We start from the raw sequence: 72,089 nt of genomic DNA on the forward strand, positions 1-72,089 counted from the left end.
GGTTTGTTTTTGGGTTTGTTTAGTTGTTGGGGTTTTTTATTTGTTTGTTTTATTGTTTTTTGGTTTTGTTTTTGTTTTGTAACATTTGCCCAAGGCTAGACATACACTAATGCTTACAAACATTCTGACCTCATTTTTATTAAAATGCTTTCTGGAGAGGTAATCTTCATTTCAAACTAGGACCATTTTCAAAGCTTGTTTCAAATGTATTTCATTTGGCTGCCAAATCAAGTTTTTGTTGTTTTTGTGGGGTTTTTTTTCTATTTGTGTGTGTTTTACTATCAGTAATGATAACTTTTAAACAACGAGTGTTTCTGCTCTTTATTTTGTCCTTTGAAGAGAATTACTTATGTAACTATTATACATTGTTTGGCATTCATTCATCTGAACACTGTTATGCAGTGCACCCTTTTGTGCAGCTGTCACTGTGACACTACCTCTCTGGGCTGTCTCCAACAACTGGTTAGCATTACCTTTTCCTTTCAAGAGCTAAGTGGATATGCTGTATTTTACTCTGACAGCTGGGCCATTTTATTTGAGCCTTATTGGACTTGATAGTTACCTTTAGGGAATGTCTCTTTCAATTGTTTATTTCCAAAGTCTTCTGTCAGTTCAGACTGTGAAAAACAAAGGAGAATGCTGAAATTGTTGGTACTGATGCATCCACATGGGATAACAAATGGTGTGGGCAACACTGTTCTTTGGACATTGCAGGAGGTTATTAGTATTCTGTTAGAGTTCCAAAAAGAAGAGGAGAGAGAAAAGCTGTTTTCAGTTTGTCTTCTGGCTACAGATCTTTAAAACTATTTTATTTTAATTAATAATTTTGTATGTGTGTGTGGTGCCATTCAGGTATTCAGGACTCTACAAGCACAGTGGAAACAATGACACAGCTTCAAATGTTATGTCCCACTGATGGCAATGAGACACAGACCTATGTAAGAAATACTGCATAGACACTGTATGGTTGTGGATGTGGCAATTACTAGCCCATATGGGCAGAATGTTTTGTCACAGGAAATTATCCAACAACAAGCACATCCAGTCTTATTTAAAACACTTTTCACATTCCTATACTTGACATTCATAGCAAGCCTGTATGAAATCTGAGGACTGACTTGCAAATACAAATAACTGGATGATAACTCTGTCTGTAGTTACACAGTGGTGAATCTACCTATATGTATTAATTTTGGTGTGTATGAGTGTATTTTTTAAGAATTCTTAATGTCACCACCCAATTAGGGACTGTAATGGTATTTTGTTCACAGCAGAACCCATTCAAGATAGGTAGCAATAAATGCAGCCCTAAAGGAAGGCAAGAGCCTAGCTTGAATGGCTTCTGTTTCTAAGATCTGTCAAACAGAGAAAGTTTTTTTCAGATTAAGTAGCTAAATAAACCAGCTTATCACATGTTTTTTTTCCAAGGGTTATTTACAAGTAATATATACACCTCAGTCCAGAAAAATAAGGAATTATTACAATTAAATTCTTGAAACTCTTGTTTGCCCATGCTATTACATAGGAGATGTCAATACAGAGAAAAGTGGTTTGACTTTTTTTTTTTTTTTTTACCTTGACCAAACAATGGTTTGCTGTAAGGTATAAAAGACAAAATGAAAGACAACCATTACTTTTACATGTCCAGCTACATCTGAAACTTGCTTGGTCTTCCATCCATTCTACAGTATTTTGAGAAGACAGACTGGAATTCTGTGACACCCATTTTTACTCATTTTACAGTCCTCACAGAACTAAAGTTTGTTTCATGTGGTTCCTTGAAAACCACACATCTACACCAATCCAGCTGAGTGAAAGGACAACGAATTATATATTCTGAGGAAGCATTATCTGAGACACATATATGAAACTATTAAATGTACTTGGAATAGATTGATCAAAAGATATATAGAACAATGCAGAGTAATCCAGAGTGGTTTTATTGTCAGTCTGACAGATAAACAAGACGGCTTCTGAATCATCCATTATTCATAATTCAGTATTTGTGCTTCAACTCTCTGAAGTAATTCAAACTTTTCTTAAATCTCAATTTAAACTTTGTTCATTTTCTAATTTTTGTATCTTGTCATTCTTGAACATGAAACCTTGAGAAAAAAATCAAAATAAAAACTAGTTTGTCAAAAATTATATATCCACATGAACAAGAAACATATCAGGAGTAGTCAGCATGGATTCATGAAGAGGAATTAATGCCTAAGCAACCTGATGAACTTCTATGATGAAATGACTGGCCTAATAGATGAGGGGAGAGCACTGGATATTGTCTGCTTAGAATTCAGTAAGGCCTTTGACAACGTCTCCAAAAAGATCCTCATTAACAAGCTATTGATGTATATGGGCTGGATGAGCAGACAGTGAGGTTGACTGAAAACTTACCGAATGCCTGGGCCAAAATGGTGGTGATCAGTGGAACCACTTGGGAAGCCAGTAACAAACAGTGTGGCCCAGGGGTCTATACTGGATCAAATTCTCTTCAACATCTTCATTAATGATCTAAATCATGGGAGGCTGTGTGCCCCTCAGCAAGTTTGCAGATGACACAAAAGTGGAAAGAGTTGTTAATATGCCAGAAGGTTGTGCTGCCTTCCAGAGGGACCTTGGCAGACTGAAGAAATGGGCTGATGGGAACCTCATGCAGTTCAAGTGCAAAGTTCTGCACTTGGGGAGGAACAACCCCAGGCACCAGTACATGCTGGGGGCCACCCAGGCGGAGAGCAGATCTGCAGAAAAGGATCTGTGAGTCCTCATGGGCACCATGTTGAACATGAGGCAACAATGTACCCTTGACTCATGGAAGGCTAATCGTATCCTGGGCTGCATAAGGCAAAGTCTGGCCAGCAGGTCAAGGGAGGTGATCCTTGCCCTGTCCACAGCACTGGTGAGGCCACATCTGGAGTACTGTGTCCTCTGCTGTGTTCCGCAGTACAACAGTGTCACGGTCATACTGGAGAGAGTCTAGTGAAGGGCCACAGAGATGATTAAGGGGCTAGAGCACCTCTGATATACCCCAGCAGGTTGTGCTGCCATTCAACAACACCTGGACAGGGTGGAGAGTTGGGCAGAGAGGAACATAATGATGTTCAACAAAGACAGGTGTAAGGTCCTGCACCTGGGAAGGAACAACCCCATGCACCAGTACAGGCTGGGGCTGACCTGCTGGAAGGCAGCTCTGCAGAGAAGGACCTGGGAGTGCTGGTGAGCAGCAAGTTGCCCATGAGCCAGCAGTGTGCCCTGGTGGCCAAGAAGGCCAGTGGGATCCTGAGGTGCATTGAGGGGAGCACGGTCAGCAGGTCAAGGGAGGTGATCCTCCCCCTCTACTCTGCCCTGGTGAGGCTGCGTCTGGAGTGTGGTGTCCAGTTCTGGGCTCCCCAGTTCAAGAGAGACAGGGAACTACTGAAGAGGGTCCATAAAAGGGCTGCAAAGATGAAGAGGGGACTGGAGCGTCTCCTTATGAGGAAAGGCTGAGAGAGCTGGGCCTGTTTAGCCTGGAGAAGGGAAGACTGAGAGGGGATCTTACTAATGTCTACAAATATTTTAAGGGTGCATGACAAGAGAATGGGGGCAGATTCTTTGCAGTAGCACCAAGCAACAACACAAGAGGCAACAGGCACAAACTGCAACACAAGAAGTTCCTTCCGAACTTGAGAAAGAACTTCCCTACCCTGAGGGTGCCAGAGCACTGGAACAGGCTGCCCAGAGATGTTGTGGAGCCTCCTTCTCTGGAGACATTCAAAACCCACCTGGACATGACTGTGCAACCTGCTCCGGGTGAACCTTCTTTAGCAGGAGGTTGGATTAGATATCTCCAGAGGTCCCTTCCAACCCTGGCCATTCTGTGATTCTGTAACATGAGGAAAGGCTGAGGGAGCTGGGAGTGATAACACCGGAGAAGAGAAAGCTCAGGGATATCTTTTCAATGTCTATTCCATTGTTGTGGTTTAATCCCAGCTGGCAACTAAGCACCATGAAGCTACTCACTGACTCCCCTCACAGTGGGATTGGGGAGAGGATCACAAGAGTAAAAGTGAGAAAACTCAGGGGTTGAGATAAAGACCATTTAATAGGCAAAGCAAAAGCCACGCATGCAAGCAAAGCAAAGCAAGGAATTAATTCACTAATTCCCATGGACAGGCGGGTGTTCAGCCATCTCCCAGGAAGCAAGGCTCCATCACACATAATTAGTTGGGAAGACAAATGCCATAATGCCAAATGTCCCCCTTTTCCCTCTTCCCACAGTTTATATACTCAGCATGATGTCATATGGTACGGAATATCCCTAGGGATATTCCTCTCGCTGGCAGGGCCTGAGAAACCGAAAAATCCTTGACATAGTACAACCAACAACAATCAAAAACATCCATGTGCTGTCAACATTGTTCTCACACCAAAGCCAGAACACAGCACTGCACCAGCTGCTGAGAAGAAAATAACTCAGCCCCAGATGAAACCAGGATATCTATAGATACCCAAAGGAAGAGTGCAAAGAAGATGGACCCAGACTTTTTCTAGCGGTGCACAGTGACAGGACCAAAGGCAATATGCACAAATTGAAACACAGGATGTTCCCTCTGAACTTCATGAAACACTTTTGCACTGTGAAGGTGACCAGACACTGTTACAGATTTCCCAGAGAGGATGTGGAATCACCATCCTTGGAGATATTCAGAGGCTGTCTAGACATGGTCCTGGGCAACCTGCTCTAGGTGATACAGCTTGAGCAGGAGGGGTGAACCAGATGACCTTAAAAGTTCTCTTCCAACCTTAACCAATCTGTGATTCTGTGATTCTCTAACTCTGATTCTGTGGTATTGTTTGACCACTATCGTCAGGGTCCTGAGCATATCTATTGACTTTATTTTCCCTGACCAGCATCACAGGTGACCTCAAGTGCACTCACAGCTCGTAGACCTAGAACTTTATTGAAGCTTAAGCTTGAGCACCTAAACCTTACCTGAGATATGCTGTAGATAGCTCATCTGCAGCCCAGACTCCTCACTGTGCCTCACCCCACACTATAACCATGTGTCCAGCCCTGTCTCTGGCTCAATTTCCATTTGCTTCTCCCTGTATGGACCCTGGACTTGATTCACCCCTTGCCTTCTCCAGAGGCTTATAACCCCCACCACCCTACTTAGCTCACCCTGCCCAAGACAGTGAAGGCTGCATCCCACAGGGAGGATCCTGCCCAGCATGGGTTGTCCCTGACTCCCAGATTGTTCCCACCCCAGGACAGACCTGCTTCTCCCATCATGCCAGCTCTGAAAACTATTAAAAGGATGACTAATATAAATTTCAACATTTTTATGGAATTTGGATTCAGTCCTAAAAGAAATAACACATTCTTATAAATCAAACTGAACACCTTAAACAGTGGGCAATTTAACTTCAAAATTCAAGTAGTCAGGGATCTTTCTTATCAGCAGAACATTCCCTTCTTCATGCTAGGCTTCCATAGTCATAACAAAAGAGGGCTTTCAAGTACTTTTAAGGATACAGGAGTGGCCCTCAGATCTAGGGTGAGTTTCCCTCAAGCGTCAGACAGCACTGATTTGTAAGCCAGAAGGCTACAATGTGTGTCAATCTGTTCAAACTATTGCAGTGACTAGTTTTTGGGTAACTCTTTTAATGTAGGCAAAAGATTCCATGCTTGGAAATTGGCCTGATTTTTTTTATTGCTGGGCTGCTGAACTGTTTAAACATCTTCCCTCCTTCCTTCTGACTTTCCTTCCTTCAATGTTTACCCTCCTCCCTCTTTTCTTGTGCCCTTTTCATCTTCCTTCCTTAGTTCCTTCCTTCCTTCCCTAGTTCCTTATTTCCTTCCCTCCTTCCTTCCTTCTTTTTTTTCCCAGCTCTTCAAAGAACTGTATATAAACATACATATACAATGTTCTTCATATTTTGTATTCTAAATAGCTTTAAAATCTATTAGAATAACCCCAAAAGCAAGGTTGTATTGAACCAAACAAGCTGCGGTAAACAAGTGAACATTTACAGTATGGTTCAGTCATATATAACCCAGTATGATAACATTTAATAAAGTGGAGATTATGAAACAAAAGGGCAACATTGGGCAGTCAACAGATGGAAAGAGCAGCAGGAGAGGCAACATTAGCATTCTGCAAGTCAGCTTGGAAACAGTAAGTTAATACCAGTAAGTCAATGGATCAACAGGCAACAGAAGGGTATTCAGCCTTTCAACAATACCTGACCATACATTCAATTATTGCATTTTAGAACTTTCTTTCCCTCTTTCATATTTGTGTTAATAATTAGCATTTATTTTTTAAAAAAACCAATGGCATTCCTCTCAGGTTAGCAGCCTGTGGAGAAATGTTTCATAAACTTCCACAAAGACCTTAGTACATCCCCATCATAATTCACAATGCACAAACCTTTTTGTACATAAAACTCTAACAGACAAGTCACTTCTAGTAGCACAGGGGGTGTTGGAATTTCTTTATATGGTAACTGTATATCCCAGACAAGCCTAGAAAAAGCTTTGCTCTTAAGGAGAGTCCGGCTCCAATTCTGTTTTAAGCAGCCTCATGTGCATGTTTGCATATAATAGCCAGGTAATTGGGAAATTCAGATTTTAGCTTTCTTAGTACCTGTGCAGGTGAAGAAAATAGTCAGATGAAGAAAAATGTGCTGAAACAAAAATAGGTGGTGGACACATTTCCAAATTCCTCCCAACACATAGCCACAATTGCATGTGAATGAAGGTAAAAACATGACTAAAAAGGCACGAGCTAAGGAATATAACTTCCCTTTTTGCTTTCTGTGTAGCACTGGGATTTGGAGTGAGGGCCACAAGTAGAAAGAGCAAAGACAAATTGAACCTTCTAAGACTACCCTGCTTCCACATTCTATGACCTATCAGCAGCTCTCGTTTACCTTTTCACATCTGACTTAGTGAAATGGCAGACCTAGTGAAAAAAAATATTTTGAGAATTTCTAAGCCAATTAGGAATTTAAATTCAGGCTTTCTGAGTGCACTATACTGATATATTTCATTACAGACAAAAATTACTGATTGATTTACTGATAAATCTATCAATAAGTAAAGAAATTCTGTATATATGGATGCTTATATTACATACACATGTATGCATATATATATAGCTCTATACCTGCATAAGTATATGCAGTGTGGTAGGATATATATGTGTGAGTTACACAGTGTTTCTTATTAACTAACATACCAAGATGTTGTGATATTTTCTGAAGGCTTTCCCAAAGTTGTCCTAGTGAACAGTGTCATAGTAAGGAAGGAGAGGTGCACATGAAGGAAACACTATGTGTAAGAGTCAGTCACTTATTTAAATAGAGGACAGGATGGTGCTAGCGTAGAGAGTTACAGCCATTGCATTGGTAATGGGAAAACTCAGGTAGGAATCTATGCCATGAAGCATTAGGGGGAAAATTAAATAGTATGTAGCACATATTTTTGTGCCCCTCCAACCTTCTTTAATCTCAAAGCTGATATTTCAAATCATATATTAAAAATTTATCTTTTTTCCACTTTCTATTAGAGCTAATTCAATGCACTGTTTGTAGTTATTACAAACTACAGCAACATTTTAAGTTAAACAGGCACTGTCTGGAATAGCATGAAAACCTTTTAAAAAAATTCCTGTGTGACTCATTTTCAGTACAATGAAAATGAAACAGCCATGGCAAACACATTCTGTAAGTGGGGAAATATGATAATTTAAACTTCTTCACAGCATATGGTATCTACATATGTGCATGTTAAGTACTGTATATAGTAAAATGTAGTGTAATACTTTGGATCACAGGGAATTAAAATTTACAGACACCCTCAATCCTACACATTGATTTGTAAGGTTTTCACAATCACCTAAGTCAGAATCATTTCTGTCACACTTACTAGCATTTGATTATTATTATATCAGTAGAAAAATACATGTTATTATGTTGAAACTCAAGAACTGAAGATACCTGGATATCTCCACCTGAGACACTTTTTAACTAATTGTTAGCAAACTCAGTTAACCAAAGCAGAATTAAGCTGTCTTTCAGGAGGAAACATAAGGTTATTCTGACTGATCTCAAGTCTGTGGTTAAGTGATATTGGGAAAAGCAGGGAAATTAGACTATGTTTTTTTATAGTTTTGCATACAAGGGATGCAATATCAAACAATGTGCATGTGTTTGCTAGGAAGGAATAAATAACTCAATGACTGAGTAAAGATGGCTTTATTTTCTTGAGGCTCAAAACAGGCGTTTGCTGCTGAATAAGTGTGACAAAGGAAGGTAAATGACAGTCAGTTATAAAAAGTCAAAGAAAGAGAGTTTTAGGAAAGGATGTTGTTTACAGCAGTCATCAGGGTTTCAGTATCTGTTACTAGCAAGGTATCATGCAAGTTTTTTTTCATATGAAATAGACTCCAGTTGCAACAGGGTGTCAGCTAGATGGGTTTCAAACACAGCCCCCTTTTCATCCCCACTGTCTATGCCCTTCTGCTGTTATTATTATTTCACGTACACACCGAGACTTAGTCACACATTCTGACTTCCTTGGGACTCTCCAGATTCCAGTTCTGCATAGCCCAAGTTGGGCAATGGCTGTCACACAGTGTGAAATGGTTGCTGATTTTTGAATTTTTTTTAACAATACATTCATAAATTATTTGTTTTCTTTCAATCAGTGTTAGTAAAACGTACAGCAGATAAATCAGAAAGTATCAGAGAGGGGATGGATGGTTTGAAAGTTGACAGATTTGCCATGGAGCTACATAATGCATTTGTTTTGCCAGCAAAGCTAGCCACAAAAATCCCTTCAATTTTATTTTTTTACCATGGATGAAAGCCATGCCAATGCATTTGCTTTTTAGGCTATGATATTAACCAGAAAAACAAAACCAGAACAATAACCCTCTTTTGGCAGGTACATCTGAGCCAGTTTTCCTGCCAAATCTGATGTGTCATATAACTACACATATAAAAGAACAAACCAGACACAACCCTATGGGAGATTTTTCCATTTTGCGAAGAGCAATTAGGCATCCAACTACCATCTAGCCATTCTGAAAACTGTTCCCCCATCACTCTTTTCCCTGCTTATAAATTGAGAGATATGACAATACCTTTTTTTCACCCACTTTTTTACCTTGTGTATTTGGACTTGCTGGCCATTACATCAGGCAAGATGCTTTTTCAAGATTTCTAAATCTTCTGTGTCTGTTTTCTGCATTGAAAGGACCAGACTATGCTGCAATCTGATTGTGATAATGTCACTTTGATATTATGACCATGTTCCTTTGTATTCAGCTTTTACATTTTTTTTTCTCCTCCTGTCTCTTTGAGGTTTTTGTTTTGTTTGTTTTATTTTGATTTGGTTTGTTTGCCATATCATCCATTACATGCAGACATTGATAAGAAAAGGAAAGAGGGAAAGATCTTGGAAAATGGAAGTCTTTGTAACTCCAGATGTATTGTCAGTTGCTGCTCAGCTCTATTCACTGTTGATTTTGTTTTTTCTTAGTCTACTAACAAGAACATGTAACAGAAAAACTCACAAAACAAAAATTAACAACTACTCAGGAGAAGAAAGAATAGAAAGAAAGTTTTATTTTATGAGGGCTTTGGAGCTGGCAGCTTAAAACACCAGCTGCCAGTTAATTTTATTATTATTTAGTTTAAATATATACATGGATGTGTGGGAGGAAGGGCAACTTACAATATTTGTTCCTGTTATGCTCATTATTTCATAACCTTGAGTTTGGTCCAAGCACAGTTGCTAGTGGAAATAAAACAGTCATTGTTCCCCACTTCATGAGAAGGAGTAGGCTGGTCTGTGTCTTTCTGTTCCCTCTCTGGTAGCTACAAAGTATTTCCTTCAGTGGTGAGGTGGGTCTCTCACAGAAAGATCTTTATTTCTGTTATGTCTTAGCCACATTTTGTGATAAACTTAACAATGTAATAGGACATCCAGACTGCAACTTTTGCTCCCAAAGCACTGCCCATACTTTTAATATTGTTCTCCTAGTCAGTGTTCCCCAGGTAAGACTCCTGGTTTGGAGGTTCTTCTGTTATGCTTATTTATTTTTGAGTACAGGGCCAGAAACAGTCCAAAATCATCCCAATGCTTTTTTAGAAACAGTCTAATCCAGGAAAACTGGAGTAGCATGTAAGACAAACCCATACTCTTCATAGAACAAGCACAAGCAGGAGTCTGCTTGTTTTCAGGTTTTCTTTACACTGGTCTCCTGGTCTCCAACCCCATTTTCTACTCTCAGACTACTTACATATTTGTGTTTTTGTCCTGACATTCAAATAACTTGGAATTCTGACTGACATGATCCATCTTTGTGCATGGTGTCTGTGAATACCTTCATTGACTATAAATCAATGTAATTTCTCCTTGAATTCCTCTACATCCCATCACATATTTTGGCTCATAGGGAACTGGCAACTTCCTTAGTGAACTGCAGTCAGATGGCTATTCAGTGAGCTTAATACTAGATGTTTTCAGCAGTGCCTCTTTTGTAGCGGCAGATGTTCTCCACAGGTTTTGAGCCAAATCTTTCAAGTTGGGGTTTTTTTTTTCCAAATTTGTAGGTGTGTTTGAACACAACATTCGTATGGTGGCAACATAAAACCTTTGCCACTTAGGCTTACATATTAAAAAAAAAAAAAAAAAGGTAAAGAATAAGGATAGGTTGCTATTAAATATCTGAACCCCTTGACTAAATACGCACTCTGTAACTGAATCCTTGCCATACAACTGGCTATGAAGAAATACCTTTGGAAATTTATACAGGAAAATGAATAGAATGTATCTTCAGAGTGTTAGAAATGATTTAGAAAAGGACTTCCAGCTTCCTAGCAGTAAGGGTAAGTAAAACAGTTAACAGTGGAGGTGGTAAATGCATACCCATGTGTATTCTACTTTGGCTGTCTTTTGGGAATATATACCATTGGGGAAAATCTCACACTACAGGAGATCAGATGAGACTGTCATTGTGTCCTTTCTGCCCTTTAAGTCTCAAAAAAGCTTTAGCAGCTAAAAAAGGCTCTGTGACTGCAAGTGAGAATAGGAGATGTAGCTAATGGGCCCACAGATGACTAAACTCTTGTTCTCTTGGAGCAGGCTGAATGCCTCCATTGCACAGCCACACCAATGAAAAGCTCAGAAATCCCCTGCAGCTTCTGAACTCCTGAAAACACAACACATATAGCATTTTGTGCTGTGGCCCCAGCTGGGTTTCAGTTATAAAATGTCATACAGAATGCAGAGTCTGAAAACGTGAAGGCATAGGTCTCTCAAAGGCTGACAGAGATGTCAATAGAACCTACAGTACAGACTCAGATATAATATTTAGCATCTACCTAGATCATTTCAGGGTACAACATTAACATGTGTGTCTTTGTGTGAATTTAAGTCTGCTGCTGAAAAAAAAAGGAAGAAAAAGCAACCCCCTTTTTCTGATATCCCTATATATTCCAGACATTCTTTAATTAAATTTTTAGAAGGCAAGAAGGACAAAGTAAAATCAGACATGTTCTGCTCAAATAGCTAGTTTTAGTAATACAGCCAGGTATCTTTTTTACACACCTTTGCAAGGTGGTGTATTACATTCTTCAGAACCAGCTGGAAAACTAAGATTAAGCCTAAACCACTTCAGGATTAGCAAATATCATACTGGAACTGGTAATTCTGCCCTTTTAAAGCAGAACAATTTAATCGTCTTTTCCAATGGAAGGGAAATTACTTCCAAATATCTCACTATATCCTGTTTTAGCTGCCTTTTGAAAACACACAACATAAATTCAGTTCAGAAAATGATTCCTTGGGTTCATGCCAAATTACCAGGTCATTTAAATCAATGCTGTACAATGTTGTTGCACACTTAAAATTATTTATGCTAGTTTTATAATTTCTTCAACCTATTCTCTAACACTAACAGAGTGGATAACCACTTACTCCAGAAAACCAACATCTTTCCTTTATTTCCTTTTTGTGGAGAGAACGTTATCAAGCATCAATGTAGCTGCAGTGAGATAGCAGAGGATGTTTCTTTCACAATGCAAGCAGCTTGATTCTTTTTATTTGAACACTGTATTTGTTACTATTAATTCCCTTCCCTTTCATTTTTCTCTTTTGAGTCCTGCCTATACTGCTTTGTAACTAGCTTTTCAGGCTTCTGAGGCCTGAGCATTTAGTAGTTCACATTTGGGAGCTGGTGAATGGCTCATTTTCTGGCTGAGGTACATAATGCTTGTAGCAGTATAGGCAATTATGATTGATCAGAATTAACTAGTTTATGAGCCTCAGCAAACGTCAATCAAAATTGCTTTGGTTGCTTTAATATCAGTTAATACTGTAGATAGATAGATGGAAATAACTTTATAATCATTAACTTTGCATGGGAGACACAAGGGGAATGGCATGAGGAGATAGCCTGAGAAGTTAAATGTGGAACTTTACTGCTTTTGGTATGTTGTCTATTTGCCTAGCTGCATGCCATCTGTTCCTTTTCCTCCCTGCAGGCAAAAGGGCATTACAGCAGAGCCAGGAGTAGGAAAGGGTAGAAATGGAATCCTATACATACAGAAAATAGCAAGAAAAGCAATTGTAAATGTCAGCAATCAAACAAATCTATTTTGGGCTGTAAATTAGCACAAGCAGAGATCTACTTCTCTCAGCCTCAAATCCTTTTGCTTCTGGATAAAACATGCAGGAGTAGTACAGCAGTCCCAGATTCAGATTGCAACAACTGCAGGGAAGTTCTGGTGTCACAAAGTCAATGGTAGATCTTCCACTGATTTCAAGAGTCAAGAGACTACTCTTGATTTTGTTCTTGTATTTTTCATTTTTCATGAGACCTTAAGCTCATCATCCAAGTTCACTGAAACTTTTTATCATCATGAAAAAAGTGCTTATAAATCTTTCTGACAGTGAGTGTTTATTGGTAGCTCTGCTTGGTAAGTGTTTGTCAGTGCCTGATCTCCTTTCATGGATAGTACACAGTCTCCTTTGCGACAAATCGCTCATTCCCAGTGCTTTGGTCATGTCAGCTTCCCTTCTTCCTCCTTGCTTCCACTGCTGCTGCCCTCCTTCCTGCTCCTTCCAGAGACCAGGGAGAATCAGGAACACTCATCTCAAGTCTTTATTTTGTAGTGAAATCTTGCATCTTTGTGCTATTCCTGATATTGACCCTAGTCTCTGCCCATGCTCCTACAGGTCAGGGATGCTGCAGGTGACTACGGTAATATCTTGTTGATTTATTTTTAATGAAATTATGTCGGCATTGTGTTTATCTGCAACTAGAAGTAGAAGCTTGCTGGGGGCATGCAGATCTGCATGCTAGCCATGAACACAAGCCTCAGACCATAGTGAGGGGACAACAAAAATTCAAGAATAAAAAGCAAGTGATGGTAAAGTAATTTGGTTAGTTTTGGTGGGCAGCAGTGGTACTTACCTATCTGAAAATATTCCCTAGCATGCCAGGGCCCACGCCTTCTTCCCACGGTTTCACCTGAGAACCACCAAGGGGATATTCCCTTATACAGATCATGTTGCCTTTATTTAAACAGATTTAAAGAGAAACAAGGCATCATAAAAACAGTCTTGGTCCATGAATCTATGGTGAGTAATTATCCTTTATTTTGCTGACTGGGTTGGGTGCTGATCTATGGGTCCCATAGGTGCTATGCCATTGAGCTATCTCTAAAGACCCCAGAGGATATTGTGAGCTTGTCTGAAGGGTATTAGTCAACACTTCAGCTGTGTGCGTTTCTCATGTCCAGTAAGAATCTGAAAGGAAAACCTCCTAGTTCCTCCAAGGTCAGCAGTAAAAATTGCTGTACATTGATCTCAAGCATGTTGGCACGATAGACCCAAAGAGGTTTTTATAATTCCAGGGCTTTTCCATTAATGAGTAGCTATGTTTATTCTTGCTGAAATTGGAAATGTCTCCGTTCTTGGTTAGCTGAGTATTTAAAACTTCAACAATCACAATTCTTAGCAAGAAATTACTTCTGTTAAGTTACACCTACAACAAACATATGTATTTCAACTTGTTAAAAATAGGCTGTATAAAATTAAAGTCAAATAGTAGATTTATAGATGTTTTAACAAATATGCCACATGTTCTTAAGGCTGAAAGCGTACCTTACAGATATTAATTTTTAATTTGGCAACTTAGCTCCTGGCACAATATGATTCTTAAAAAGAAATTCACCTCGTTTCAAGGAACTTCTTGATATGTCATGACAATAATATGTCTCTAAATCATCTTATTCACTTTCTTCCCCACTTCTAAACTGATTGTGAACTAAATGAAATCCTTATTGTTAGTAACTATCCCAGCAGGATAGTTACAAATGTCACTATGCAAATACAAGGGTCTTCTTCTGAAGAAATTATATTTCCTTTCTGTTAACTATTGGGGAAAAAAAATTATGCAAGAAATACATAAAAATAAGTTATAGTTTGCTTCCATAGATATGGAGGGATAAATGCACGCACATATATACATACGTATATGAATAAATATGTGTCCATCTGTATATATTCTCCTTTATATTTCTTTTTAGGCAACAACATAAAGAGCGTAGTGAACACATAGCAGCAAAACATCCGTAACTGGGAGGATATATTTTTATGAGCAGTTTGTATAATTCACTTAATGGCCCAATAGAAAGTGCCACAAATCTTATGTCCAGACAAGCTGATAAGCCCTGTAGGTTCGTATCATCTGAGTGAAACTCAACTCTAAAATAAACATCCTAACCTTTTTCTTTTCTCCTCATGTTGCCTAATTTTCTACAAGTCTCTCAGGTCCTTTCGTTCCCCCAGAGACCCCCAGAGCTCTATGCCACTTCCAGAACTCAGAAGCTGGCAGGGAGTTACAACATCCTTGCACATTTACAAAAGACTCAGAGTTTCCATGCCACAAATGTCAGTGAGATAATCTGCTCAGTTTTACCAGAGTTTTTCCCCTGGAGATTTACAGAGAGATGGTACCAAAACGTAAAACGTAAAAACACTATATGGTAGAAGCTGATGTGACTACCATGGAAGGAACTGTTAGGGTGGAGCTGACATTTACATTTTGAGATTATCTGGACCTAGAAAAGGGTAGCAATTTGCAACACCCTCTGATTCCTGACATAAAGATAAGTGAAGAAAAACAGTCACACAGCTGGTTTCTAAGGGTTTGTCACCACTGGGAGTTACCTCATAGCATACAGAATTATGAGCTGTCAACATGATCCTATGATGGTTCTAAACAATGGCACTATTTTCTGGCATTGCAGACCCTTGTATAGCTAAGGCCACATTACCTCTGCTATTTGGGCTAGCTTTAAAGAATCTCTGCTGTGAGGTAGGCTGTGACTACTATAATCCACTATGAAGGTACACTATCACTTCCTAAGCAGATCTGTGCCCTTCAAGAGTCTTTGAAACCTTTCTGAGTGTATGATTTTCTTTACATTCCTTCATTAAGATGTTCACCCATCAGTTCTCCTTAGCTCACTACCTTTATTTCTATTCTGCTTCATTAAGATTATTTGTGTAAAATTCACTCAGTATTCTAAACACCTTCTTTTAATTCTTTGGTCTTTTAAACTGACTTTTGAGCTGTAAACCCAAGATTTTAGGAACATGGACTGCCCAAAGGCAAGTGTTCATTCAAATTAATAGTTTTCCTCATAATATTTCAACTTTTTCCCCACTTCTGCTTACTCCACTGGATGGTTTTTCTATTTTAATGGAAGTCCAGACTCCATGGATACATGACTCTAGAACTGGAAAATCTGAAGATCTGTCTGAGTTATTTTAACTCACTAACATTGCACAATGAAGTAACTGAAAGTGACTACATCTCAGTGTTCTAGGAATTTTGCCATGGCAGATTTGTCAGTATACTATATTGGTATGGCATTAGTTATGAAATGAATAATGCAATTTCAAAACTGCTGAGTAAGTGAAAAAGTAATGCTGTGAAAATTTCTCCTTGTTTCTTACGTTTAAGAAGGAATCATTTGATTTTCAATTCTGGTCTCTTTTCTACTTTCCACTGGCAGAATCTGACCCAATGATCCAAAATCAAGCTACAAACTGCTGCTGAATGGAAGTGAAAGAGCCCAAGGACAGGATTCATCTCATCTGTCTGTATGTATCTACAGTGTAGACACACATGTCTGAGCTACTCTTCTAAACTCCCTTTTCTTTTAGTGAAGTTCTCTTCACTTAGAAGTGCCTTCATAGACATTTTTGGGGCTTGATTGATCCGGCACATTTTAGACATCTACTTTCAGATAAGATTAATCACATCCTGGACACCACCAGCTATTTCGATTAGATTGTCATAGATTAGACAGGAAATCCACAGTGACTAACTCAAATTAAACGTCTCCATTTACATTCCAAGAGAGGCAGAATAAGATGCTCATATATTTTTTGTCTAACTTGTTTCTTTCTTCAGCTTCCTGTCACAAATGTCTTTTCTCTTTCATAGCTCTTCCATGTTAGATGTTGTCTTGTGGACATGTTTGCTGAAGGCAGCTTACAACTTAAACCTTTGAATTGACTGAATTCTTCAGACATTTGGGGTTTTTTTAATTTATTTTTTATTTGATGTATTTATTTCAATGAGTTATCTGTGTATATTTTTGGTAAATTCTTTGAAATTCTCAGTGAGTCGAAACACACATATCCATTTTTTTGACAATGTTAATTTAGATAACTTCTTACCAGTGTTACAAGGCAGAAGAAAATTTTTTTACGCAAATGGAGAAAATTTGGGTTTTGAGGAGTAGCTAAAAAACCCTTAGAGACATTTTGGGAAATTTGATAGTGGTTCATCTGTTACTACTGTTATCTTTCTTTAATAAAAGTGTAGACTTTCTCCATGGCAATATGACAATATGAGCTTGACACTATGTCTAAGTTGAAAGTTTGATAGATGGGCTGTTCAGGTAGATCTGCGAATCTAGAATGTAGGAAAATGCTTCTGGTTCAGGGGAACTTGGACAAGCTGGAGTGGTATGACACATGGAGAGGAAAGAAAAAAAAAGATATTATGTTTAGGGTTCATATACTTGACACAGTGACATTGTCTTGACTAAAGGACATGATTTTTATTCAATATTCAAAACCAAAGGTTTGCAGATCAGGTGAGAAATCCATTGTCTTTTTCTTCCTTAAACCACATTAAATATGAACTACTGTAAGTGCTTCAAGCAAAATGCCAACTGAACAAGTTCAAGTAGATAAAATTACAAAAGTTCTTATACTCTAACCCCTGTTTAGCATAAGAATAGCTTAAGAATGGCTGCATTACACTTCTCAGCCTGGAAGATCTCAGTGTATACATGGACATGCATATGCTGGCTATTGTAGAGAGGATTAAGAGTAAGGACAGGATTAGGAATTGTCATCTGGACAGGAACGCTGAAAGTATCTAACACAACTCAAAAAAGATGTGTTTCTAGCTGAATGATCCTGGGTTTCTAGATGGTGTTCTAGTAATTCTTAGGCAGAAGTCCGAACGTGCAGTTCAGTCAGTCTCACAACTTTTCTCTGAAGGTTTGGCTATAAAACTTGCTGTAATACAGCTTCAAACATTGTCATTATCTTTATTGACCTAAAATACAGCACATAACTCCTTGGATTTTTGAGGCATGTTTTAATTTATTTTATTGCTGACCCAGAGTTTTAGTAAGTTGGTACAAAAGCCTGTTTTTAATTTCTGCTAGTGCATTGCTGTGATTTCCTACAGAGTCATGGTATTTTTATAAATGCATAGACTTATGGAAATCTAGTTCATTGTAATTGCAATGAAAATTGTGCTTGCTCCTGCACTAGTTGCAGCTCATGGGAATTCAAACTTCAGACTCATTGTGACCTGCCTGTAAAAGTCTATTTTGATGATTTAAATAGAGAGGGTGGGATCATGTTCCCCAAATTGTCTTAGTTAGCCTGCTGTTTTAAACTGATAACAGTAAATCTGATAACATCGGATTTATATATTCCTGGGCCAAACCCCAATGATTTAACTTGATTTACTTCTGTTTGGCTATCTGATGGTTGGACAAAGTGAAGTATGTGGCTGAACCAACATGTTTCAGGAATTTAGGGGGGGTTGTTGTTTTTTGCCTATGTAGAACAAAAATACATCAACACACTTGTTTCCTTCAGAAAAAGGTCAATGTCACATGAACACCTCTTGCCCCTCCAGTAACACCAGAGTTATTTGTCATGAATGAAATGAAATAGCTATTTGAAGTGCTCAAGTTGCCTCTTATTTAGAAATATGTGAGGGGACACCACAGCACAGTATGTGTCTTCTCTTCCTCCTCATCTAGCCAAGTTTGCTTTCAAGTGCCATGTATTATTACTTAGAAAGATATTTGAGTACATTTGAAATAGTTCCGTTATTGTCAGAATGAATTACTATGCAATGCTCAGATTTCTACTATAGGATGGCTGTGTTCAGAATTGTGAAGAATATGATGATGCTATTACACTTCCACATCCCATTTTCCATTCCTTCCATTACCTATTTTCAGTTATTTTTTGGTCATCCTGTTTTGTTAGGATTTCTCACATGGATTCTAACTGACTCCTCAACTTGCAGGTGGTAAGAGGGACCAGCCTTCCCTGCACAATGAAGGTAATGGGAAATGAAAGACCATGTGGCACTTAGACCTCCTTACTTCTTATCACCAGTGTGCATGTGCAAAGCAAGCTGGAAACCATACTGTGCATTTTTGATGGGGGGAGGAGCATTTTGTGTTTTTTTTCCTTTGGCTTTACACTGAAGGCTGTTTTAAGAACGTACGTGAGAACTGGTGGTAAACTAAGGGTGTACAAGAATATTTTAAGAGTTTTCCTTTATTCAAACTGCTTGCCATCTCTGTGTCAGACAGACTCCCAGGGCAATAGGATGCAAAAATAAAACATCTGAATATCCAAATTCTTTCTGAAGCTCGGAGGAGCATGAAGGTGGGGGGCTGCAACTGACCATGGAAACAGTGACTGCCCAGGGAATATGATTTACCTGCATGCCCAGCTAGGCTGAGCTGAGGTTTTCTTGATAGAGCCACATGCTCCTTGAAGTTAATGCCAATAACTAAATGGGGTTAAATTTCTCCCTTTTTCATCTCTCAACACACCTGTGCAAGACCAGACACAGTTTAGTGATTATTACTGAAAGCTTATTTTCTGAGAAATGACCAAGATACAGAGTAGAAAGAAACCTAAAAACTGATACTCAGATTTTTTTTTGACTTCTTTTTCCACAGATTTCTTTGGCTTCAATTTCAATTTAGATGCTAATCTCATTTTTGCTTTTGGGGGGAGTGTGAATTGAAACCTGTGTGATTTGAAGCATAAAATAAGGGCACACTTATATTAAGCTCCTATTATAGAGTGGATTATATCAACATAAACAGCAGCTATCAGGGTCTTAAGAAAGTGCTGCAGGAACATTTTACATGACACTTTAAAGACAGAGTCTAGATGAGGGAAGAGTCTAGTTTCTTTTGCTTGAGCTCCAGTAAACTGCCACTGCAAAACAGAAAAAGGATGTGTGTGTGTGTGTGTGTGTGTGTGTGTGTGTGTAATGCAAACAAAACAAAGACACCAAAATTAATGGAGTAAATGAGCTACTGCTCTAAAATGGAAGATAAAAGAGAATAACCAGCCAGATATAAGATAGGTTAAAATCTTGCTTTTTAGATAGATCAAAGGAAATCTCAATTAATTCCAGTGTTTTCCGCAAGTTATTTTAGATTTGCATTAGTCTAAGCGACAGATGGAATTACTCAGGCTTTACATCGTTTACACTGAGAGCAGAATTTGTCTTGGTGTCACTGCAAGAGGGTGGGTTGTCTTTCAGAGCAAAGAATCTTCCTACTGATACTATGTTTTTCTTCCCTTTGTTTTTCCCTAGCTCCTCTCACACTAGTTTTAAATTTCCTTTTTTCACACTCTTTCCTATTTTCCCTCAATTTATGTAAAAGAGGTTCTGAAACATGCTTCATTACTGGTTTACACTCCTACATTTTAGATTTATTTTTACAGCCCTCCTACCTTTGCAGTAAGTCTTCTCAACACTGAACCCACTATACCAGTATCTGCTGCCTCCCATCCCTTAGGCACTTGTGCTGTCTTACCAAGCCCTGTTTGCTTTTCCTTGAACAAATGTGCTATCCCACTACAAACAGCTGTAGTACACAAGTTCTTCCCTTATACTGTTTTTACTGACTTCTTAATGCAGCTGTTTATTTCAGTTTTCTCAATAATTTTTTCAACACTCTCTCCATCATAAGTGAACCTGTGCTGTCTTTCGAAGACCATTTCAAACTCACCACATTGTCTTTTTGGTCACATTTTCACTGAAAGGTCACATTGCCAAGTGAAATACTATTTTCTCCCCATTCAGCAGAAACGTCATGACACAAATGAAAAAATCTTCCTAAACTTTGCTCCCTACATCTTGCTATTTACCCTATCTTACCTAAACTACAAGCTGAGTTATTTGGCAAGTACCACTAAAAGGTTGCCCATGAAAACCTAATATAATTTGTGAAGAGCTTTACATGCAGCATGCACAAACCCTTTTGAGCAGAGTAGAAGACAAAAAAAAGCTTCTAAATCCAAGGAAATCACCCTGACTTGTGCACCCCAGGTGCGGCTCTGATCTATGTACAGGCCTAGCATGAGGCTGATGAAAATGTTGTGAGCCTCTGCATCCCCTACAAATTACAATTATTTCTAATTGGAAAGCACAGCTTTGTAGTTATAGAGTTGGACAGGGATTCAAAAGCAGGTTTCTCTTCACAGGTATTCCACTGGCTCCCTCATGGACAATGAAAGAAAAAAATTTCCTTTTTGGTGCTTCACTTTCTTTGCCTGTGACATGGACTCAGAATATTTCCATGGTTTGTCTTCCATATTTATGGTACAAATGGCATGTGTACAGAGACTGCAGTAAGATTTAATCAGGAACATGCATTAGCACATACAGGAAAGGACTGTTACTCACTTTGAGAAAAAAATAATTTTCCTGTGCAGAGTGTATGTTTTATTCAAGGCCTATATACCATTTCAGTAACTATTCTGTCATTTCAGTCTGTATCCATAGCAATCACACCAACCAATAGAAAAGAAACTTCTAGAATTTTCTAGAAAAGGACAGTCTGCTTCTATCCTTAATTTAACTGATCATAAATTGTACTTGCACCTTCTAATCAGTTTAAATTTCCAACTGCATGTGGTTTTGGCTATTTTTCCCTGTATAAAACTGTTACACATCGTACATTACTTGTATTTTTGAAAAAGAACAAACACAACTACCTAAAAAAGAAAAATACAGAGATGCTGAGTCTGGTAAGGCAGGAAAATGACTAGCTCTTACTTTTGACAAACCTGCTCCTACTGTGTCCCTAGCAGTCCTTTGCATGTCCAAAGCTACATGCATCCACCAAAGTGAAGACATAATGGTAGCATGTGTCAGCATCTGGGTGTCACAAGAGTGAAGGTGAGACGGCATGTACTTCAGCCAGTGTTAGCAGGCAGGATTTGTACCCTAGCTCCATGAAGTGTTTGTATGCTGCCTGTAGCTCTTCTGAGTGCTCGTGCTTGTATGCTTCCACAACCATTTGTAGACCAGAATGCTCTGCAGGGAGGCCTTCATTCAGCAATGGTGAGAACCTGCCTGAAGAGCCGAATGCAGACCTGAAAGGATACAGAACAAGCATAGGAACACGCGGTGGGTTTAGCACTTTGTTACACAGTTCATTTAAAGTGAGGTTCAGAGAGAATCTCTTGATTCACCAGGTTTCACCTTTTAGATAACTGTAGATATGTAGCTGAGATTACCCTTCATTCAGTCTGAAGAGTGTTTCCACAGCATGGGGTGCTGGTACAGTGTTGTGGCACGTTGCAAACTGACAAGGTAACTGCGCTGTGTTCCCAGCTGAGTCAGGAACATCTTAGTTAAATTCAATTAATTCACACAAATAATTTCATCTGGGCCATGTAATGAACATATAGACATAAACTATATGACATAAACTGTGAAGACTTTTGAACTAGCAATGACTGAATTATATGATTTTTTCTAAGTAAAATTCACAATTTTTTTACAAATTCTTGGTTAACTATTTTTCCTATGGTTTTGAGGGTTTGGTTTTTATTGTGTTGTTGTTGTTCTTGTTGTTGTAGGTTTTGGGTTTTGGTTTGGGTTTTGGTTTGATTGGTTTTTGTTGTTATATTTTTGGTCTGTAGTTAGATTTGTCTGAGAAGAAATGGCAAAACAGACTTTTCTCATAGTTATTTTGTCCTGACTCACTCCAAGGAGTACTGGAACGTTAATGAGACCAATTGTGTGAATTTTAAAATAGAGTCTTCATCTGAAACTGATAACTTTATTTTGAAAAACTGTCTAATCCAAACCAACAAACTGCAAGGGATATTCCATGAACACAAGTAAGACTGTCTACACAGCTCCTGTAGAACTCAAGAAGGACTTTCACATTTTTGTCCAAGGAAAACATTGCTGTTTTTAAACACACTTTAGGGAGACTTTCATGTATTTGTTGCTAAATGCTTTGGAGCTGTAGGAAGCCCTTTCCCCTGGGACTTGCCTTCTCCTGAAATGAATTTACACAGAAAAATTATTTACTGACAAACAGCAAACCTCTTGTACATTTGATTTAGACAAACGTTCCAGAAAGCAAGCGTTTAATAAGCATGTTCTTGATAGAAAAGTTTGTGGAAGAAACTGCAAGTAGCTTCTAAAAGCCCTCACATAATTTTGGAAAACACAAGCAGGGCAGAGAATTGAGGAGAGGCTACGCTAACAGCACTTTCCAGAAATACCTTGACTCCAGAGGACACTGGCAGTCAAAATTGCTTCAAGCAGCTGTATGTGAGGGAGAACTTTCAATCCATAACACCCCCAATGCTGGACACTCAATCAGCACAGCAGTAGCTTCTCAGTTTTTCTGAAACACCCCTGCTACACAGGAGTGGGCTAAATACAGACCTGCTAACGTTTTCTACCTTTTACTTCCCATTAAGAAACCTACACCACCCACAAATTCCCTTGCAGTCAATTTCTCTGATGCCATTGTCAGAAATGAGCTTTTTACAAAGGATGCCTGCCCCTTTACTCATTTACTTTGTCTCAATGTCTTATCTGTCATGTAGGAACACGAAAGGAATTTAATTTTTTTTTTCGTATGTTTACTACTGCTAATGCAGCTGAAGCAATTAAATCAAACTTTGGAGAATAACATCTTTCTAATTCTTTTAAACAAAAGGAAAAGCACAAATTATTATTTTCTATATGACATTATAGGGATTGTGTATATTAACTGCCTCATTCCTAGTCCAGCCAAAAACCTCATCTATGTTAGAAGAATTATCTATGATTCAAAGCAATATTAATAATAAGTTTTGCTGCACAACTTTTAGGAGCAACCAAAGAGCAAATTAACCTCTGTTCAGTATGACCACACAAACATTTGTTGTGTATGTTCAGCAGCAAGGAGAGGAACAGACTTATGGATCAGTTCTGGGCCCAGTTTTTATCTTGACCACATTAGGCTGTGCTTTTTTGTTGTTATTCAGGATGGTACCCACACTCAATTAGCTGTCTCCTTTAACAACAAGGTGGAAGTTGCAGGACCATCTGATTACTTCAGTGACATTCCCATTTGATGACCTGCACTTTTTATGAAATTGAACCTCATTAAATCAAAGCTCCCTTTCTATGTTACATTGTTATATATCCACTCCCTTCCCTGCATGCACTTTCATTTGATGTTACTTTTATTCCATTTTAATGCACTCTGAGTGTCATATTAGTCCTGCCACCTGACATTATTTTTGATAGAGTTCCATATTATCATTTACAAATTCTTGGCGTTTAAAAACTCCAGTTGATTGAAAATCCCAAAGGGAAGGAAGCAGGTAAAAGTGAAGAGGGTGAGCAGATGAGATATGGAAATTCTGACACTCATGTTTATTTCACAGATTAATTATTGCAAGTAATTTGATTTCCCAGGCTTTATGAGGTCAGCTGTATTTGCTGCAATTTACTTAGAACGTAAGTACCAGATTTCAGACAGGCACCAGTCCTGCCTAACATATTACTTCCAGCCTAATTTTTTTCTGTTTCACATGATAAACATTTTGCTGCAAAGTCCTGTAGTTTATTTTAAATTATCCTTTTACACAGGGTATTCTTGCTGTTTTATCTGACAGTATTATCTAAACACATCTTTAGTGGCTGTCCAAATCATTGGGCCAAGAATTATCCCTCAGTTTTAAAGTGTTACACATTAGTAAGATTTTCAAAGTTGAGAGGTACCTCAACATATCATCCAGCCCAACCTTTCTACTCAAGCAGGGTCAGCTAGAGTGGGCTGCTGAGGGTTGTGTCTTGTTCGGCTTTGAATATGTTCAAGGACCAAGACTCCACATTTTCTGGGCAACCTGTCCGAGTACTCAACAACCCTCACAGTAAAAAAAAAAACAAACCAGAACCAAAACAAACCCACCTTTTTCCTATGTTGAAATGAAATTTCTTGTATTTTACCCTGTGCTTATTGCCTCTTGTACTACTCCCATCCCTCGACCATCTTTATGGTTCTTAGCTGGACTTGCTCCAGTCTGTCGATGTCTCTCTGGTACTGGGGAATCCAGTACAAGATCCAGCACTCCAGATGAGTACAGGGGAAGTATCATCTCCCTCGACCTGCTGGCAGTGCTCTGTGTCATGCAGCTTTCAATGCCCTTGGCCTTTTTTTTGCCACAGAGGCACATTGCTAGTTCATGGCAAATTTGGTATCCACAAGGACCAGGTCCTTTTCTGCCACACTGTTTTCCAGCTGATCAGCCCCCTGCCTCTCCTGGTGCATTGTACTAATCTTGTCCAAATACAGGGCTTTGCACTTGCCTTTGTTGAACTTCATGAGGTTGCTGCTAGCCCATTTCTGCAGCTTTCTCAGCCCCTCTAAGTAGCAATACCCTTCTGGTATATCAGCTTCTTCTCACACTTGCTGAAGGAGCTTTCTGTCCCATCAGCCAAGCCATTAATGAATATGTTAAACAATACTGGACCTAGATTTGATTCCTGGGATACATCACTAGAAACTGGCCTCTAGCTGACGTTTGTGTCCTGGCCACAACCATTTAAGCCTGGCCATTCAGCCAGTTTTCAATCCACTTCACTGTCCATCTATCTAGCACACATCTTATCAGTTTGTCAGTGAGATTGTAATAGGAGATGGAGTTGAAAGCCTGGCTAAAGATAAGGTGAACAGCATCAACTTATCTCCCCTCATCCTCCACAACAATCACCTCATCATAGAAGTCTATGAGGTTGGTCAGGCATGATTTTCCATCATAAATCCCTGTTGACTCCTACAAATGACCTTGTCTTTCATGTGTTTGGAAACATCTTTGAAGAGGATTCAGTCCATTTCTTTCCATGGGATAAAGGTGAGGCTGATTGGCCTGTTTCTCCTGGTGTCCTACTTCTTGCCCTTTATGAAGACAGGAGTGGTAATTGCTTTCTTCCAATAGTCCGGAACCTCCCTCAGTTTCCACAGACATTGAAAGCTTATCAAGATTGTTCTTACAATGGACATGGGTCAGCTTTCTCAGCACTTGTGGGTGTATTCCATGAGGTACCATAAGCTTATGTATCTGCAATTTGAATGTTCCTTAGCCAGATGGTCCTTGCCCTGGGATTACTGAAGGCAGGTCTTACCAGTAAAGAACAACGTGAAGGCAGCAGAGAGTACCTTGGCCTTTTCCATGTCCTTTGTGATCAGATCCCCTGCCTCATTCAGCAACAGTACTATATTGTCCCTTGACTTCCTTCTGCTGTTTATGTGTCTGTAGAAACCTTCTTTGTTCCCCTTCACATGTTTCACCAGCCTTAACTCCAGAAGGGCTTTAGCTTTCTTAACCCCATACCTGCATGCTCCAACAGTGTGTCTTTATTCCTCCCAGGAGTCTTTTTCTCTGCTTCCACCTCTTGAACTGCTCCTTTATGTCTGATTTCAGTTAGAAGGTCTTTGTTTAATCATGAAGGCCTCCTACTTGTCAGAATAGACCTTTCTTGTGCATGGAGCAGGCAAACCTTGAAAATCAACTAGCTCTTCTGGACACCTCTTCTCTCCCAAGGGCTGCATCCCATGGGATTTTTCCAAGCAGATTTCTGAAGCTGAAGTGTGCTTTCCAAAAGTCCATGGAGTGGTCCTGCTTCTTGCTCTGCTCCCTTCTTTCAGGATCCTTAACACCATCTCATGGACACCACAGCCTGTCCCAGACTTTTACATTCTTTCTTGTTTTTATGATGTCCAACAGATTATTTCCCCCCAGTGGCTCTTTGATTGTCTGTGTCAAGAAGGTGCCATCAATGCACTCCTAAAACCTCTTGGATTTCCCATGCACTGCTGTAATCTCTTTCCAACATATATTGGGTGGCTTCACGTTTCTCATGAGGCACGGGGGCTGTGAATGAAAGGATTCTTCCAGTTGTGTGAAGAAGGCTTCATTTAATTCTTCTTCCTACTCAAGCAGTCTGTAGCAGACACCCACCACAATATAGCTCATGTTGGCCTGCCAACTAATCCTGACCCATCAGCTCTTGCCAACGCATTATTCATCTGCAAGCATGCACCCCACTGCTGTGTCATGTAAAGGGTGAGCCCCTCTTGCTGTCCCAGCCTGCCCTTCCTTAATAGACTGTACCCATCCACCACAGCACTCCAGTCACGTGAGCTATCCCACCATGTTTCCATGATTCCAATGAGATCATAACTCTGTAACTGCATTTAGACCTCTAATTCCTCCTGTTTGTTCACTTCAGAGAGACAGCAAGGCATGCTTATTTCCCAGAAAGGTCATGGTAACTTTCCCCATAGTTCTGTCTGGTAGGCACCTTTGTATTTATGTGGCTATGTTTGGTGGGGCTCCCTTCTGACTCATTACATACCTTTTGTTTACATAGCCCCACAATCCAACCTTGCCCACCACTTCTCATGTCACTGCTGGTCAACCTCCCCCCATCATTCCTAATTCAAAGATTTCCTCACCTGACTACCCAGCCATCTGGTAAAGGTGCTTTTTGTTCTGCTTGATCAGATGGATCCCATATCTCAGAAGCCAACCTCAACCAAGAGGATCCCCTGGTTGTAAAAAACAAAACCTTGTTTTCAACAAAGTTTGATAGGTACACAACTGATTTTTGAACCATATTTGCACTAAAAATGTATGGTAACTGTTAAAGACTAAAACTTTTATCAAAGCTCTTTGTTCCCTATAAATGCAGGTCTCTCATGACAGCATGGCATTTGTTACTTGCCATTATTTTCCATAAGGTTTTGAGTCATATGAGAAGGCTGCTCCTGCTCCTAAGTTCCCTGAATGCTGCACTGCATTGCATTTCATATTGCTTGCTTTCAGTTTCTAATCTGTGCATTGGGGGAAAGAAGTGTCTCTTCTGACATAGGAAATCAACCCAGCGAAACTACTGATACTATCTCTTTACAATGTAATTGTAACTGAGAGAATAGTTTAATTTCAAGCCAATTTAAAGAACACCAAGAATTCCCCAGGCTCTAAGTAGCTGTGGATTTCAGAAGGGATACATACACAGACCATAGTGCACTAAGTATGGATATTGCACTAGAAAGAAATGCAGAGCTGAAGTGGCAGTGAAGAATACATGAGTTCTAAACGCTTACTACAACTTCTAGCCCCCTTCCCAAATATGTGGTCAGAAGGTAAAATTGTATTACACCTTTGGGGTAGGATTCTAATCACATCATTCAGATTAAATTATGAACGCAACTGGTTTTATTCTATCTAGTCCTACATGTACCTGATACTACATGTAATAATTTAACTGGTGGCCTAGCATTTAAAAAAGAATGAGGAGAGACTGAGAAAGGAAGACATACAGTAAACAGGAAAGACAGGTTTGCAAAGAAAAATTATGCTTCCATTTAAAATTAATACTTTGTAAACCTCAGAAAAATACACCTTCTGCCTGACATGGTCTAGAATAACTTCTGGAAATCCTACACAGAAGTGGGACCTCAGAATTAAAAAATATTCTGTGCCAGGCCAATATTTCCTGTTGGCCCAATCAAAACCCACACTCATATCAAATGAAGGACACTCCTTCTCTTTTTCTCCCAATTTCAGCAAGCATTTCAAGAGCCCACAAAGGCCTTTTGAAAGAGCAGTTGTAAGATCTAGGACAGTGGAGAACATCTGCTGTCTCTCAGAAAAAAACCTCAGGATGCTGCAAGGTCTTTTCTGAGCAGATGCATGCGGAGTCAAGCATAGCACCTTCTCCAAAAGGCTGTGTCCCCCATGTGGCAGCTGTGGCTCCAGTGGCAGTCAGAGTATTCGGCATACGCAGAAGCAAGTTAGATGAGTTGTGACATACCTGGCATGTCTTTACCACTTCCCATGCCCATACTAGTCCTGCTGTCTCTCAGGCATGGTAACTGTTAATACCTAAACCTAATACTGTCTTGGGCCTTGAATCTACACACAGACAGAAGTAGAACAAGGTCAGATGGGGTTGTTTTCTGAAGCCCTGGGGATCTGCTCATGTACACAATTTCTAAGGAAGGAGGGGGCAACAGATTAAGCACATTGCCCCTGTGGCACTCCATCACAGGGAGGCTTTTCAACCCTTAGCAGAAAAGCAGGAAGAAGGAAATAATAATTTTAAAAAAAAAACAAAAACAACCCCCCCAAAAAACACACCTTGGGCTTGAATGAGAAGATGAGGGCAATGAATGCAGCTGCCAAAATTAAGCCCAAAGGCAGAAGGTCTGCTAGTGACAGACGGTAGTGACCAAAACACTGCTGGAAGGAGAAAGTATATGCAGTATTTATTTATTTGAGGCTTAAGAGTTCCTATGTGTGCTTCTAACAAACTGCTTATAACCAAGGTTCCTTTGGCTATGGTTTTAATGATACTTGCCCACCTACACAGGTTCAGTAGTATATGAAGGGTCTGGTAAATGGAAATACTCCCTAGTTAAAGCCCTCAAACAGTACCTTATGTTCAGTTAGGCTTTAAGTCCAGAAAGAATGGAGACCAAATCATTGGTGCCACCATAATCTTTAGCAGTGGAACAGAAATGTCCTAAGTTCCGATTCTCTGGCAAGGGGTCGGCTGATTACTAGATGGGACAAAAGGAATGCTGCTTCTTTCCCTTGGGCTGTGTAGATCACACCACCACTATGTTAGAAAAGTATGTTTTTCTTGGTCAATTCATAATATATTAAATGTCATTTCTGGTTTAACTGTGTTCAGAATTTTCTTGTTCCATAGGTCTTGGATGAGGCTGGAGATGTCACATCTAACAGGTTTGGGCTTCTGGAATGGGACAGTATGGATTCTATTGAAACCTTTATTCCAAGTCACACCCTGCAGTGGTAAAGCTGACACATAAAGACTCACTATAATTGATAGGTAAGGTGATTTCAGTATGGTTGCATATGTCTGTGTCATTATTTTAACCCATTTAAAAATCAAACAAACAAACAAACAAAAAAACAATTTAAAAAGTGGAATTTCTTATGCAATAGCCATCATCCTGAGACCAAGCATTAAATGGCAGCATGCCATACCTAACATGCATACCATTTTCTGTTGTAGTTTTATCCCAAATTCTTGCTTTTCAAATCTGTCTTTCAATTATCTCCTTTCCTGTGAGGAATCTCAAACCAACATCACTGAAAAGAATAATAAAAAGTAATTGATGGCTTGATAGATTTTGAGAAAACAATAGTGCTACCATAGGAAATAATGATGTTATTTTGTCTTTAATTTATTTCTTATCTTCCACTGTGCTTTGGAGATAGACTTACTTACAGGTCCCACTCCAGAAATGCTGTATCCAAATGGTGGACATGGCAACCACTTAAAGCATGCAAAACTCAACAGGAGTTCTCAGTGGAAATTCAGAATAGTTTTGCAATTCAAATGACAGGTATATTTCACATTGGCAGAATGTAATTTCACAAATGGAATTTGGCCAAGATATCAGGGTCATGCTCTTGTTCTTCCCAAAAGAGTCTTGGGATTTTTAATCATCTCAAGCAGTTGGGAGCTTGGTTTTATTCCTGAATTAAATTTAAACACTCCCCTCAGGACCCTGAGACAATGCTGAAGCACCTGTTCAGCAAAGGTTCAGGCGAACAGGCACGTTATTTGATTCTAACACTACCTTCACTTGCTGAATTTTCATGCATGATGCCATTTCCTCTCTAAGTCATTACCAGGTGTGACCATGCTCTGTATATGAGACCTGATGACAGCAGCCCAGACTATCTGCAAGCAGAGGAAGCACATGCTGGTGATGATTTCTCTGCCTTGCACACCTAACTAGACCTTTCTTTCAGACTGAGAAAATACTATTAGCAAGAGTCTGGAAAAAAGCTCCGGACTATTTGGCTAATCAGTACTAGCATAAACAAAGTAGCAGTGCAGTCAGGCACAACAGAAGGAGGAAAGCTCACACAGCTTAATGCTGACAAGCAGCACAGTGAGTTTTAGGGGAAAGAACAAAAAGGGGATGTATCTGTCAAATGGAGAGGATCTTCAGCACACTTAACAAAAGCCCTTTCAGCAGTAATATGAGGAAAGCCCCCCAAGCCATCAGCACAATGTGCAGCTGTATGATGAAGAGAAACAGAAGGGTGGGTTGTACTGCTGGAGGAATACATTATCAATCAAAGCAAGGGCAAATCCAGGACGCCTGGGGAAGGGCAAGTACAGAGTAAACTCCCTCAAGCTTCCCACGTTTGCTCATGAAATCCTTTATTAAAACCTTCATTTTTGGCTGATCCATTCTTTCTGGCAAGACTGGAGGTCAGCCCAGAGCTAACACCTACCTTCATCTCTTCTGCTAGCCATAGAAAGAAATCTGGATTTTGGAGTGTCCATTGCTCAGTGTCCTGGTTTTGGCTGGGATACAGTGAATTTTATTCTTACTACCTGGTAAAATGCTTTGTTCTGGATTTAGTATGAGATTATCATTGATAACACACTGAGGTTTTAGCTGTTACTAAACAGTCCTTACCCTAAACCAAGGACTTTTCAGTTTCCCCTGCTCTGCCAGTGAGCAGGTGCACAAGAAGCTGGGAGGCAGCAGAGCCAGAACAGCTGACCCGAGATAGCCAAAGGGATATTCCGTACCATAGGACATCATGATCAGTATATACAGAGGGGAGGTGGATGGGAGTGGTCGATCACTGCTCAGGAACTGGCTGGGCATCAGTCAGTGTGTGGTGAGCAACTGTACTGTGCATTGCTTTCTTTTTCCACCCCTTGGGTTTTGTTTCTCTCTCTCTTTTCCCATTACTATTAATAGTAGTCGTGTATATTTTACTTTATTTCGTTTTTTAAACTGTTCTTTTCTTAACCCACGGGTTTTACCTTTTCCCAGTTCTCCTCCCTATCCCACTGGGCGTGTGGGAGGGTAGCAAGTGAGTGGCTGAGTGGTACTTAGTTGCCAGCTGGAGTTAAACCATGACATTCAGCTTGCATGGTAGTGGGAGCAGAGTGGAGAACATTTTAATCGGTTTTAAAAGTGCATTAAACTATGTCAGTTTCAAAATCAGTCTGGTTCCATGTCCTATAGAAAAGCTTTGAGGATAGGCACTAGGGAGGTGGAAAGAAAAGTCATTGCTGGTACTTATTAACTTGACTATATAGCCACATCAGTGACTGAAGAGGCAGTCTGCCTCCATCTGCAGTGCGGGGCAGGAAATTGTTTGATCAAAATTTGAAGGAAACAGAAGTGCACAGTAAGGAACAATGGTTGAACAGATTTTTCTCAGGAGTCAGGAGGTAGCAACTTCACTGGATAAAGATGGGCAGGAGGGAATTAATCAAACTGGCCTAGTAGAAATGTTTTACCTGATCTGTCTAAAGGGGCACTTCCTTGCTAATATGTTAGATTTGTTAAAATAAGAACTTACATATTCAGCTTCCTGGCATGATCAAGGAGATGTATTAGTGAAGTTTGATTGCAAAGAGCAACAGAGAGTAAATATATGTATGCTGACAAAAAGAGTCCATTAAGAAAGTCCCATAAGGGAAGGAAAAGGGTTGAACTAAGGAAAAGTGGAGAGGAACAGTGAGAAAAAGAATACATTGTACAGAAAATTTAGATCTATGACCTGAGTCTTGAGCACCTAATACACTGCGGTCACTCAACATGCAATTTGCTTCAGGCTCAGAGACTACTCTGCAAAACATGGAGTTAATATGAACCTGATAGAGGGCAGATAATACAGATTATGAGCCAATAGAGTCTTACTGCAGTGACCTTGCTCTGTCATTGAGTATGAAGAACATTTATGCAGTGATCTACACTATGTATATAAATTTACATTATACATGGGTGCTCAGGACTATCAAAGCTGGGAAAATGCAGCAGTGACCAGAATATTTTTCCCAAAAATGTTTGTTTCTTCTGTGAAAAACAAGCAAAGAACCCTTGCATAATAACACCAAAAGCTTCTTCCCATTGGCTAAAAGCACTGCTAGGAAACTGGCCAAGCTGTGAGCCACTGGTTTTATTCAATTACACTAATGATAGAATCATAGAATTGTTTGGGTTGGAAGGGACCTTAAAGATAATCTAGTTCCACCCCCGCTGCTGTGGGCAGGGACATGTTCCATTAGACCAGTTTGCTGAAAACTCTGTCCAACCTGTCCTTGAACACTTCCAATGAGGGGGCATCCACAACTTCATTGGGCAGCTGGTGTCTGTGTCTCACCACCCTCATCATGAAAAAAATCTTCCTTACATCCAATCTAAGTGTACCCTCTTTCTGTTTAAAATCATTGCCCCTTGTCCTGTTGTCCTGTTGCTACAGTCTCTGATCCTTCTCCTTTTTTCTTATAAGCCCCCTTTAAGTATTTAAAGGCCGCAGTAAGGTGTCCTCAAAGCCTTCTCTTCTCCAGTCTAAGCAACTCTGCAGCTCTCAGCCTTTCTTCATAGAAGAGATGTTCCAGCCTTCTGATCATCATTGTGGCCCTCCTCTGGACCTGTTCTAGCAGGTTCATGTCTCTCTTGTACTGGAGACTCCAGAGCTGGATGCAATACTCCAGATGAGGTTTCATGAGAGGGGATTATAGGGAGAGTCCATCCCTCAAACTGCCCACCACACTTCTTTTTATGTAGCCCAGGGTACAATTGGCTTTCTGCGCACAATGCCAACTCATACCCAACTTTTTGTCCACTAATATCCCCAAGTTCTTCTCTGCGGGGCTGTTCTCAATCCATTAATCCCCCAGTCTGCACTGGTATTGGGGATTACCCCAAGCCAGGACCTTGCACTTCATCTTGTTGAGCTTCATGGGGTTTGCATGGACCCAGTTCTCAAGCCTGTCAAGGTCCCTCTGCATGATGTCCCTTCTTTTAAGCATATCAACAGCACCACTCAGCTTGGTGTCATCTGCAAACTTTTTCAGGGTCCACTCAATCTCACTATCTATGTCATTAATGAAGATATTAAACAGTACTGGTCCTAGTATGAAACACTGAGGGACACCACTCATTACTGGTTTCCACTTGGACACTGAACCATTGACTTTTTGGATGTGGCCATCCAGCCAATTCCTTATCCATCTAATAGTCCATCCATCAACCCATCTCTCTCTAATTAAGAGGCAAGAAAGTGTTGAAGATCCATGTCAAAGACCTTATAAAAGCCCAGCTAGATGACATTGGTTGTCCTTCCCTTGTCCACCAATGCAGTCAGTCCACTATTTATGAAGGCCATTAGATTAGTCAGGCACTTTTTTCCCCAATGAAGCCATGCTGGCTGCCTCTAATCACCTCCCTGTCTGCCATATGCTTCAATATAGCTTGGATTTGTTCCATGATCTCACCAGGTACTGGGGTGAGATTGACTGTTTGGTCATTTCCAGGGTCTCTTTTTTACTTAAATAAAAAAAAACAAAAAAAACAAAAACGGTGTGAAATTCCCTTTTCTCCAGTCACTGCAGACTTTATCTGACTGCCGTGACTTTTCAAATATGATGGAGAGTCACTTAGCAACTCTGACTATTCCAACCAATAAAATAAATAATCCAAGCTACATATGAGAAGTCTAGCAATGCTAGAATTAACCTTGGGCGAGCCATTAATGAGCTGCAAATATTGGTACTGACTATTTTTGTGTTTTCTGTTGCTACCAACATTTTCTTGGAAGTCACATCAATTGGTAAAGATGGAAAGATTAAGATTTCTGGATTACCTAATTGCTTTAGATGAACAACGTCTGTTCCAATCAGGCCAAATCCCAGCCTGCTTTTATGAAGCCCAGGACTCCTTTTAGAAGGGGGTGTGCTCATGTTGATGCAAGACCTGCAGTGGACTAAGGATTTGTTTCTGCCTCCCATGCTGCAGTAGACAGAGCCACCATATCTGCTTCCTTGGAGTATATATGGTCCTTCAGCAGGACTTTAACAGCTGGAGAGCAGGCTTGATGGTAGCTGGTGCAGGCCTATCCCCACAGAGAACATGGCATCCCTCATTTAGGAGATTATCCACTGACTAGTTTCTCAATGATTTTTTAGGTAGGTGTGCCAAGCCAAAGGTATGACCTTGTACAACATCTGGAATTGCAATACAATCAGCAATGTGCAAAGCTACTTCCTGAGCTGCTTTCACATTGTAAACAACTTACTTAAGCAGCTCCTCGCTACATTGCTCACTGAAATAAAAAGAGTATTTTTCATTTCCTAATTTTGACCAGCTTTCTAAAAAGCTTTCTAAATAGTTGTATGCCAGGCGATGCCACTGCTTAGCATTTCAGTAGAAGTGGTCAGTCACTGTAGTAACGTTAACCATGAAAATTCACCTGGTATTAGTGAATGTAACAGTGAATATAACATTGTGTACAATTCCACTGGAGTTACTCATCTGTTTTCCTAATTGACACACTTGAAATTCTCTGTACCATGCATTTCCATGTATCCTGACAGCTCTTGATACAAACAGAGACTTCCCCATCAAAACCAAAACACACACCCTCCTGCCTGCCCCAAAAAATACATGGGCATGTGTGTACACACACACACAGAGAAGAAAAAGAGGGGTTGCATTGCTTATTTTTCATTCATATAAATGATTCTTTTGTCCTGTCAGATCCAATAATGGACTCTAAACTGCTGCCCACTTCTCCATGATCCCTTCATGAATCAAAGGAAGGAAGCAGACAAGTACAAAACCACTACAGTCTGTTGGCAGCTTGTGCTACTTAGAAGCTTTTTTTTTTTTTTTTTTTTTTTTTTTTTCCCTGAGAGAAACAATTTACCCAGGAATGTCTTCTCTCTCTTTGAACATCTCATAGGTTCTCGTCTATCTATAATAGCAAGCATGAGTATTTGAGTATTCTGTCTTCACTCTCAGTGCTTCTCACAGTCCAATACCACTATATTGTTATGAGCTATGTAGATCGGTAGACCGTATCTCATCCAGGCTAGTCTGTGACAGTTACCTCACAGTTGTTACATTTTGAAATAGAACTTTTCCTACTTTTTTCCCATGCTCCTCATCGCATGGGGCCACAGCTTTCCCATAAAGATCCATAATGCTGCTTCCTTACCATATTTCAACAATGCTCAGCAACATGCACCTGATATTTCCTTAACTATTCCCACTGATCAGAAAAAAAAAAAAAAAAACAAACCAAAAAAACCCCAAACCAACAACAAAAAAAAAACCCACAACAACACGAAACACTTTGCACTGCAGATGGGCTGCAATCATTGCCACTCATTTTTACTTTGTCTCTACTTCTTTATACTCTCTCATCTGCCTATATACACCCAGAATATTATAAGTCTGAGGTAAGAACGAGCATTTTGCTTTTCATTTGTAAAGTGTCTAAAACAATGAGTCTTCAGTCCGTGACAGTATGGTAATAAGAATAAGAAAATAAATAAGGATAATTTAAGAGATGTGAAAATTCCTTTCTCAGGTTGGCATACCTTTGCTACGGGTAGATGTGAATAATGAGTCTCAAAAAGAAAAAAATGTCAGCAAAATAATATTCTTTTTCAAGAAATGGAAGAGTATAAGATTTCTTTTTGCTTTTACTTTTTTTTTATGCTGAATGTTGTATGTTTGCCTACTCTTCCTTTATGAGGTGCACCATGTAGCCCCAGGAGGGTGAAGGTAGTGTGGGAAGAGGACTTGCAATACATAGAGGGAACTGATGTTTTGCATAGGAAAGTGCTTTTTTAACACACTTTCCAAAACAGAACTGGACTGGAGACATTATTTTTATATTTAATAATCTCCTTCAGGACATCAGAGATATACAAATAATTGCTGAAGCTGGAAGTAGGAAAGAGCAATTTCTGCTGCTGGAATTATAAGCTCCTTTAAAAATTCATTTCCTCTCACAAATTTCAAACTAGCAATTAATTAGCTATATATGGTAATTTCCTTTTCTTAACCGTTGTCAATATTTGGAAGTTTCTTTTATAGATTTGTGATTAACTTCTAATTATAAACCAATTACACTGTTCATAGTAATAGAGGATCTTGTGGCTTGACAGAGAATCTGTAAACGATGCCCAGGAGACGGCAGCGGATTTAATGCATGCCAGTCTTGTCATCTCCTTTTAGTAAACAAGAAAGCCTCCGGACACCTAGTGCTCAGTCCTGGGAGTTGTTCTTGCTTCCATTAAGAGAGAATTTCAGCTGCCAGCAAACGACATAGGTGAACTTTCTGCTTTCTTCAAGTTTAAGCAAGGTGATAAAGAAAAAAATGGAACAAAATGACAGACAGCAGTACCACAAATGAGTTGCTGCCTTACATGGTAGGGAATTGATTAAGTGCATGTGCTTCAGAAAAGCCATCATTCCCCCTGCTTATTTCCTAAGAGAATAAAGCTGAAGGTTCAGAGGAACAGGGTATGACATCTCTAGCAAGAGTGGGATTCAATCGTATTTTGTTCATTATTTTCTACTTTCTTCCTTATTATATTACTTATTTTATCTACTGATATGCTCCCTTTTATTTTGCAAATGTTTCTATCTGGTGCTGCTCACTCTCCAGTTCCCTAGAAAGTTTGCTATTTGTAAAACTTATGTTTTGCTTCATGTTTCAATTAGACTAGCTATAAATACTGTGGTATTTTCCTGCTCTCATTGCATCAGAATACAAAATCGTTATCTTGCTGCAATGTATGAACAGTTTGCCATTTTGGGCTGTGCAACTGATTTTGTTCACCCCCAACATCTGCAAAATGCTGGTGTGATTGAAATGATTGAAAGTGCTCCTCAGGATGAAACTAGGTAGTGGATGGTCAAAGAGCAGAGTCAACAAGGACAGTAAAAAAATCATCTTGGTGGAGGGAAGACCTAACAGATATCTAATATGTTCCTAAAAACCTCAGAGGAAGCCTTGTAGTGACTAGGTAACAGAATGGCTCAGGTGTAATAACAGCTTTCATGGACTAGCATGCACACACACTAGGATACTGATGAAGAATGTAAGGAAATTAAAGAACTGGAATTTATGCCCAGAGTAGTGGGAGAAAAGGGGACAGTCAGACTGAAACAAACAAACAGACATGTGCAGAGTTCTACTCTCTATAGCAAGGGTCCTCAAACTTTTTAACCAGGGGGCCAGCACGCGGATGCAGTGGCAGGCAGCCATCTGCGGCTGCTTGGTTTCCCCCCCCAGCCCCCAGCAGGGGGGGGCGGGGGGGTCTGTAAATACCAGGGGCCGGATTGAAGACCCTGGGGGGCCGTATCTGGCCCGTGGGCCGTAGTTTGAGGACCCCTGCATAGCCTGCTCTACAAATCATGTGCTTCCCTCAAGATAAACTCCACCAGTGTGCAGTGACAAAATTAGATGCAATGCACACTAAAGGCAAGGTAAAGGTAAAAATGGCGAGTTAAAGACACTTAAAGTATTTCTGACACAGCTGCCCTTCCTGGTTCAGACTTGTGACAGGGCTCCATTTCTGTGCATCTTGCACATCCTGATTTAGATTATGGCTGTGCCTTGAGTACAGATTAAAAGCAAGAGGTACACATATTGTGAGGGTTATGTTTTCAGCATGGCACTTCATCTGTAGATTTGAAAAAATACCACATATCTAATGGGCTGATCACACTGAGACTTTTACACTCTGCTCATTGCTATGGGATAAAGAACAAAAGCCTTGCTTTTATTTGATAGGGAAAAATGTGGTAAGTCTTGTCTTGTGTGAGACATTACCAGTTCTGCTAACATTTGAGTGAGCACAGATATATCTGGTTCGTGTTGTTTTTAATTCTGTGCTTTGATCACCAGCAAAACAGTTCACTCCTCTGAGGTATATTATTTTGGTCTCTTTAAAACTGCAAGCACATGCTGCTTATCAGTCACATTTAATTTAGATTAGTACTACGCCTTTTTTTCTTTCCTCCAGATGTCAAGATGAACAACTAAATGTGTTTTAAGAAAATGACAAAAAGTTTTAGTACCAGAAGACTGGTTCAAGCATAGTAGAAACTGCTTGATGTGCCTGGGAGAAATAGGAGTCTCTGAACACTTTCGGTTCAAATGTTTCAATTGTTTCTGTGTACCTAATAGTAACATTTACTAAGCCTCTGGGACTGCACAGTCCTAGAGGATTCTTGGAATTCCCAGCTCAACTGCTGTACTTGTCTCAGCCTACTCTGGTATTTCATCTGGTGGGATCACCAGCAGGCAGACACCAATGCCTGGGCGCTATGAGCTTTTCAACCACATGGAACCGAGGTCAAACCCAAACAGGAGATTCATCCTGTACACTCTGCCTGGCAAATTTCTCTTTTGTCAGCATATGTCCTATTAGCAGTTTTTTGGGCTTCCTTAGCCTCAGGTAAGTTGGCTATTATCACTGCCACAGTTGTCTGAAAGTAAAAGGACTATTGACCACTCAGAAAAAAAAAATCATATGTACCAGAGGGGCAGAAAAAGATGTATAAAGGGAAGCAGAGGGGGGGGAGGGGAAGCGGCAGGGGGGGGGGGGGAAGCTTTTATCTGAGGGGGGAAATAACACTCTATTTCTTTGCTGAAAGGGAGTAATACAACTGGTTTGACAGAAGGAATGGATACATTTTAAAACTCATGGAAATAAAAAGTAATTCTGAAGAGGGCAGTCCTTGTTTTTTTCATCTGTCTTCTTAATGTCCTTCAGCTGTTTAAAATGAACGAAATTTTAAAAGGCTTTTATAGATACAGATGTCACAGATATTGTCACAGAGGAATCTGGGCTAGAGAATCTGCATGAAAACATCTCAGTGGCATAATATCTAAAATCTAGTCTCTAAGTGGGATCAGAACAGCAAGCCAGCTCTGATTTCTGTTCTCCCATTCAAAGACACACACTCACATGCTCTGTCCAAAGCCCATTCACAACTATCGATGTCCTGAGTTCAGCCACAACCAGCACCAGGGACTTAGTGTAGTCAGGCCCTGACCCAAGCTCCCAGTGCTCCTGAGCCCAGGCCAGCAGGTTAGCTGTCTCATGCACTGCTTCAGCCCTGTGGTCAGCCTTCTGCATGGTGGATTTGTTGCCCTTAGGCAACCCTGTCTTTCTTTTTTTTCTCCTTTCTAACATAGATGGTCTGCATGAACCACCAAAGGCCTCACTTGTGAAATCACCCTGGGCCACTCTCTTTGACTTTCTGCACTACTGAAGTAAATTACTGGTTTAATCATTAGTTATTCCAAGGATGTCACTTCTTTCAAGAATGTAAAGCTGTTAATACTCAACCATACTTTTGTTTCTTCCTGTGCCATACCTAACCACTACAGCAGGGCAAGTGTAGTTCAGAGCTGTTAGTTGACCCATCCCCATGACAATTGTCTGTGCTTTCCCTTGTTTTCCCTGCGCATATCAAAATCAGATAATGTTAGACCTTGGCAGATTTCCTCAAAGTCTCACTTATCTGAGCAGGGCTTTTGGGTAGGATTCTCCTAGGGACAGATATGTACAGTCTTAAAAATTGCCATCACACCCATCTATAAACACCACACATTGCTGGCTCCTCATCCTCTGAGATTATTTCACTATCCCAACAGTCATGCAAATTACTCAGTACTTAGAGGGGTGATGAACTGGCAGTTGGCACTTGCCCATAGAGTATTGGCTCAGAGTCAGTTTACCCTAGCTGAGAGACAAGATGGGATCTGATTCAAACTACAGACACACAGTCAAGATTGAGTGTTGCACCTGTGACACGAGATAATGTGTGAGGGTAAACCTGGAAAGTAATTAAAACATAAATCCATGTAAAAGTGTCTCTAGAGCTAGATAGACTGCCAGTTTGAACTAACAAAATATTGGAGAGCACAAGTATAAGTTGGCATACTACATGTATGCAATGCAAACACCATTTCAACACTCTCAATTCTTATTCTTTCAATGTTTGAAAAATATCTATGCTTCTTCTAACAAAATGTTCAGTATACCCCTGGTGATCACCCGAAGCAGCAGAACTCAGCTTTCAGTCTTCACCACTATTGTATTTGAAGCATTGCTGTATGCTTCCTTAGGGACCAGCTCCCTAGGTCCTAATAAAAATGGCATTAAGAATTTTCCATTATTTGAATAATGTATTCTTTCTCTGTAGACTGAGAAACTACCACTTCAGAAATCTTGCAGATGTACCAGTTCCCTGTGACTGTGGAAGGCACTAGAAGATTTCTGCTTACCTGATAACTTCCTTTCTCTGAGTTTGCTCTTGTAATCTCATCTGCTTAGGAAGTTTCATTGCAATGTTTAAACATAGATCTTACTGACAACTACTTGAAAAGCCTTTATCCAAATGGGTCATAATGCACTTGTCAACATACACCCACTAAGGAAGAAGTGAAACTTTAGTTTTCAAGCATTTGTTTCTGGGATCTGCTTTTGCAAAGGTTATGCTTAAGCTTCAGACACACAGGATATCTCTGTTTTCTGATATATTACATAGGAGAATAGACAGCCACAAGCAGCTAAAGCAAAAAAAAACCAAAACACAGCAGACAGAGATATATTTTTAATCTCTAATCACAGACGTATTCAAATTTGGTTTTCCTGTGAATATCCTCCTAAATGGAATGAAGTCTGAGGAAACTGCAGGGTCTGATCAACAGCAGTCCACCTGGTAGAATATTGCATGTGTTGACATTAGAATAAGCAATAATATATGAACTGCAAATCAGTGTGACAAACAATTCCTAAATTAATGAAATGCACAAGTGGTATCATGACAAAAAGACCCACACCCTAGAACTTAAAGAAAATGCTATAAGGAGCTGGCTAAGAAAAATCCAGTTGTCCTGGTTTCAGTTGGGATAGTTAATTTTCTTCTTACTAGCTGTTGCTAGATTTAGTATGAGAATAATGTTGATAACACATTGATGGTTTAGTTGTTACTATATAGTGCTTACTCTAAATCAAGGACTTTTCAAGTTTCCCATGCTTTGCCAGTGAGCAGGTACACAAGAAGCGGGCCGGGATCAGAGCCAGGACAGCTGACCCTGAATAGCCAAAAGGATATTCCGTACCATAGAAAAACATGATCAGTATATAAACTGGGGGGGAGCTGGCTGGGAGGAGTCAATCTCTGCTTGGGGCCTGGCTGGATGTTGGTCAGTGGATGGTGAGCAGTTTTGTTGTGCATCATTTGGTCTTTTTCCACTTCAGTTTTATTTTTCTCTCCTTTTCATTACTCTTATTATTATTACTATTCTTCTTATCATATATTTTTTGTTTCAGTTATTAGAAGCGTTCTTATCTCAACCCACAGGATTTTCCTTTTTCTTTCCCAATTCTTCTCCCCATCCCACCGGGAGAGGTGAGGGAATAAGTGAGCTGCTGTGTAGTGCTCAGTTGCCATCTGGGGTTAAACCATGACACCAGTTTAGGACATGGTAAAAGCTAGTCAAAGGAGATGCCTATGTTGAGGTGGGAAAATCTGGATATATGAAAAAAACTAATGAATCCTACATTTTTAAGGTTCCACAGCCAAAGATCATATCTCAGATGGGAGATGTGATCCTTAACAAAGTATTCACTTTCTGACACTGGGCAATATCATATGCTTAAAGTCAAATGGGAGAGCAGAGGCAACATATACTGGCAGTGCCCCAGTAACACTGTGCTTGTCTTCAGGTACTCTGTAACACAGAGATTTTTAAAGCAGAAATTATGTCATAGTGCTTGGCAGCCCTTTTTGGCTTTTTCATTTGGGAATTTGTCTAAATGCTTTTTGTACCTATGGATATCCTGAGCAACCTAAATAACCCATGACAGAAAAGTCTACAGCCCAACTGCCTTTTGTTGGAAAGGGTGATCCTTTTTTGTGTTTCCAGCCTGTCACCTGAAAAGCTTGCTTGCTTCCTGTTTCCTGTAGGGTGAAGGAAGTACAATAGGATAGTAAAGTCAGTAAGGGAAGTTGCCACAAAATCAGGTGCCAAGGCACAGATTAAAGTGAACTCTGCAATTACATTCTTTAGATACATGTGATTTATGCATTTAAACCCCATGCTTTCATCTTGGAACCTGTGTTTGTTTGCACTCACTGAGAAAGTTTGAGAAGCGAAACTAAAAGATTTCACATCAAAGAGACAATGAGAAGGAAGTTTCAAAAACATTTGCTGGCTGAAGTATAGCTATCTGCTTAAAACATTCCTCAGATCAAATTCCTGTTGGCAGAGGATAGCAGGCTGAGAGACAGTCTGTTTGGGAAATGACTGAGCAACAACAGCAAACTAAACTGTGAAGTGTGATTAACCCTGAATGCCCTTACACAATGATACAGAGAAATGTGAGACTCAAGTGATTTATTGCAATGGAATTCAAAATATAAATTGCATAAAACCCAAGGAAATTTTCTATACTATGATAATCACCACATCCCAAGGAATGCCTGGGGTTCCTAGCTTTTGTTATATTCCAGTGTCTATGGAAACAACATTTGAAATTATCTGTAGAAATTGGTATTACACTGACAAACAAGGAAACTCGGGACCTCAAGGCTTTGTTTGATGTGTGAGATCTTTATACCGTGTCCATAAACAGTGGAGATAACAGTGCCCAAACGTATCTCAAAAGCACTGTGAGCATCTCAAAGCACTGTGCTAAATAAAGTCATCTACTTAGTGAACCCTAACACTGACAGGATGAGAGAACACAACACAAATTTTGTCTTCTGAGGATACCTGAAAGAAATTATAGAGTGTGAAAATACTTGCTCAGGAGGTAGAGTTGGGTTACCATTTTATCAAGCACACTCTTGCACAGGTTAATAAGAGTTCCTGACACAGACTTAGCTAAAAAATAGAATCATAGAATCATTTAGGTTGGAAAAGACCTTTCAGACCATCAAGTCCAACTGTTAACCCAGGACTGCCAAGTCCACCACTAAACTGTGTCCTTAAGTGCCACATCTACACCTTTTTTTAACATTTCCAGGGATGGTGACTCAATCACCATCCTGGGAAGCCTGTTCCAATGCTTGACCACCCTTTCAGTGAGAAAATATCCAATCTAAATCTCCCCTGGTGTAGCTAGAGGCTGTATCATTTTGTCTTGTTGCTTCTTATCTGGCAGAAGAGACCTACCCCATCTGCCTACAACCACCTTTCAAGTAGCTGTAGAAAGCAATAAATTCCCCCTGAGCCTCTTTTTCTCCAGACTAAATGATGCCAATTCCATCAGCTGCTCCTCATAAGACTTGTGCTCCAGATCCTTCACCAGCTTCATTGCCCTTCTCCGGACACACTCCAGCACCTCAACGTCCTTCCTGAAGTGAGGGGCCCAAACCTGAACACCATGTTCAAGGATGTTGTTGGCCTTCTCTACCTGGGCACACTGCTGGATCATGTTTATCAAGCTGTCAACCAGCACCACCAGGTCCTTTATGGACATACAATCTATGTGCTATATGAACATAGAAATGTGGCTTTACTCATTTTCTGCCATATTCTGAAACAAAAGTAAGACTTCAACTAGTGTAAACAAATTATAATTTAATTTCATCCCTGTGACTGAAAATCAATTTTTAATTTCCATTTTTCAATGACGTATAGTATTTACGCATGTAAATAGTGCTAATGAACATTGCTAAACAGCCTTTCAATGCCTGGTTCCCCTGTTCATCAGGGACACATATATTCTGTTTGAGGAAAGTAAAATATAGTTCATTTCTGTATTATCATTATTAGCATAGCAGTATGGGGTATATATTTTGAACCTGGACTAATAATTTCTGTTATGGCTTACATTCATTGTTTTCCAAAAGGTAAATTCAATCTGTTGATTTTAGAAACTTATGCACACCACCTGAGTAGAGAAGGATGCATACAAATTCAAAATACTCAGTATAGCACAGTGAAATCCTTCTCCTATTTCTAAATAGTCCAGTCAGAGGTCACCACTATGTTACAGACAAGGTTCCTGCAGAAGACTCCTGTGGCATTCAGAACAGGGTGTAGATAAACTACAAGGGTCCCCAAGAGATGGTCTTATGGTTTATTATTTTTAAATGAAAAAAAACATAATTTTAGTAAAATTGCATAATATTTTTTAATCAGAAGGCCGTGTAACACAAATTAAAGTCCCATCCCCTGAATGAGGAATCAAATCTGCAGAAATAAATGTTCCATTGCTCTGATGATGTACTATTTAGCAACTTTGAAACAGCTCTCAGAAATAAGCTTTGGTGAGATGAACCTATGAGATACCAAGGACATGTACGTTTCGTTAGTTTCAGGTCTTAGAATCAAGAACTTGCAAAACAAATATAAATTTCTTATTAACAAAATAGATTTCCTGATTACTTGAGAGAAAATTCTTCATCTTAGTATTTTCAGATTCTGGTGATTCTTTTGGATGAATGCTAGGTTTCTGTTTGAGGATGTTCCTGGAGACATCAAAGTTTGAAGAAAACGATTAATGTGGAGTTCATGCTGTGTGCTGTTGAATTCCTTTGCATTCCTGTAGGAGTTTATTGTGGTGTTACAGAAAGTAATTGTTTGGAAATTATTCAGATGGAATATCGGTAAATCTTCTGCACTTTGCTAGACAAATATTCTTTGAAGGTTACTTCTTGGCGGTGTAATGTTAAAAGCTAGAAAAATCTACCAATATAAGGCAGGGCCAGGAAAAGATATTGAGATACCGAGGAAAAGATACTGAGATACCAAGGAAAAGTTAATATTTATTACTTAGCCATGTAAATGTGCATGGTGTTTAAAAAGTTTAAATTCATGCTCTCTGGGCTGGGAACTCTATACAACATTGAGTTTCCTATTGCTTAACATGATGTTAGGCATTGTTTAGTCTATAGATTTGACCACATAGGTCAGGTAATACTAATATAAATGACAGCATGGCTGGACTAGACTCTTCTTGTCTTCTTATGCAACATTCTTAAATGTGGGGGAAATTAGTTTAACACATCAGGGAATTCAAAAAGTAAGTTTTCCAGTGCACAGTGGACTTTATGCACAGGTTGTTCAGAACCATACCAGTTCCTTGCAGTGTTAACCACAAATGAGACTTATTTACAATCTAAAGGTTATAATTCAACTCCAATGTCGATGAGACCTTTATTTCTTTCACCAAGATATTGTGATTCCCTTGACATTTGAGTCAAGTATTTTCTCAGAGAAGCAGCAACTGTAAATACAGCATATCTCCTAACTTATGTATTCTGGCTGACTAATGTTTTTCCTCTCCTTTTACCATACAAACACGCAGCAAAGGTTGTACTGCCTTTTCAGTTAAGAGAGAGGCTTGCCATGGTTCTGCTATATTGACTTGCAGTAGGGATATTTTATAGGATAGAATCATTCAAGTTGGAACAGACCTTTAAGATCAAACCTAATGACTAACCCAGGACTACCAAGTCTACCACTGAACCGTGTCCCTAAGCACCACATCTGAATGTCTTTTAAACACCTCTAGGGTTGGTGATTCCACCACCTCCCTGCTCGATCACACTTTCAGTGAAGTTTTTCCTAATTTCCAGTATAAACCTGCCGTGGTGCAACTTCAGGCCATTTCTTCTCATCCTATCACTTATTACCTTGGAGAAGAGACCTGCCTCCACCTGACTACAGCCTCCTTTCAGGTAACTGTAGAAAGCCATAAAGTGCCCCACCCCCACCCCCCACCCTGAATTTTGTCTCCAGGCTAAACAACCCCAGTTCCCTCAGCTGCTCCTCAGAAGACTTGTGCTCCAGACCCTTCCCCAGCCCCGCTGCCCTTCCCTGGACACGCTGCAGCCCCTCTACGTCCCTCCTGCAGTGAGGGGCCCAAACCTGAACACAGGGTTCGAGGTGCAGCCTCACCAGTGCCGAGTGCAGGGGGACAGTCCCTTCCCTTGCCCTGCTGGCCACACTGCTCCTGACACAAGCCAGGGTGCTGCTGGCCTCCTTGGCCACCTGGGCACACTGCTGGCTCCTGCCCAGCCGGCTGTCACCCAGCACCCCCAGGCCCTTTCCCACCAGGCCCTTTCCAGCCGCTCTGCCCCAGCCTGTAGCGCTGTGTGGGGCTGGTGTGACCCAGCTGCAGGACCCGGCACTGGGCCTGTTGAACCTCATCCAGCTGGCCTCAGCTCATCAATACAGCCCATCTAGATCTCTCTGAGCAGCCTTCCTAACATCAAACAGATCAACACTGCCACCCAACTTGGTCATCTGCAAACTTACTGAGGGCACACTCAATCCTTTTGTCCAGATCGTCAATAAAGATATTAAACAGGGCTGGCCCCAGCACTGAGCCCTGGGGAACACCACTTGTGACCAGTCACCAGCTGGATGTAACTCCTTTCACCACCACTCTTTGGGCTCAGCCATCCAGCCAGCTTTTTACCCAGCACAGAGTACACTAAGGCATGAGCATCCAGTTTCCCCAGGAGGATGCTGTGGGAGATGGTGTCAAAGGCTTTGCTAAGGTCCAGGTAGACAACATCCACAGCCTTTCCCACATCCACTAGGCAGGTCATCTTGTCATAAAAGGAGACCAGGTTCATCAAACAGGACCTGCTTTCCATAGACCTATACTGGCTGGACCCAGTGCCTTGGTTGCCCTGCATGTGCTGTGTGATCTCGCTCAGGATGACCTGCTCCATAACTTTCCCTGGCACTGTGGTCAGGCTGGTTTTTGTTGTTGCCATTCTTGATTCCTATTGTGAAGAACTGTGATAGTTTTTGTTTCATTTCTTTTCATTTTGGCACAGAACTGAAATACACAAACCAGTTACTTCTATTAGCTTAAAACTGATCACTAATAGTTAAATTGAATACACTGTCATTCTTCATATGTAGTGCAGAAAAAATACTGTTAGACAATATACCGATCCATATAGAGGCTGAAAGAGAATTCTACCATATCTGTTTCCCTCAAGTGTAACTAGTTTAGCAGTAAAGACTTTTTTGACATATCAAAACAGAGCATGATTTCTCAAAATTATTCCAGATCTTGGTCTTCCAAACCCAGGAAAGGTATCACCTGACAATAAATTCAATGTACATGTAGTCCAAGAACCTCAAAGTTATTATTAAAAGTAAATAGATTTGTTATTTATTAACTAAGGACAACAGAGAAAAGAATCTAGACCTAAGAAATCTGACATGATTTCTTTCTATCACAACTATACATTTCGAATAATTTTGGGGTTTTTATTTCCCAACTTGATATATATTTTGTTCTTATGAAAAAACAGACTAACGAAGTGAAGATTGTATTTGAAAACATAATGTAGTATTTTAGGTGTTCATATTTATTCATGGAACTGACATTTTTTGAAGAGTTGTGATACTTAGCTTTCCAAATACATAAAACTTTTGCAATAGCCATGAGGAATTACAAGTATTGGAACTCAGAACCGTTTCTAGACCATGACTGTTTTGTCCAACCTTAGTGCAGTCCAGTGTAATTTTGATGCAGAAAAGAAAACATTATTTCAGGAATTTTATTTAAAGAGTTACAGCTGTTTGAGGATACTTAGGAGCTTAGAATGTCAAAACAAATCCTATGAGAGCTGAATTAGTCAGCAGAGGACAGGTTAAGAAGTCCAAGGTACATGATGAATACACAATTTGGTATGGTTCTGAAATTTCTTACATGGATTTTACACCTGGACACGTGCTGTCTACCTGTACATGTAGAATGTATTTTTAGGCAGTGAACACTTGATTTATCTTCCATGAGGTTTTAATATCCAAGTTATCTTACTCTGCTCCAGCTGTGAATACATCACATGCCACTTTTTTGATACATTTTTAGTAGTCACCTTGATGACAAGCATCTACTATATTCTTGTAAAATGAATGTTTTATAATGACCTAATCAATAGAAAATCACTGCACAGATTAAGATATTGTTGAATTAATCTTTTAATGTATGCTTTTTGAAGTTTTATGTAGCTTTTATACGTACATTCGTACTTTGAAGAATGAAGCAGGAAGAAAGGGACACAATATTATTGTCAGTCAATATTCCATTGAAAAGAATCTGTAGTGAAGCTTTTCTAACTGCAGAATCACTACCTTATTTTATACTATACAAATTTCACAAGGTAGCCCTGTGAAATCCAAGATAAGCATATGCACATATATGCTGCTTCTGTGACATATGAACTACAGCTGGAAGAATTTATTGAGTAAAAAACTGAGATAATGAGGAAATATGCATGAATTTTACCATACTGTGTTTAGTGAACTGGGTGACACTCACTAAAGCCATTAAAGATTATGTTGAGAATGTGTAAAGACTGAAAAGTCTGAAGTCTGAAGACAAAAAAAATATGGTTCCTATCTTTCAATAAAAGGGTAAACAGAAATTATGAAACTACAGATTAATCATTCCAAGTTCAGAACACAGAAAAATATGGGGGGATATTAAGAAAAAAATTATAAATGCTTGAAAGATAACAACAGATTATCAGTGGCATATACAGATTCACCAGAACCATGGGCTTTCCAAAACTGCTGAAGTTTCTTAAAGTGTAGCAGGCCCGTTGGTAAGAAATGTCTTGACTTCAGTAAGATTTTTGTAGCTGTATCTTCCTTGGCATTTTTTTATACACCTTCAGAACGCTTGGCCTGTATATATATATTGTCATATGTTTGATAATGTGCCTGGAAAATCACAAAAATGTCAAAATTAAAAGATACACTGTATGGGTTACCTGTCCCGGCTGTGGAGCTATTCAGTATTTTATGAATGGCATGAGTGGTGTAATAGTAAAGAAATGCTTATTTAATTCTGTGTTGGGTTGAGCCTGGGTGGACATCAGGTGCTGACCGAGCCACTCTATCACTCCCCTCCTCATCTGGACAGGGAGAGAAAAATGCAATGACAGGCTTGTGGGTCAGGATAAGGACAGATCATTCACCAGTTATCATCATGGGCAAAACAGACTCAACTTGGTGAAATTAGTTTAATTTATTGCAAATCAAATCAGAGTAGGATAATGAGAAATAAACCCAAATTTTAAAACACCTTCCCCCCACCCCTCCTGTCTTCATAGGCTCAGCTTCAGTCTTGAGTTTCTCCACTTCCTTCCCAACAAGCAGTTGGGCAAGGAATAGAATTGTCGTCAGTTCATCACACCTTGTCTCTCTGGTCACACTTTTCTTCTGCTCTAGTGTGGGGTCCTACCCGTGGGAGAAAGTCCTCCATGAACTTCTCCAATATGAGTCCTTCCCATGGACTTCAAAAACTTCTCCAATGTGGGTCTTTTCCATGTAGTACAGTCCCTGCAGGGTCACAAGTCCTACAGCAAACCTGCTCCAGTGTGGTCTTCTCCTTCCATAGGGTTGCAGGTCCTGCCAAGAGCCTGCTCCAGTGTGGGCTGCCCAGAGAGTCACAGCCTCCTTTGGGTGCATCCACCTGCTCCAGCATGCGGTCCTCCATGGGCTGCAGGTGTACAGCCTGCCTCACCATGGTCTTTATAGTACCTGATGGACCCCATCCTTATTCACCGACCTTGGTGTCTGAAGAGTTTGTTGTGACATATTCTCGTGCCCTGCTTCCAGCTGTTGTTGTAGAGCAGTTTTTTCCCTTTCTTGAATATGTTATCCCAGAGACACTACCACTGTCACTGATGGTCTCAGCCTTGGCCAGCAGCAGATTCATCTTGGAGTTGTCTGGCACTGGCTCTGTTGGTCACAGGGCAAGCTTCTAGCAGCTTCTTACAGAAACCACCCCTGTTGCCCTCTCACCACCAAACCTTGCCACAGAAAACCAATACAAATTCACAGATAACAGTACAGATATGCTGGAGAACAGAATTTAAACATAAAGCAATCCTGAACAATTTGAGAGCTAATCTGGAAAACCAGAATCAAATTCATGAAGCTATTCATAATGAATTCATTCAGAGTAACTTAATGAATTGCATAGTCTTAATGATTCATTAAGTTAACTACCTGGCACAGACTTAGGCAGGATCTGCAATAAGTAATTAGATAGTATGGAGAAAATGATTTAAAAACAACAGTGGATCAGAAGTTGCATACTGGTAAGCCAGGCCAAAGTGCTTCAGCAAAAGCATATATTATCCTGGGATGCTTTTGCAAGAACATATGTTGTTATGTAAAGAATTGCCTTCAGTGTACTCAGACAAGCCTCTGCTGGCACTCTGTTTGAATGGTGTTAAGATCTACATGACAACTGCAGAATAAAGCAGATAGACATAGAAGAGCTATAGAAAGCATGCAAAAAAATAATACATTAAGTAAGTTTGTGTAGCTCTAAATAAAGCATGGAAGGTTCCTATATTTGCAAGAACAGTGAATTATTAGAATAAGTTGTCCTGGGAGGTTGTCAAGTCTCTGGCTCCAGCAATCTTTAAAAACAGGCTCGACAAATGTCTGTTAGGAATGACATCGATCTAGGTTTATTCAGCAAGATTAAGTAGGTGAAACACATGATCTCCTCAAGATCCTCTCCCATACTTGATTCTTTGACACAACAGTACCTTCTGCATGTCTTCTGAGAGCAAGATCGAAGCTTTGTTGGCATAACTATCAGAAGGCAAAATCTGAAGAGTCATGCAGCCAGAGTTAAATGCTAATAATGCAATTCCTCTGTCGTTGTCTGTGCTGCTTTTAAAATATTGTATTGTGCTAGAATAAAAGAAAGAAAAATTCAATCAGTGGCAAATAAATAGTCCTAGCTGTGGGTGTGGATATTTAATGCTTCTTGTAGAAGTTTGGTTCCCTGTTCAGATCAGCTGTGGGTAACTTGGGTAATTTCACTGAGATCTTCACAGAAGTAACACATAACTAATATTAAATGCTCAAGTGTCACTTAAAACGAACATCTTAAAGTTTGAAGAAGCAAAATTTATTCAGAGGCAACTTGTGAACAGAATTTTTAAGACTGGAAGTTTTGAGACTGAATTTTGTCTACAGATGAGAAGTTCTTTTTCCCAAACTCCATTTGCAAGCACAGAGCTCATCACAAAACATAATCTTTTGATTATAATAATGAGAAATAGCTGTGAGCCAGATCTTGAAATCTCTTCTGCAGTCAATACAGCATCTGATTGAGTATAATTGGTAAAGGTTTCAAGATAATTGCAAGGTATGAAGGAGAAGCAGAATCAACTACCATATGTATTTTCAGAAAGAACAGAATATAAACTTGGATATCACAGAAGTTCAAAGAGGGTTTAAAATTATACTTCTGCTAGAATGCTCATTGGATATTCTGGGAATGTGAGCCAAGCACCAATCAGAAATTCATTACAACCAGCACCTTGTTCAGATTATCAGATCAAACTGAAGTTATATTGAAATTCAATGTGCTTAACAGTTGCACTAACACAAGTCTAAGAGGCTGTTATTAAAAAATAGTCTATTTCATTTCAGGGTGTTATAAAAACATTGTCAGCAATCACCTGAGTTTTTAAGTTTATGACTGATCAACCTTTTTAAAGCAGATCAAAGATTAATAACAAAGCTCATCAGAAGGCTAGATTCAGCCATGAAAACTGTAGCTAGATAGTGGTAACAATTAGCAATTACATAGGGCATCATGTTTATCAGCTGTGATAAGGCAGAATGTTTTATGAACACCGTTAGTACTCAGATATTTTGCTTGGGAAACTGGAGAAATCACTGGACATGCTTAAAGCCATGTAAAAATAAACATTCACCAAACAGGTAATATAATCTGCAATTTCAGTCCCACCCTGGAACTCTCATGTTCCCACAAAACATGCAGCATAGATATACGTGGAATGCATATGCTCATAGTTCAGTATGCACTACCCTATGAATGTACCTTTCTTGTTTAAATTAAACAGCTCAATGGTTTGGAAAGTATTTCAGTAGACTTAGTGTTGTACATTAGTCAGTGAGGTTTCACACCTAACAAGAAAGAACGTGCACTATCTCATTTTTTTCAAGGACGGCACTATTGCCACTTCTGTTAGCACAGAAGAAAAAAAAACCCACCAACATATTTCCTTTTGGGAACTTTATAAAGGAGCAAATAAACAGAAATTGTCCCTCTGAATAAGATGGGAATAACCTTTCTCATCATTTACAGTACATTAATAAACTGCAATGAATTATAATTAACAAATTAAGTATTGTCTTCTAATTTCTTTCTAATGGACAGGTTAGAAGCCAAGCAACAGAAACAACTGATCAACCTGTTTGGCCAGTGAGCACTGGAAGGTTTTACCTTAATAATGTCTGCACATATACACAGGCATGCTTGCACACCCTCCCACATAGGCATCAAATGCATGGCCAGGTTCTATTTCCTGAGATAAGCACTCAGAAATCAGAGTTAGATATACCTGTTTAAGGTCAGTTGGCTCACAAGATTGAAAACACTGGAGTACACAGTTTACACTGAATGGATTTGGTTTCAATTTTCACGTTTGTCTACAGATAGTTTGTGGAATCCCAGGAACTGCTCTACTGAAAGCTAAAAAAAAAATTACATTTCAGATCATTCTTTTCATCTCTATGTTATTTTTGAAAATAAGCGAGAAAATCCATCTCTTTCCTATCCCTGAAAAATGTTTATTTTGAATCTGTTTCTCAGTTTTCGTGCAAAGGAGAGATGACATTGGATCTAGTGTCACGAGATACCATTTTTTATGTCCCAGTGCATGTTATGTGGATCCTAGCTGCTTCTCTGGAAGGACGCAAATCCCTTCTAGGCCGTGTGATACATCTGCTTATGCAGACATCTGCACAGTCTACTTTTAAAAGTTTAAAACTATTCTGGTGTTAATTCTCAGAGAGGACAAGAATAGCTAACATGCTGAAAAGGTTCCCTTTATAGTTACAGTTTCTGTTCACTTGCCCATCCAAAAGTGATGGTGACTTCCCTAGATATTCTGGGAAGAACAAAGAATCAGAGGAGCTCATTATTTTTCCAATAACCTCTTTTGAACTCTCCAGCTTCCCAGCAAGAGCTGAGTCACCATCTTGCTACACACTATACAAGTCAGTCATACCAAATCTACTCTCCTAACAATCTGACTTTTTTAATGGTATGTTGTTCCTAAACATGAACAGACACTCACAAGGGTTTGATTAATTGAGAAAAAGCTATTAACATATATGTGATGTATCAAAACACCCTTCTTAAGCACAAAAAATACGCTATGAGCTTTGAAAGAGCAGTATAGTATCTTCAAACACACATTATTCATATCTTACATTATTGATAAACACATACATAACTGCAATTCCATAGCGATTTATAATTAAATTAACATCTGCTGCAAAAATTTGGAAGAGTTGAATCATTATTGACCAGCTTCAGTTTTTAATACTTCTTTAAAATCATAACTCAAGATAGCTTCTTGTTTATAAAAGAGTAATAGACAATAGGCCTGATATATTTGAAGACTAAAAGCTAGAGAAAGTGTTTGTTCAGATAAAGATATGGTGAACAATGGGTTAAAAAACTGTTTCCCTCAGGTTTTCCTCATTATACTGAAGTACTTAAGTAAATATATATAAATTTAGAGGTAAGAAAGATCGATGTGCAAACACACAAAAGTGTTTGTCAGATTGCTCAAAGGGAATAAAAGGGTTTAAAAACTTTGATTTTGAGTGCCGTTATCTGTCCTTCTATTCTAATTTCTGCCCTCAGTGCTTTCTTCCCTTGCTTCTCAGTCCTCTCTTCCTCCATGCTCCTCCCCCAAACTGAGGCACCAAGATGAGTTTCCACAAATAGTCAGATAGCCTCCTTCCTGTCGAAAGAGAGATTAAAAAGAATAAGTGTCTACACTTGTGCATGCTTGTTGTTCTGGGAACACGAGTATTGCCAATATATATAGGAATGAATGGAAAGACTGAGTGAATAACATTATAGGAAATACTAGTCTTCTCTTGTTGCACACATTAAAAAACGGATGACTTTTCCATTATTTCATAGCTGTATCTGAACAGCTTCTTGTCACCCCATGTCTTTAATGTTTGTCCAGTTTTTTTTTTCTATTTTCAGCAAAAAATAAGAGAAGCAGAAGCCACATGTTTGTTACTGGCAAACACTTCTGTCACTTACACCTTAAGTGTAAGAAACAGCCAGGCCAGATGGCATGGTTTTTAAAGGTGCTGAGCTTGGAAGTAGTTTCCATTGACTTCAAAGAGACCTCCGGATATTTAGTTCACTTCACACATTTAGGTCAAGAGCCACGCTCAACAGCTTGAGTATGGAGATTTGCATATTCACAGTATAATCAATGAGACCTTGCAGCAATCACACAAGTCCCTCTCCTCCGGATGGCCAACAGTTGTAAGACCATCAGAGTACATGGATTTTCACACTGTAAGACAATAAACTCAGTGTTTATGTAACAGCCTAAGAGCAGGGAAATACATAACAGGGAAAAAATGTGCAGTTATATATCATTATGCTAACTGTACAGCAATCTGGAGAATACAATTCCATTTCAGTATATCATCCAGTGAGCACTTAGTTTCATCATAGCCTATGAATTTTATTTTCCACCCCAAATTATATGAATTTTGGCAGAAAAAGAGGCATTAACTTCCACCTCAAACTGTCAGAATTTGTTTTTTTAAAAAATCAAATCATTTCCTTCTACAATAAGTCACAAGGGACAAATCTGGAAACACACAAGGCCAAGTCTGAGTTAACTTACACCCTTTTCAACCCCATTAATTTCAGTGGTATTGGCCAGGGTAGTGAGTTAACTTGGAATTTGGGTCATGGAAAGAACTCTGTTTCCAACATGCTTTTCCTTTTTATTTTTAATATGTATTTTACAGCAGTTTTGGACAATATTTCTTTATCTAAGAAATATTTGAAAGGTACAATTTAATTAAGGACATAAAACAGAAATTACCCAATTCATTTTATTTAGATCCTCGGATTCAAAATAATATACATATCTCTAAACATGAGCCAACATTCTCTTTCAAAAATGCCTTTATTAAGTTGCACTACATTAACAAGAGGCGGGCACAAGCAGGAATACTCTCAGACTCAGAAACAGGCTCAGATATGACTTGTTGAGGCACTCTCAAATACAAACAAAGTTTTCTCTCTGTGGCAAGCACATGGAGTGAATCCAGCTCCCAACTGAAACCAGGAAGCATGGTGGAAAGCACATACCCAAATTTTCACAAACACCCCTTGACTAAGATGCATAAGCTAACTGTGCCTGTCTCTCTGTGCTGTTCACATGTGCAGTTTCCATAGAATTCCCCAGGAACCACACGTGCCATTTAAACACCATGACATCTGTCTTGTCCTTTAGTTTCTTTGCTGTACCCTGGAGCTGAGGAAGCAACAGCAACAGCCTGAGACAGCGTTGCTCCCCGCAGAACGAGACTTATAACAAAGTATATTATGAATTGTTTTTCACTGCTACTTATAGTAGTATTATTATATAGAACAACAACAAAATTTGTTTCAGTAGGGAGATTTTATGATTATCTCTCAGATTTCAGTAGTGTTTGAAGAACCTCTTTCTGTTTTCACTAATGTATTAATTTCTCTACAAAGTAACCCTTCATCAAACTGAGCTGAAATCCCAACACTCACCTGGTCTTTCAATTTCTCCTCTCCAAAAGTTAATTGAGCTACAGACATAAATTGGTAAAATAATCCTATAGAAACTGAAGAGAATAAGGTCTAAGAAGATTTGTGCAGCTGTTTGCTTTTTTATTTATTAGCAACCTAAGAGATCTTTAAACCTACAACTAACTGTTCTTAACAGTTGCAAAAAGGGACTTTTCAATCCATTGTGGCAGTTACAGTTTAGTTTCTTCTCCTGCTTCCTTGGAGTTGGGCCTACTGTAACTGAGTAAACAGAGTCCCTTCCCCTTTCCCTGAGGGTTTCTCTGAGTTCACAACCCTACTGCGTTCTCTACTGAGCACACTCTTTGGTTTAATCTTTTTACTGTCTCCAGTGGTTTGATGGTTGTGTTGAGAATTTCATTAATGATATATCCCCTAAAAAATACCTACACAAATGACTTTATAATATCATTGAAATTAGCTGAGAGCTAGTAGCATTAGTAGATCAAATGTGGGAATAACTGAAAATATATTTGAGACCTAGGCTTTAGGACTGTTTAAGTCATCTTAGTTACTCAGGACAGAGGTTCTTAAACATTCACTTCTTCCATGTAATTTAATTAGGCACATGTAGTACTTCTTACAGAAGTTTTTCACAGATGCCAGATCTTTGCTCATGATTGCATATACCTCAACAAGTGTGTGAAGAAAGGTACTGTACATTGTACATTTCAAATTATTAGGAGAAACATGCTGTTTCAAACTTCTAATTTGCATCTGCTTCCTGTAGAAATATTTAATGTCACCCAGATGACACGATTTTGAGGAACAGGTATTCAGTTCTGTTTCTGAAAATTAACCAGGTATGAAAAGATATGTAAAAACTGCAAATCTTTGTCAATGCTTAAAAATATGACAAGGAGTCTTTTTTTTTTTTTTTTTTTTTTTAGTTTAGGAGTTACTGGGTTCATAGCTACTCATCAGAGAAGATCTCTTCCTAATTATTTACTTCTTTTCATGTCATCAAAGTGTCTGAATATTTTTCAGAGTTCATAGAACTTAACGTCTAGACTTTTCTACAGTGCTAGATTTAACCAGCCTAAAAAATAGTTTGTTCTATTAGAAAATCTTGAGGCGGTTTTTTTTTTCTCTTTTAGATGTCTTACATGAAGAAAGACCAAAGGAAAAAATGTTATGTGGATGCTGGGCTGAGTAACACAATTTACCTGAGAAGAATGAGTATGCTGAACAGTCAGAAAATTGTGTAAAAAGTTGTTTGAATATGCTTTTAATTTTAACAGTGGATTAGTAACAAATCTTGCTGGGAAAAGAGATTGTTGTTACTACCCTTAGGCTTGTATAGGAGACTAAGGGAAAACTTCCCTGAAAAGTAGCTTGAGCAAGAGGTCCCATGCTGCATTTTCTTCATATATGAGACACATCATCATTTTAAAGTGTAACGTCAGTAAAAGAAAATTGGATCTATGTCATAAGGTACATCTACACATTTTCAAATTTTCAAAACAAACATGTAATCAAAATAATCAGAATAGAAGTTCCATACCAGTTCCCTGGTAACCTTATTGCTGCTCAGTACTGTGGAAAGACAATCCATTACCTCTCAGATTAGACAACCTGGCTGCAGCACCATGGGATTTCTCAGTGATCTTCAATTTGTACTCCATCAGGAGTCATCTGTCAGCAAGTCCTTTATGACAATGAATTAGAGTAACACCTTTGTGCCAATAAAAGACATACTGGGTTTGAGATGCAAAGACTTGTCTGGGGTGAGAAAAGTAATTCAGACAAACCCATGTGTAGGGAAAAACAGTCTGGTGTAACAAGCCCACACAAGGTCCCACAGTGCATTTAAAACCTCACTTGAATAAAATTTCAATGTGCATTCATCGTGCAGTTGGGGTAGGAACGTATCTGTTATGGTCAAAAGCAAAGTGCAGAGAAGTCAAAGGCCCACTGTCGTGGTTTAACCCCGGCCAGCAACCAAGCAGCACGCAGCTGCTTGCTCACTCCCCCCATCACCCCCAGAGGGATAGGGAGGAGAATCGGAAAGGAATGTAAAACTTGAGGGTTAAGACAAGAGCAATTTAATAGGTAAAGCAAAAGCCGCGCACGCAAGCAAAGCAAAGCAAGGAATTCATTCACCACTTCCCATGGGCAGGCAGGTGCTCAGCCATTCCCAGGAAAGCCGGGCTCCATCACACGTAACGGTTACTTGGGAAGACAAACGCCATAATGCCAAATGCCACACACACACCCACCACCCACACCCACCCTGCTTCTTCTTCCCCCAGTTTATATACTCAGCATGACGTCCCATGGTATGGAATGTCCATTTGGATAGTTTAGGTCAGCTGTCCTGGCTGTGTCCCCTCCCAGTCTCTTGTGCCCCTCCAACCCTTTCGCTGGCAGGGCCCGAGAAACTGAAAAGTCAACTTTTCATAGTAGTATAAACTATGCATTTAAACATAGTATAAACATCACCCAGCAACAACCAAAACCATTCATGCGTTATCAACATTGTTCTCACATCAGAGCCAAACTCCAGCACTGTACTAGCTACTAAGAAGAAAGTTAACTTCATCCGAGCTGAAACCAGGACATCCACACAAAGCAAATGAAAATAAACCAAAAGAAACAAGACTTCTTTCCCTTTCCAGTCTTCCTCCCTTGACATTTCTGAACAGCCATGACAGTTTGGGGAACATGGCTTTGAAGGACATTATTTTAAGCTCAGTAAAAATGTAAAAACAGTTTCATAAAACCAATTAATGATGCAGTAAATGGGCTAAAGAAAACAGCAATATACATAGGACATTGCATATTTGTGCACTAGCATAATATAAAAGTCTATTGTATAGTCTATAGTATTTAATATACTACACAGTATAAAATGTATGCAAGAGATGATTATGTGAATGAAGAATGAATAAAGGTAAAAATGAAGAGGTAGATTAAAAAAAAAAAAAGTATGGATTATTCTAAAGCAACATTAAGAGTCGAATTATTTATTGGGATAAAATTTTACATAACATATCTAAGTTCCATAAGAAAGTTTTGAGAAGACTTTGAGTATCTACAGGTGAGAAACTCTATAAATATATCAAAAAAAAAAAAGGGGGAAACAAACACATCCGGGATGCCATATATCCATCTCTCATTATCTTCCTTAATAGTGTAAGATATCTCAAGGTACATAAGGTAATTACACATGACCTGCAAGAGGTGTCCAAAAAGACTGTAGAATCTCCTCAGAGATATTTGACAGTACATCCTGAGTGACCTGGACATGCTTTAAGTCATATTTGACTTGAACAGAGATCTTGATCAGCTAAAGGGTTGGGTTGAAACAGTTGTAGTACATGGGGTAACATCTGGCTAGCCACTAGGGACTAGTGTGATCCCCAGGGCTCAATTTTATGGTCAGTCATCTTCAATGTTTTCATCAATGACCTGGACACAGCAGCTGAGTGCAGAATAAGTAAGGTTGTTGATGATAATAAATTAGGAAGAGCCATTGATTGCCTTGAGGGCAGTGACATCTTACAGAGAGATCTTGAAAGATTAGGGCACTGGGCAATCATCAACTGTATGGCTTTTAACAAAGATAAATGCTGGATTCTGCACCTGCAGTGGGGTAATCCTTGATGTCATATAGACTGAGAGATGCGAGGTCAGAGTACAGCCCTACAGAAAGGGATCTGGAGGTTTTGGTTGATGACAAGCTCAATATGAGTCAACAGTAGGCCCTGGCAGCTACAAAGCCCAGCCATACCCTGGTGTGAATTAAGTACAGTTAGCTAACTGGTCAAGAGAAGTGATTGTCCCATTATACTCAGCAGTGGTAAGGCCCCACCTCGAGTGCTGTGTAGTCTTGGACTCCACAATATGAGAAAGATATAGAAATAGGAGAATGTGTCCAAAGGAGGGCAAAAAAGATGGTGACAGGACTAGAGGACATGACTTATGAGGAGCAGCTGAGGATACTATGTTTGTACAGCTTAGAGAAGAGGAGGCTGAGGAGTTACTTCATTGGTGACTCAACTTCCGCATGAGGATAAGCAGAGAGGGAGGTGCTGATCTCCTCTCTGCTGTCAGGTGATAGGGCATGATGAAATAGCTTGAAGTGTTGCCAAGGAAAGTTCAGATCAGATATTAGCAAAAAGTTCATTGAACAAGTGGTCAGGCACTGGAAGAAGCTCACCAGGGACATGGTCATGGCCCCAAGCCTGTCAGTGTTCAAGAAACATTTGGGCAATTCTTTTAGATATATGGTTTACCTTTTAGGTTGCCCTGTGCAGAGTCAGGAATTGGACTTGATGATTCTCATGGGTCCCTTCCAACTCAGGGCCTTCTGTGATTCTACGGTTCTATGATTTTGTTCTTTTTTCAAGCTGCTATTTCACAGTGTTTGCCTGTGGAATATTTTGATTCATCTCAGCCTCCCACCTTCACTGCTTTCTGATGTGATAAATCCTATTTACTCTAACCAAGACTAAATTAACTTGAGGACATGTGGCTCAGGTTCTTCTTGTTCAATCTCCAGAGGTTATCAAATAATATTCCCTCGCTTGCATAACACTAAATACAAACCTGAGACCTATCTGAAAAGTGCTGGTATTAAATAATAGCTCTACATTTTGCAAAGGGAAGATGAAGTGTTGGTTCCCAGAAAGGCATTTCACCCCATCACTGTTACACACAAACAGAAAACAGCTTCCATCATTAAATCTCCACCTCCTCACTTGGCTGCAGGGAGCAGGCTTACTCTGAAGGCCAGGTGCAAATCCTGGCTCCCACAGGCTCTGTCTGACCTTCAGACACACATGTTGTTTAAACAAGGCGCTGTCATGAAGCCAAATCTGCAGCCAGACCACACCAGCTCCATCCTTCCTCCCCACAGAGTGGCTTTCCAGAGGCAGAGCTGAGCTTCTCCTGCATGCCATTGTTGGGTTCAAGTCGGGAGCCCACCACTGGAGTCAGATAAGGAAATGCAGAGCTTGGCTTTGGGCAGCTCAGCCTCTCCTCTTTCCTAAAGCCTCCTCAGTCATGCAAGTACCTGGAGGGAGTTTGGCTCAGTGAGTCTCTGGTTCCCAGGGACAGATTGGGTGTCTGTTCAAACAGAAAAGATAAAAACAACCTGATGTTCACTCTTGACTGCTGGACTGTGCACCTGTTCTGACTGACGGATACATAAAACAAGCATTTCAGGGTGCGCTCCAGGAAGTATTCTGCAGCCCTGCCATCAGGGTTTACACAGGGATGTAAAAGCCATGCCAGGGCTCATGACTTGGGTTGTATCACAAGTTTAACACCCCTCCAATTCTGCTCTCTTTCATCCCTTTCTACAATGTCACTGGTCCAACAGCAGGAGTAGAAGTGTCACTTGCTTAGCACAATCTATAAGCTTTATCAGGAAAGTGAGTTTTGTAAGGTAAAGTTTTCTCAATTTGAGGTTCACACAGAATTCAGGTATCTTGTTTCTTGTGCATCTTGTTATTGATGCTGAAAACATCTGAAAAGCTTCTGCCTGCTCATGCAGATGTGATGCTGGTCATACCCCTATGACTATATGTACTGATGTATATGTAAATGCTTCATTAATAACTAAGATGTCAATATATGGGGCTCAAGCAGTATTCCTGCCTTTTATAGGACACATATATGTTAGGGCTTGCACTACTAACAGCTCCTTGGAAAAATACTTTTCAAGAAATACTGCACAATGAGACAGCTGCTGTATTTCACAGAATGCTGAAGAGATCACCATGCTACACTACACATAGTACATAGTCCTTTACACTTGTAAAAGTTTGTGGGATTTTCAAGAAGAAAGGAACTACAAAAATAAAACTCAGAACTTTAAGCATGGTACGATCCCTTCAGAAAAAGCTATAACAATTCAAATTGATTTTATCCTTTAGCTGGATCTTACCTTCCTTCACCTGAATCACTGTAACATATATTCTGAATGCTCATAGTCTGCTCCCATGTAAAATAGCCCAGGTTAACCTGAACCAGGCTGTCACAAAGAAAAATATCCCTTTGTTTAGGCTGGAGGTTCAGAATATGAAGACGGAATTTTCCAGTCATTTGTACAAAACCATATATAATTACTGAGGAAAAATGTTTTTCATCCTTGCGGGTAAATTTATGTCACCTTAAGTATACACTAGGGCCCCATTAGTAAAAAAAATAAAAATACGGAGAATTGAAAGGAGGGTTTGAAATTGCTTTCAATAAAATAAAGCCTACTGAAGAGTCACCATCAGCTAATACATTATAATCATGTTACTACGTGCCTAAGATAACGGTATTTAGATAATTTCCATTCTTCATGTTATTTTAGTTAGATTTTAAATCATTCTACATCACTCTTTCAGCCAAATTCTATGTCAACATCCACATTAATGTGTATTGTATATGCACCTTATATTTTTACAGTTACTAGCAGGATCCAGCTACATTGTCAGCTCCGTAAGAAAACATTTAGACATTCAGTTCATATTCTTTCATTGCACTATATGAGTTAACTGGAGGAGTGTAAATATAGTTAAAATATAACTGAGTGTACATAAGTTCAATGGTTTTACAGTGTGAGTTAAAAGAAAATCTTTGTTAGGGGTAAGCCTTAACAACCTCACGGAAATTATATCTTGCATTTTGTGAAACATATAATACTTAGCAAAATGCTATAATCAGAAACTTAAATATCACAATAGGAAAGAATGATGTAAACATTTGATATGTGATGACTATGATCACCTTCTGTCTTGCATCAGAAAGATGTGTACTTAATAGTTTTAACATAAATACTAGCATATTACAATTTTTTTTATTAAAGCCTTCCTTAAAGGGTGAGATATCTAGACCCACTTACAATTACCTCTAAAGGTTTTAAGCTAGGATATCAATCCAAAGTTCAACATGAATCAGGCAGTGTTGAAACGCAGTGGATATTAATCTAACATAGAAGATCAGGAAACCTGAAAATATTATTTGGGTTCAAAAATGTTCAGATTTTTAAATTTTATGCTTCTAAACTAATAAAGCTTTTCTTCTTCCCCAAGACTGTTATGCATGTGTTTCTAAGAACACGTTTTGCTTGTCTTAGGATGGTGATGTCAGGACTCAGGCCAGGGCCTTATTAGTGAACCCATCATTTCTCTGCTGCCCAAATCCCCTTAGCAATTAACTCTGTCTTTCATAAGACATCCTGGAGAACCTCCTGAGGCTGTTTTCCCTCCTCTCTTTCTCACAGATAAGCCTGTTCTGCAAAGGCATCTGAAATTTTGACTGAAGAAATGCCAGATGAAAACAAGGGCAAAAGTGCTGTGCAGAGCACGTCCAGTGCATGTGATGCTCCTGGATGTGCTGCACCAGCCTGTATAAACACGCAGTGCATGGGCACGTGCATCCTCCACAGTATAGCACATCTGACACATCCTGGATGCACTGGGCTCACTGAGACTGTGCAAAGGAAGACTGTCCCTCCCATGCCACCCATCCAGCATGCCCTGAAGACAACGTGGTTATCCTGCACACACAGTGAACTCCATAACACTGACCTTGTAAGTTACAGGGAAAGCAATTACACAGGTCATCTTTGTATGTCTATTGGTCATTTGACCAGGCTTCCTAAAGTTACAGCAGCCAGTTTGAGCTATTGCTTTCGCTAGCTGAAATCCAAACATTCTGGAAAATTTCCTCTTTTTTGACAAAAAAAAACATTTCCATTGCCTCCTAAACCCCAGATGATTGCTACATGCTTAGTGCATGTAGGGCGTTCTTACTGTTAGAACAACGTCTCATCAATCTCTGTAAGCAGCTTTTAATCTATTTCTACTTTCTCTGCTCTTACTCTAATGAAAATAAATGTTGTATAACATTTGCCTTTTGTCTTGCTCTCCACCTTTGCTAAAGTAAAACCCAAGCTCTTAATTTTTTTCAAACTCAGAATGAACTTCCACTCCTGTAATATCTGAATGTGCCTAAATCAAGCACAGGCAGTCTAACACGCAATGCACATGCACATGCACGTGTGCAGACACACACAGCTTTTATCTTGAGGTAGAGGCTGCTTGATGAAATGAATTACAGATCACGACTCTCTTAGTGAGTACCAGTCAAAGAACATTTGGCACTGATGCACACAGGGCTTAATGATGTAGGTATTTTCCAGGAATAATGTCTGGAAGCTTGCTCGTGACAAGTTCTTTCTATGCTTATAATAGAATTCGATTCCTCAGGACTGCACATCTGAGTTTTCTCATTAGTTGAAGTTTCATTCTTCAAGTGGTTCTTTCTTAAACCTCAATGCTGTTTCAGGTACCACTGTTGCCAAAACAGCTGTGGTTATTACAGAGGACTGCAATAGAACTTCACATTTTTTATTGCCAACTGGAAGAAATTTTGTGGTATCTTTACATGTAACATTAAAATGATATTTTCTTCCTAACAGCATCCTAGGGTGCATAAGCTGTGCATAATAAAGTCACAACAAATGTCAAAAAATCCCAAGCCATTGCAGGGCCCTGGTTAGAATTCTGTGATCAGTTTTAGGCCCTCTGCTTTGAAAAAAAAAAAAAAAAAAGATGTGAAACTACATATGAATAGATAGATAAATTTATACCCATACATTTACACACACATACACATATACATTTTATATGTGTGTATGTATATATAACTTTCACCCATGATGAAAGTCTAAAGAACAAGGTGAAGAAAGAACAGAAAAGGGCTACTATTTTTATTATCCGAGTACTAAAAATCAAGACTAACTCTAGGGAGACCGATTTTTCTTACAGTAAATATAATGCAGCACTGGAAGACACTGCAACTGGTGATTGTAGATGTCTTCTAGATTCACTGATTGAAAATCTTGAAGGAATGAAAAACATCTCACTGAACTCCCTTGAGCTGGAGAATGGACTAGAACCTTATCTTTTAAATTATTTTATGAAAAAACTGTTAAAGACAACTGTTCCACCAAGAAGATGGAAGTCTCTGAAGTTATTTTTAACTATTTCAATTATTCTTTTTACATCTTTTATTTTCTTACAAATTTTAATTTTTAATTTATTTTTTATTTAATTTATTATTAACTACAATAGATTGTAAGAAATTATTAGCCAAAGAAAGCAATGTGGTCTCATCCTCTGGAGTCCATCAAATGTGGAAGAGCAAATTATATGAATATATTAGCTGTTATTCTTTTCTTTTCAGGCATATCTCTGCAATCCAAAAAAAAAAAATAATGCCATTAACTCCAAGCTTCAGCAGAATGCTTTTGCTTTGCCACTAGTACAATCACACAAAGTATGTTACTCTTAGTGCAACCTATTTTTTTCTGCATCAGTGAAATCAGGAAGCCCTTGCTTAGCGTATGAAAGAAAAAAGAGACTATCTGTATACATGGAGTGAATTTGTCATTTCCAGAAAAGTGTGTTATACTACCAAAGATCCAAGCAAAGTCCTAGAAGCTGAAGGTGCTGTTTTGTTTTCATTTCTCCTGAGAATTTGTGATTTCATGTTCACTGAAATGTTCCAGGATCATGTATCTCCTTCTTTCAAATAAACTTAAAAAATATATGCACACTTCACCACTATTCATAATCAGGTCTCCAAAGGTTTTTTTGTCTTTTTGTTTTACTTATGAGCATTGAAAATCTGTAACTACAGAGTTTTAATTCTCTGCAGCAGTAGGAGAAAGCCATCTGGCTAGGTTTCTACCTAGTAGAATGTACATATTTACTAGTTTGCTACCTTGGGGATTGTGCTGAATAAAAGGATGACATCAAAACTACTGAAGATAAACACCTATTCCACCTACAAGGCATTCATATTAATATTTTCTGGTTCTGTTGGTATTTAGCTAATTTGTTTTCCTGCATCCCTTTCTGATTTCATGACAGCAGTTTTGAATTACTTCTGAAAAATTGATGGATTTTTTAGAGAAATAGTATTTCACAGCTGGTTTTGCTTCCAATCATATTGAATAAGTCTGAAGTTACTATCCCCTCAAAGTATTGGAAGGTGTTCTTTATTAATTTGGCTTATAAAACAGATGACCTTAACTATAACTAACCCTTTTGGAGTTAGTCTTACATAAGTTTCCATAATGTCTTACAGAGATTATTTTTTCTTTCTCAAAAACTTTTTCTGATTTTTTTTTTCTTTATTTGAGGGACAAATCTTTAACCAGCATCTATCAAATTAAAATATGGTGTATCTTTCACATCAGCACTTCTTTTGGTTCACACAAACAAAACATTTTATTGAAATCTGCAGTATGTCTAGTGATCCCTTGCTACTCAGATAAGCATCCCCCATCCTTTTGGATATGACAAGGGAATGCAACATACATTCTGAGGCTTTGAAGAATATCCTGTTGATCATCACTGTGGATTATCACACCTGAGAATAGTAATGTGGTACTAGGGGTATGGCTTAGGAGGGTGCACAGAAGAGTGCATGAACAGACAGAGTTTCTTTACAGTATAATTCACAGTGCCACTTAGACAATATGTTGATTTGTTGCTGCTGTGTTGGCCTTCACTACACCAACTTTTCCTGCCAAATACACAACTTGTGTTGAGAAGGTTCTAGCATTGCTTCATCCTGATGCTCTTTTACTGAAGATTTGCAGTTAGAAGTTCAACACAAACAGTTTTAATTAAGGGTGCCTTTAGAATGTTCCTGAAGAGCATTTTGGGCAACCATGCTTCCCCCTTCTGCACTCCAGTTCTTCCTACCAGAGCAGCTGGGTGCTTTTTACCAGCTCCTTGATGTACTCTAAACCTTTGCCACTGATGGGAATGTCTTGTCATATTATTAAGAGCAGTATGTAAAACTTCTCCTCTGACAGAGGCTGGAAAGTTATTATGTATATTGCACTGAAAGGGGATGACCAGGAAATCTGGTTGGGATTACAAAGTTAATTGTTTTTTCTAGCACTTCCCTCACTGAAGGTGATCAGCAGAATCAGCCATCAATCAGGAAAACACCAACAGATGTTCCTGTCTTGCATACAGCGACTAATTTCTGGGTCACCAATATGAAGATAAGTTCCTGTGCTGATGAGCAGTGATGCAAGCCTGTTCCTTTCCTTCTCATACTCACTACAGCTTTTCACTGAAAAAATGCTACAGCAGCAGCATGCACTGGACATGACAGCAACATATTTCCCTTTGCTTCCATAAGATTAGTACATAAACTCATGGAAGTTGAACCTATGCATGCCACACTGCAATGAATGTGCATTCAAAAATGATGTTTGCCAGTAAACCTGCCACCTCCCAAACCCAGTCCATCAGCCCTGTCTAGTCCAGTGATATTCACCGACCCAGAAAAAATCTTAATCATACAGCATGTAAAAGCAGCAATCCTATCTAGTTTGACTGACATTTGAGTACACAGCAATAAACCTGCCTTTGTTCCTCAAGTTCTGACTTCTGACCCTTGCATCATCTCTGTTCCTTCTGCCTAGACCTGTTAGCCAGCATAGTGCACTGAATTTTATTCAAAGCAGCCCTGCCATCAATCTAAACTCAATGATACTAGGCAGCACCTGAGTTTATCCAGGAGACCAGTCATGAATACAGCTCTAACCCTAACTCAGTAAGAGAAGTTGGATAAGGCAATAAATACAGTTCACTGACTACTGCTAGACTAAACTCATACCTTAACCTCAGCCTCAACAAGAGCTCTAATGGTATATGAAAGGTCCTGATTATAACAACATAAACTGGTCAAGTTCAACTCTAAGGAGTCCATGTGTCCTTTCTTGATTGGCAGTATTGCTAGCTCATTGTCTTCTGCTAACCTGAATCCTAAGCTTCTTAACAGCTTTAACATTGGTTGACTGGGTATCTCAGACCTGCTCCATGTAAAAAAAAAAAAAACCAAAAAAAACCCCCCAAAAAACCAAACACCAGAATCATTGCCATGGCTGTATCCAATACACATTTTTTGTCTCTGCCTACGTGAGACTAATCTTCCCTACGTGCCACCAGACTTGATTGAGCTCTACAGCCTTCGTTAGATCTAGTAATAAACCTGCTTACTCATAAGATCTGGACCAAACATAATCTTATTCCCAGCACTAGGCTTAAAGCTACTGAAGAACACTCTCCATATCTTTAAGTTAAACTTAGGCATCCAGTTTCTCTCTAGACAGTCCCTTACTGTCACCTTTATGAAAGAAGCTTACCTCTTTCTTCTCCTCTGTTCTTAGGTTTGTGTGATTCAGCTACCAACAGGAAAAGGAATGGTAAAAGGAGGCATATCTGGAGTGAAAAACAAAAGCTCTCTGTTCATTCTTTGCCAGTGTAAACCTCTATGTCTTATACCTCTGAACAGACAGTGTTACCAGCACATGATCAGAAATATCCACAGGGAAATAAACCATCATGATTTATCAAGTTTCTATGGCAGCAAGTTCCAAAATTACAGTAATTCAATGTGATAGTTTTATCCAAACCCTAACGCAGACTCTATTCTTATCCTGAATACACTTCTGGGCTGTACAACAGCTAAACTTGAAAATGAATCATTGCCATTCTAAGCCCACTTTGGGATTTGATTATTAGTGGGACTCTTAGAATCCATTATCTTCAAACTCGTGAAATCTTAGCAATAGATTAGTCAAAGTGCAGCAAAACCCAACAGAAGCCCAACTTATGGTCTCATTTAGAGCCTTAATAACTAACATTCTTAATACAATTGGTACAAGGTCAACAGCACTCTCACTATTGTTCCATGTGGTCTGTTTTACTGACCCCTAAACACAAAGCCAGCTCTAACCCTGTGACCACAACTACTGTCGACTGGCAGATATGACCTACAACACAGATTTGAAAGAAAACTTGTGCCCTTCTGGAGAGGCAGCTGAAGGCTAAGAAGCAGGACATAAAGTATTGCAGGTGAAGATAGACACCTTTGTTTAGACAACTTAATTGACACAGTGACAAACACATCTACTATGGTAAAGGTGAAGCATGACTACACAATGCATAGTTGTAACAGGCAATAACAGTCTCTGTTTCAACCATGAAAATACTGCCAACTGTTGTGTTATGCTTCCATTTGGGCTCTGGTTTAAACTGTTATTTTTACAGAAAATTTAGACAGTCTACTAAACTCCAGTCTTAACCTCAATATTAAATCAAGTTTATTGGTATTATATGGAACATCACCCCTAATTTTCCCACTGAGAAACCAAATGGTTCCTCTTCTAAATTTATTTTGTGGCATGCATTTTAATTGTGCTGATATTATCACACTGTAGAATATACATCCCCAAAATCTAGCCCTAGGCAAAGGCTTGACTAGGTCAATATACACAGAGCAGCTACAGTCTTAAATTTTTCACTGAGAAACCTAATGATCAGCAACACACTGTCAGTCCAGAGTTTCTCATTTACCACTCCTTAACCTAGGCTCACAGAAAGTTGAGTCATACGAAATACATGCCAAGATAGAAACTTAATCACTACCATCTTAAACCTAATTTGAAATCTACTTTCAAATCTTGCATTTATGTCTCTCAGGGTTTTCTCACTTACTAAATTTTCAGATTGTTCTCACTGACACCTTTTGAAAAACCTAGAATCACTGGGTCATACCGGCTGTAGTAGACCATGGCTTTATGTGGCCTCCCACCACTAGCAGGGTTAACAGTGCATTGAGGTCAGGTTGTTCAGAGCTTTGTCTGGGCAGGTCTGGAAACCTCCAGGGACAGAGATTTCAGTCTCTCTGGGCTGCCCATTCCACTGCTTGATTACAGTCATCATGAGTGGTTTTTTCCTTACCTTGTCCTCTCAACTTTTGCCCACTGTCTCTTCCCCACATCATATTCCAAACGTAGTATAACCCAAGTACTGACCAAATGGGAATAATAGCTTTTCTTGATGCGCTGAGTAAGTTCATCTTGAGGTAGGCCAGGGTGCTGTTTGCCTTTGTCACTGACAGGGTTCACTGCAGGCTAAGTGACTTAGTTGACTTCTTTATTAGGATGTGTAGATGTGGCTATTAAGGACATGGTTTAGTGGTGGACCTGGCAATGTTAGATTTATGGTTGGACTTGATGATCTTAAAGGTCTTTTCCAACTGAAATGAAAATTATTCTATGAAAATGATTGTACGACCTGCAGGACCTTCTCTGCAGAGCTTCTGCCAGGGCAGACAGTGTTTACTGTCACAGACATGAAGAAGGACTCTGCATTTGTCCATGCTGAATATCATTACACTCCTGTCAGTCTAGTCCTCCCACCTATGCAGCTCTGTTCTTGACAGTATTAACTGTACTCCCATCCCTCTGTTGTTCAAACCTTGGTGAAGGTGTATTTCACCTTGCCATCAGGCATTGATAAAGGTGCTGACAAGAAGAGGTTCCAGGATAAACACCTGAAAAGCTCTGTTTTTAACCAGCCTGCATGCAGAGTATGACTCACTAACCACTACACTTCAGTTCTGATCATTCAGCTAGTTTTTCACCTAGATAGCAGGCCAGCTGCATAAGTTGTAATATGTCATTTTGATTACAGGTATTGTACAGGAGACTGGGTGAAAACACATGCTAAAGTCAAGGTACAAATCCTACAATGTAGAAAAAGGCTCCTCTCTCATCCGCTTACAGGACTTATTCCTGGTAAATTCATGCTGGCTATTTCCAGTCACTCATTTTTTTTTATGCATCCAGAAATGGTTTCCAAGAGTACTTGTATAATTTTCCCAGGCACAAGAGTGAGACTGTCCAGCCTGTAGTTTTCTGGATTGTCCCTCTTGAAAATTTTGAAGATGGTTGCTACTTTTCCTTTTCTCCCATCATAATGGATTTTGTCAGCTTTTCAAAGACGGTCAAGAGCAGCCTCACAACAACATCAGGCAGTTCTTTAAGCATCCTTAGAATAAACCCATTGGGTATGGTAGCTCCTTGATTTCTTGAACCTTGTTCCTAGATGCAAAACCTTCAGAGAGACCTTGTTGGTGAAGTATGAGACAAAGAAGACATTCTGTGCCTTTCCTGTCAGTAAATCATTTGCTCTAGTCAACAGCAAGAGCACATTATTCCTTGCTTGTTCTTTTACTGTTTGTTCAGGGGTAGAATATCTTCATGCTGCATTTCATGTCCATTGACCATTTCAGCTGTAGCTGAGGTTTTGCTTTCCTAAGAATATCTCTGCATGGCCAGGCAATGTTTTCATAAAATATACAAATAAATAGATAAATAAATGTGTGTGTGTGTGTCTGTATATGTATATCTATGTGTTTGTATATATATATATATATAAGACTATAAATTATTGCCTTTCCTCAATCCCACCTTCTGTATACATCTTTTTGCTTTCTGTTTTAGTCATAATTTCCCTGTTTAGCCACACTAGTCTCCTCATATGTGCAGGTATTGCCCTGAATGTTGGGACAGGCCTATCTTGAACTTGGGGGATGCTGCTCAAAAGAACTGAGCTCTTTTGCCCTTCAGAGCTGTACTCCAGTTTCCTGAAGAGCTAATTTTTTTTCTCCTGAGTACAAGAATGTTGGCTTTTCTACTTGCCTTCCTCACTTTTTTCAGGATCTGGAAATCCATTGTTTCATGTTCACTACAGCCAAAGCTGCCACTGATCATAATTTCCACTACCTATTCTCTCATTCATGAGTCACATATCCAGGCCAGTTTCAGGCCAAACTGTCCTGTATAGAACCTGAGTTAAGAGGTACACGCCATACATAATTGCTTTCCCTAAAAATTGTTTTGGGCACTGTCCACCATAGTGGTGATCTGCTTTGAACTTTTAATCAGTTTCTCACTGAAAAACCAAATTATTTATTCTGAAGTTTTCTTTCAGCATATTCACAAGTGTGCTAAACTTCTCATTCATATCACAATTGCAAGTTCTCCCTTACCTCCATTATCTTGTGTGCAATAATCCACATCTTGCCTAGCCTTCACCCTTGGTTCATACTTTACCCTTGGGTTCAGCACAC

The sequence above is a fragment of the Falco peregrinus genome, chromosome Z, assembly GCF_023634155.1.
Source record: "Falco peregrinus isolate bFalPer1 chromosome Z, bFalPer1.pri, whole genome shotgun sequence".
Taxonomy (NCBI): Eukaryota; Metazoa; Chordata; class Aves; order Falconiformes; family Falconidae; genus Falco; species Falco peregrinus.